Genomic DNA, 70,284 nt, shown 5'->3' with positions numbered 1-70,284 from the left:
ATCCATCCATGCTGTTGCATGTGGCTTGCCCTTTGCCTTTGCCTCCTATTCCATGGAATGAATATACCACAACTTCTATATGACCATTCTATTGCTGATGGCCCATTTGATTCTTCAAGTTTTTGTTTTGTTTTTTGTTGTTGTTGTTTGTTTGTTTTTTGAGAGACAGGGTCTTGCTCTGTGGCCAAGACTGGAGTGCAGTGGTGTGATCATATCTCACTGCAGCCTCAACCTTCCAGCCTCAAATGATCCTCCCACCTCAGCCTCCTGAGTAGAAGAGACCACAGGTGCATACCACCACACCTGGCTAATTTTTTTTTTTTTTTTGGTAGAAACAGGAGTCTCACTGTGTTACCCAGGCTGGTCTCAAACTCCTGGCTCAAGTGACCCTCCCACCTTAGCCTCTCAAAGTGTTGGGATTACAGGCATAAGCCACCGTGCCTGGCCCTCTTCAAGTTTTTCTTTTTTTTTTTTTTTTTTTTTTTTTTTTACCGTTAGAAGTAACATGGTTACAAACAAACTTGCACATGCCCCTTTAATGCATATGTAGATGCACTTCTATTTGGCATATACCTGAAAGTGAAATTGCTGGATTGTAGAGAATGCATATGTTCAGCTTTAGTAGTTTTTGCCAGAGTTTTTTCTAAAGTGGTTGCGAAATTTACACTCCTCCCATCCGTATGAGAGTCCCAGTGGCCACATCCTTATTAATAGCATTGTCTGTCGTTTAATTTGTAGCCATTCTATAGAATATGTGGTAGTATCTCATTGTGGTATTAATTTGCATTTTCTGATAAATATGTTGAATACCTTTCCATATGTTTATTAGCCAATTAGATATTTTATGAAAAGCATATTGAGTCATTTGCCCATTTTCTTAAAAAAATTGGATTGTCAAACTTTTTTTATTTTATAAGACATTTTAAATATGTTCTGGACACAAGTCCTTTGCTAAATACATATGTTGAAAATATCTGCAGGGCGTAGTGGCTCATGCCTGTAATCCCAGTGCTTTGGGAGGCCGAGGTGGACAAATTACTTAAGTGCAGGAGTTCAAGACCAGCCTGGGCAACATGACAAAACCCTGTCTCTACTAAAAACAAAAAAAAAATTTCTGGGTGTGGTGGTGCGTGCCTGTGGTTCCAGCTACTCAGGAGGAGGCTGAGGTGGGAGGATCACCTGAGCCCAGAAAGTTGAGGCTGCAGTGAGCCGTATACTCCAGCCTGGGCAACAGAGTGAGACCTTGTCTCAAAAAGAAGGAAGGGAGGAAGAAAAGAAGGAAGGAAGGAAGGAAAGAAGGAAGGAAGGAAGGAAGGAAGGAAGGAAGGAAGGAAGGAAGGAAGGAAGGAAGGAAGGAAAGGAAAGGAAATATCTTGGGCTTGCCTTTTCACTCAGTGATGTCTTTTGATAAATAGACATCCTTAATTTTACGGAAATCCAACTTATTAATGTTTTCCTTGTGGTTAGTTGTGTGTGTATGTGGGTCTTTTTTAAGAATTATGTGTCTAATACCAAGGTCATGAACATATTCTCCTTTGTTAGTCTCTGTATTCTAAGATGTTCCTTTTTCTTTTGCAATTCACAATTACTTTTTAAAAATGTACTTCTAATTTTTACCAAAGGTATATGTGTGCATAATTTAATAGATGCCAGGAATCTATGGGGCACGTTAAAAAAGGGCAGTAGTCACGTCCTCCTTCATACTATCTCCTTCTCCCCAGTGCCAGTGATGTTCAATGCGATCAGCTATTTTTTATATAGATATTCTCTATATCTCTAAATAACTTGCTTTCATTATGACTTCTTGATATTTCAGTTTGGGAAATCATCTTTTGACTTCCCAGTGTGGAAGATGAGGATTTAGTTCTCTCTCAATCTCTCTCTCTCTCTCTCTCTCTCTTCTTTTTAAGACAGAGTCTTGTTCTGTCGCCCAGGCTGGAGTTCAGTGGCACAATCAAGACTCACTGCAACCTCTGCCTCCTGAGTTCAAGTGATTCTCATGGCTCAGCCTCCCAGGTAGCTGGGATTACAGGCAAATGCCACCATGCCCAGCTAATTTTTGTATTTTTAGTAGAGAGAGGGTTTTGCCATGTTGGCCAGGCTGGGCTCGAACTCCCGGCCTCAAGTGATCTGCCTGCCTCAGCCTCCCAAAGTGCTGGGATTACAGGTGTGAGCCACTGTGCCTGGCTGATTTAGTTCTCTTTGACTCCTCACCTTTACCACATTCAGTCACACTTCCAGTCGCACCAGCCTCCCAATGTGGTTGCATGATAATTTTGGTTAGCCAATATTCAGTGTGTACCTTACTGTAACTACATAATCATCATTCTTATTCGAGCTGTGTCGTATGCTATGATCACTTCTGCTCTGTTCTCCTGGAGTTCATACTTATCTTGTGTTGTCGCTGATGTTCATTTAGTTTTCCATGTAATTACCACCATTTCAATCCCAGTGGTCCAAATCCCCCGTTAGGATGTTCAGACACATCAAGAATTCTGTTTGCTTCCTTTTCTTGAAGCAATCTCTTCTGAAGGCTTTCTATCCATCCTAATCCAACTGGTTGCTCTCCAGCCCAGGCGAACAGCCCTCAAGGTGTAATCTCCTGAACCATCCTTCCAAGATTGGATTCCCCCATTTCATAAAGCCCATGTCTTCCTCTTTCGTGTTTTATTCTCTTGTTTTTTAAGGAGCTGATCCTCCAATAGATTTGTGAGAAGGTGTACATCTGAAAATGTCTTTAATCTACCCTTACATTTGAATGATAATTTTACTGGGTATAAAATTTTAGGTGACAAATACTTTTTTTTTTTTTCAGAATTTGGAAAGTCTGTTTCCATTGTTCTTCACATTTTGATTAATGATCTACCTAGAACTAACTTTTCTATGTGGTCTAAGGTAGTAGTCAAAGTGCATTTTTTCCCACATGAATATTAAATGTATGCAGTATCATTTGTTGAAAAGGTCATTCTTTCTTTATGTCATTTCACTGGACCATATAGTTGTGGGTCTGTTTCTGAACTGTTTGTTGTGTCCCATTGGTCTATTTGTTCGTAAGTTTTGCCAATACCAACTGTTTTCACTACTAGAGTTTTGTAATAAGTCACTAACAGGTAGTTTAAGTCCTTCATTTTTGTACTTATTTATGATGATTAGTTTTGGCCTTTTGCATTTCCCTATACATTTTAGAATCAGCTTGTCGATTTCCACCAAAATGTAATCCCAGCACTTTGGGAGGCTGAGGCAGGTGGATCACTTGAGGTCAGGAGTTGGATACCAGCCTGGCCAACATGATGAAACTCCATCTCTACTAAAAATACAATAACTAGCTGGGCGTAGTGGTGGGTGCCTGTAATCCCAGCTACATGGAAGCCTGAGGTGGGAGAATCGCTTGAACCTGGCAGGCGGAGGTTGCAGTGAGCCGAGATTGTGCCATTGCACTCCAGCCTGGGTGACAGAGGGAGACTCCATCTCAAAAAATATAATAAATAAAAATAAAAATAAAAAAGAAAAGAAAAGAAAAGAAAAAGAAAATAATCTTCAAGGATTAAAAATGTTTGCATAAAATAGATCTATTGAGATGTAATTCACATACCATACAATTCACCCATTTAAATAAGTGTATAATTCAATAGATTTTTAATATATTTACAGAGTTGTACAGCTGTCACCACAATCAATTTTACAATATTTTCATCACCCTCTAAGAAAACCTCCATGCCCATCAACAGTCACTCCCTTTTCTCTCCCACTCTACTCCCAACCATAGACAATCACTAATTCTATTTTTCTGTCTTTATAGATAAGCCTGTTCTGGATATTTCATATAAATGGAATCATAAACATGTGGTCTTTTGTGAGTAGCTTCTTTCATGTGGCATAATGTTTGCAAAGTTGATCTATGTTGTAGCCCCTGTCAGTACTTCAATCTTGTTAATGGTTGAGTAATATTTCATTCCACGGATATACCACATTTCTTTATCTATTCATCTGTTTTTTCCACATTTGGGCTATTATGCATAATGCCACTTTGAACATTCATGCACAAATTTTTGTATGGACATATGTTTTCACTGAATATATACCTAGGATTAGAATTGTTGGGCCACAGGTAACCTTATGTTTATCCTTTGGAGAAAATATAAAACTCTTTTCTGAAGAAGTTATACCATTTTACATTCCTACCAGCAGTAAATGAGGTTATATTAGGTTGTATTGAATCTGTAGGTCAATTGAGGTGAGAATTGACCATGTTATAACATGACACTAGCAATCTATGAACACGGTGTATCTCTATGTATTTTTAAAAAGGTCTTTGTCCCCTTTCATTAATATTCTATAGTTTTCCGTATCAAATCATGAGCATAGGCCAGATGTGGTGGGTCATGCTTGTAATCCCAGCACTTTGGAAGGCCAAGGCTGGGAGGATTGCTTGAGCTCAGGAATCTGAGATCAGCTTGGGCAACATGGTGAGATCTTGTCTCTAGTAAAAACAAACAAACAAACAAAAATTTATGAGAATATTTTGTCAGATTTATTCCTAGGTGTTTGGGATTTGATTTTTTTCATTGACTTTTTTTTCATTCTCTAATTGCTATTGCCCACTTATGGAAAGTTTTCAATGTCAACTTTGTTTCCAGGAACCTTGCTAAATTTATTAACTTACAGCATATCTGTAGTTTCAGGGTTTTGTTTGTTTGTTTGTTTTTTGAGACAAAGTCTTGCTTTGTTGTCCAGGCTGGAGCGCAGTGGTGCAATCATGGCTCACTGCAGCCTCAACCTCCTGGGTCCAAGTGATCCTCCCATCTTAGCCTCCCAAGTAGCTAGGATCACAGGCATGCACCACCACACTTGGCTAATTTTTTAATTTTTTGTAGTCTTGCTATATTGCTCAGGCTGGTCGAAAATTCCTGGCTACAAGTGATTCTCCTGCCTTGGCCTCTCAAAGCACTGAGATTTCAGGCATGAGTCACTGGGCCCGGCACGTATCTGTAGTTTTTAAAAATGTTCTACCTACATAATCATGTCATCAATGAAGAGCCACAGTTTTATTTTTTTCTTTTCAAATCTTACACTTTTTATTTCTTTTTCTTGCCTTATTGCACTGGCTAGAACTCCGATACAATATTGAACAGAAATGGTGGTGGTGGACATCCTCAATTTGTTCCCCTCTCAAAGGGATCATTTTCAATACTTTATACCATAAAATGTAAAGTTTGCTGTGTTTTTAAAATTCACTATCAGATTAAGAAAATTTCCTTTTATGCTTACCTTGCTAAGAATTCTTATCATGAATAAATGTTGAATTGTTATCAATTGCTTTTTAAACATCTACTGAAATATGATTTTGTTCCTTTATACTTTTAATGCTGTGATTTATGTAACTGGTTTTCAAATGTGAAGCCAACCTTACATTTCTGGAATGAATTAAAATTTGTCATGATGCATTATCATTTTTTATTTAGTACTGAATTTGATTTGCTATTATTTTTGTTTAGGATTTTATGTCTGTGTTTTGACAGAAATTGTTCTGTAATTATCATTTGGTGTAATGTCCTAGTTCGGTTTTAATATCAAGGTTATGCTGCCCTCATCCAAAAAGTTAGGAAGTGTTCTTTCTATTCTCTGAAGGAGTTTGTGTTAAACTGGTGTTATTTGTTTATTTAATGTTCTGAAGAATTAAGCAGCTAAACCATCTGGAAGTGTTTTTTGTAGGAAAATGTTTAATTGCTGATACAATTTTTCTAATAGATATAGGACTATACTGGTGTTCCACAGGATTGTGTTTTTCAAAAATTTTGACCATTTTATCCAAAATTTCTAATTTATTAGCACAGAGTCATTATGGTATCATAATATCTCAATTGCCTGTAGGATGTGCAGTGGATGGATTCACAGCAAAACTGAGCAGAAGGGTTATTCTGCCCCTCCTGGTGCTGCTTTTGTGCTCGTTCAGTGAGGACCTGGTACCTCGTTTGTGGAGCAGCAGCTGAGGACACTCTGGCGCTCGCCATGGCCCATGAAAAGCCCGAGGAAGGAGTAAAGACTGAGAGCAATGATTATATTGATTTGAAGGTGGTGGGGCAGGATGGTTCTGTGGTGCAGTTTAAGATTAAGAGGCATACACCACTCAGTAAACTAATAAAAGCCTATTGTGAACGACACGGATTGTCAATGAGGCAAATCAGATTCCAATTTGATGGGCAACCACTCAATGAAACAGACACAGCTGCACAGTTGGAAATGGAGGCTGAAGATACAGTTGATGTGTTCCAACAGCAGGTGGGAGGTGTCTACTGAGAAGGGAAACTGCTTTTTTTTTTTTTTCCCTGAGACGGAGTTTTGCTCTTATTGCCCAGGCTAGAGTGCAGTGGCACAATCTTGGCTCGCTGCAACCTCTACCTTCTGGTTTCAAGCAATTCTCCTGCCTCAGCCTCCCAAGTCACTGGGATTATAGGCGCTCGCCACCACGCCCAGCTAATTCTTTTGTATTTTTAGTAGAGATGGGGTTTCACCATGTTGGTCAGGCTGGTCTCGATCTGCTGACCTCGTGATCTACCGGCCTCGGCCTCCCAAAGTGCTGGAATTACAGGCGTGAGCCACCGCGCCCGGCCAGAACCTGCTTCTTTACTCCCGAACTCAGTTCTTTAAAGACCAAGATTACAAGATTACATTCTCAATTAGAAAACTGCAATTTGGTTCCACCCCATCCTGACTATTACAATATAGTTTTCTCTATTCTTTGATTTCCCCCTTCCCCATTTCTTTATTGTACATAAAGTAACTGATATATGTGCACAAGCATACTGCATTTTTTTAAACTAAACAGCCAGTGGTATGTTTTGATTGACATCAAGTGGAGATGGGATGGGGAAAAATACTGATTCAGTGAAAATACCCCCTTTCGGAGCGCCTCTGCCCGGCCGCCCCGTCTGGGAGGTCTACCACGGAGGCCAGAAGCAATGTGGGGGCTGGACGTGGTGGCTCACGCCTGTAGTCCCGGCGCTCTGGGAGGCCGAGGCGGGTTGATCACTTCAGGCTAGGAGTTCGAGACCAGCCTGGCCAACATGGCGAAACATATGAAAAATACAACAGACAAACCAACCAACCAACCCAGCGACAACAAAACAGGTCTACCCTGGAGTCATACTCTAATTTTTTCTATTTTCCTCCCTTTTTTATCCTTTATCCCACTTTCTTTTTCTTCCTCTCCCTTCTCCTTCTTCTTTGTCAAATAGAGGATTGAGTTATTATCATTGATCCATACAAAGTCCCTCTCTCATTCATTTTCTTTAATTCCCACTCCCCATTTCTATTCCCCGTCTTCCCATGTGCAACCTTCCTAATATGTTTGATACGCATCTTTTTGTTTGTATGTATTTTTAGAAAATGTTTATTGTTTTGTGTGCAAAAAAAATTAATAAAAAAAAAAAGAAAATACCCCCTTTCTCCATTAGCGGCACGTTCATTCAGCTCCTATCTTTACATTCCAGTAAGTTATTTTGCTCTCACTGTTTTAACAACAACAACAACAAAAAACATAAAAATCCTTGCATACCTTGTTCAGTTGGAGAATTTTAATGCTTTTCATTTGTCATTATAAAACCAAGGACAATTTTATAACTTTTTTGTACATAGCTGTTACATGTAGGACAATCTGTCTTTAAGTAGGGAGAAATTACTCTAAAAAAAAAAAGAATCCTAGATAGTTTTCCCTTCAAGTCAAGCATCTTGTTGTTTAAATAAACTTCTTGTTTTTTAAAAAATAACTGAGCAGAAAGCACACATTTTCCATAAACCCCTTGTCCCGATATAGTCTCTGCTACTATCAAAATAGTACATTTGGGTGGGGAGCAGTGGCTCACACTTGTAATCCCAGAACTTTGGGAGGCCGAGGTGCGTGGATGACCTGAGGTCAGGAGTTCAAGACCAGCCTGGCCAACGTGGTGAAACCCCGTCTCTAATAATAATACAAAAATTAGCTGGGCGTGGTGGTGTGTGCCTATAATCCCAGCTACTTGGGAGGCTGAGGCAGGAGAATCACTTGAACCCAGGAGACGGAGGTTGCAGTGAGCTGAGATCAAGCCATTGCACTCCAGCCTGGACAACAAGAGCAAAACTGTCTTAAAAAAAAAAAAAAGTACATTTGTTGCAATAGATGAACTCATATTGATACACTATTATCACCCAGAGACCATAGTTTACATTAGGGTTCACTCTTGGTGTTAAGTATTCTGAGTTTGGACAAATGTATATGATATATATCCACCACTGTAGCATCATACAGAATAGTGTCACTGCCCTAAAAATCCTCTGTGCTCTGCCTGTTCATCCTTCTCTCTCCCCATCCCTGGCAACCACTGATCTTTTACTATCCTCAAAGTTTTGCCTTTTCCAGAATGCCATATAGTTGGAATCACACAGTAGGTAGCTTTTCCAGACTGGCTTCTTTCACATAGTAATATGCATTTAAGTTTCCTTCATGTCTTTTCACCGCCTGATAGCTCATCTCTCTTTAGCACTGAATAACATTCCATTGTATGAATGCACTGCAGCTTATTTATCCATTCACCTACAGAAAAACATCTTGATTGCTTCCACGTTTTGGCAATCACAAATAAAGCTGCTATAAACATTCATCTGCAGGTTTTTTTTGTGTAGCATAAGTGTTCAACTCATTTGGATGAATATCAAGGGACAAAATTGCTAGATCGCATGATAAGAATGTGTTTAGTTTTGTAAGAAACTGCCAAACTGTCTTTCAAAGTAGCTGTACCATTTTGCGTTCCCATCAGCAACAAATGAAAGTTCCTGTTCCATGTCCTTGCCAACATTTGGTGTTGTGAGTGTTTTGGATTTTGGCCATCCTAATATGTATGTAGTGGTATCTCATTGTTGTTTTAATTTGTAATTCCCTAATGACATATGATGTTAAGCATCTTTTCTTATATATGATTGCCATCTGTATGTCTTCTTCGGTGAAGTGTCTGTTTAGATCTTTTGCCCATTTTTTAATTGGATTGTTTGTTTTCTTATGGTTGTGTTTTAAGAGTTCTTTGTACATTTTGGAAGAGTTGTTTATCAAATATGTCTTTTGCAAAAAAAGACAATCCCCGTCTGCAGATTGTCTTCTCATTCTCTTAACAGTGTCTTTTGCAGAGCAGAAGTTTTTCATTTTAATTAGGTCCAGCTTATCAATGTTTTCTTCCATGAATCAAGCCTTTGGTGTTTTATCTAAAAAGTAATCCCAAGGTCATCTAGGCTTTCTCCTGTGTTATCTTCTGTAAATTGAAGATATATAGTTTTGCATTTTATTTTTTCTTCACTTTTGAAGGATAATTTCACAGGTCCCAGAATTCTAGGTAGATGGTTTTCCCTTACAACACTTTTTAAATACAGTCATGCATCACTTAGCAACAGGGATACATGTGAAGAAATGCATCATCGGGTGATTTCATCGTTGTGCAAACATCATCGAGAGAACATACACAGAGCTAGATAACAGAGCCTACTATACACCTAGGCTGTGTGAGATAGCCTGTTGCTCCTAGGCTATGAACCCGTACAGCACATTACTGTACTGTAAGCTGTAAGTGACTGTAACACAATGGCAAGTGTTTGTGTATCTAAACATATCTCAATGTAGAATAGCTGCAGTGAAGGTATGGTGTAATAATCTTATGGGACCACCATACACGATTGTATGTGGTCCATCCTTGACCGATATGTCTTTATGCGGTGCATGATTCTATTTTACTCCACTCTGTTCTTGCTTACGTGGTTTTTGAGGAGATGCCAGATGTAATTGTTATTGTTGCTCCTCTGTGAGGAAGTTGGTTTTTTCCTCTGATTTCTTTCAAGATATTGTATTTACCTTTGATTTTCTGCACCTTGCATAGGATATGCCTAGATTTTTTTTTTTTTTTTTTTTTTTTTTTGCTTTTATCCTGCCTCCTGTTCTCAAATTCTTCCTGGATCTGTAGATTGGTGTCTGACTTTAATTTGGGAAATTCTCAGTCATTATGGCTTCAAATATTTCTTCTGTTCCTTTATTGCTTCTCCTTTTGGTATTCCCATTATTTGTATGTTACACCCTTTGTAATTGTCCCACAGTTCTTGGATAGTCTATTCTGGGCTTTGTGTGTGCGTGTGTGGTGTGTGTGTGTGTGTGTGTGCGCGTGCATGTATGTGTGTGTTTTCAGTCTTCAGAAAGAAGACTGTTTTCTCTTCTGTTTTGGGGGGTTTCTATTGACATATTCTCAAGCTCAGAGATTCTCTCCTCAGCTATGTTCAGCCTACTGATGAGCCCATCAAAGGCATTCGCTGTTTCTGTTATGATGTTTTTGATCTCTAACATTTCCTTCTGGTTCTTTCTTAGAATTCCCATCTCTCTGTCTACATTGTCCATCTGGCCTTGCATGCTGTATGATTTATCCATTAGCACCCTTAGCATATATATATATTTGAGACCAGAGTCTAGCTCTGTCACCCAGGCTGGAGTGCAGTGGCACAATCTCGGCTCATTGCAACCTCCACCTCCCAGGTTCAAGCGATTCTTCTGGCTCAGCCTCCCAAGTAGCTGGGATTACAGGCACCCGCCACCACGCCCCGCTAATTTTTGTATTTTTAGTAGAGACGGGTTTCACCGTGTTGGGCAGGCTGGTCTCAAACTCCTGACCTCAGGTGATCCGCCTGCATCTGCCTCCCAAAGTGCTGGGATTACAAGAATGAGCTACTGTGCCCGCCTCCCCTTAGCATATTAATCATAGTTATTTTTAAATTCCTGGCCTGATGATTCTAACATCCCTGCCATATTTGAGTCTGGCTCTCATGCTTGCTCTGTCCCTTCAAACTATGTTCTGTTATCCTTCAGTATGTATGTCTCGTAATTTTTTTTTTTTTTTTTTTTTTGGATAGCAAGACATGATTGATGTGCTGAGCAAAATAAACTGCAGTTTCTTTCGTAATGTAGTGGTAAAGTGTGGGAGAGGGGAAATGCTCTCTAACCTATGATTGTCTCAATCTTTTAAAGAGCCTGTGAAATTGTAGGCTCTGAAAAAATAAAAAACCCAATAGTTTAGGCTCTGGTAAAATAGTTCCTCTTAAGGGCCGGCCTTGTGAAGCTGAACAGAATGCTCTGGCATATTTCATATGAGAACCTGGTTAACCTCCTGGAGGTAAGTAAAACTCACAAGTATGTGTGTGTTGGGGGGTCCCTCCTGTAACTAGGTTCCCCCTGGAATTTTTTTTTCCTTTGAGATGGAGTCTCGCTCTGTCGCCCAGGCTGGAGTGCAGTGGTGAAATCTTGGTTCACTGCAACCTCTGCCTCCTGGGTTCAAGTGATTCTCCTGCCTCAGCCTCCTGAGTAGCTAGGATTACAGACATGTCCCACTATGCCCAGCTAATTTTTGTATTTTTTTAGTAGAAATGGGGTTTCACCATGTTGGCTAGGCTGGTCTCAAACGCCTGGCCTCAGGTGATCTGCCCAGCTCAGCCTCCCAATCTGCTGGGATTACAGGCATGAGCCACTGCACCTGGCCTCCCCCTGGAATTTTTAACTCTCAGACTTGTTCACATTGAGCCTCCAACAATTCATCAATTACAGTTCAGGTCTGGTTCCCAGGGGGATTTTTGCTAATGTGTTTCTTCTGCTCTGGTAAGTTGTGATTCTCCATTTCCTCCTGTCTAGTTCTCCAATTCTGAGTACAGCAGCTTTCCCTGTGATGAATCCAAGAGGAAGCTGTTGAATTTTTGGTTGGTTCAGCTTTTTACTAGTTGGCAGAATGACAACTTACTTCCAAGCTTCTTACATGTCAGAATGGAATCTTCTTCTCTGCCTTCTCCTTCTTGGCAGAGTCTCACTATGTTGTCCAAGCTGGCCTCAAACTCCTGGGCTCAAGCAGTCCTCCTGCCTCAGCCTCCTAAGTAGCTAGAACTACAGGTGCATGGCACCTTGCCCAGCCTCTTCATCTTTTAGAGAATATTTTCACTTGTCTAATTTGTCAGTTATTTTACAGCATTTCAAATATATAATTTTTTTTTGATGCTGAATCTCACTCTATCACCCAGGCTGGAGTGCAGTGGTGTGATCTTGGCTCACTGCAACCTCCACCTCCTGGGTTCAAACAATTCTTGTGCCTCAGCCTCCTAAGTAGCTGGGATTACAGGCACCTGCTGCTATGCCTGGCTAATTTTTGTATTTTTAGCAGAGATGAAATTTCACCATGTTGGCCAGGCTGGTCTCAAACTCCTGGCCTTATGTGATCCTCCCACCTTGGCCTCCCAAAGTCTGGGATTACAGGCATAAGCCACCGTGCCTGGCCTTCAAATACATCATATAATTGTCTCCTAGTTTCCATCATTTCTCTGAAATTATTAGGTGCCAATCTTACGTATTAAAGATAGCATAAAGTTGAGTCTTGTTCTTTGTTTTATTTTATCCAGTTTGATAATTCGGTCTTAGAATATTTAGATAATTTACTTTTGATGTAATTGTCAACATCATTGGGCTTAAATCTAACATCTTGCTATTTGTTTTCTATTAGCCCCATATATACTTTATTTCTTTTTCCTATTTTTCTTCCTTCTTTCGAATTAATTGAATATTTTAAAATATTTATTTTATCTCTACTAATGTCTAATTACCTATACTGCTTTAAAATTTGTTAGTACTTGTTCTAAGGCAATGGTAAATATACGCCCCATGGCCTGTTTTTTATGGCCCATGAGCTATGAATGTTGGGTTTTTTTTAGTTATAAACTTTATTTTTAGAACAGTTTTAGATATACAGAAAATCATGAACATAGTACAGCATTTTTATACATCTTGTATCCAGTTTTCCTTATTATTAGCATAGTATATTAGTTACTAAAGTTCATACTCTATTCAAATTTTCTTAGTATTTTGTTTGTTTGTTTTTTGAGATGGGATCTCACTCTGTCACCCAGGCTGAAGTGCAGTGGCATGATCTCAGCTTATTTGCAACCTCTGCCTCCCGGGTTCAAACGATTCTCCTGCCTCAGTCTCCCAAGTAGCTGAGATTACAGGTGCCTGCCACAGTGCCTGGCTAATTTTTATATTTTTAGTAGACATGGTGTTTCACCATGTTGGCCAGGCTGGTCTCAAACTCCTGACCTCAAGTGATCTACCCACCTCGGCCTCCCAAAGTGCTGGGATTACAGGATTGAGCCACAGCACCTGGCCTGATTTCCTTAGCATTTTTTAAACTGTGGTATAATACATTTAACATAAAATTTACCATCTTCACTATTTTTAAGTATAGAGCTCAATAGTGTTAAGCGTATTCACACCATTGTGCAACGAATCTCAACTTTTTCCTCTTAAAAAATTAAAACTCTATACTATGAAACAATTTTCCATTTCCTCCTGCCTTCAGCCCCTGGCAGCAATCATTCTACTTTCTGTTTCTCTAGATATCCTAGGTGTCTCATATAAGTGGAATCATAACAGACTCTGTCTTTTTGTAACTGGCTTATTATTTCACTTTGCATAATGTGTATGTTGTAGCATGTGTCAGAATTTCTTTCCTTTTAATTTTTATTATTTATCTTTTATTTATTCATTGTTTGAGACAGAGTCTCACTCTGTCCCCCAGGCTGGAGTGCAGTGGCGCGATCTCGACTCACTGCAACCTCCGTCTCCTGGGTTCAAGTGATTCTCCTGCCTCAGCCTCCCGAGTAGCTGGGATTACAGGCATGCACCACTATGCCCAGCTAACTTTTTCTATTTTTAGTAGAGACAGGGTTTCAGTGTGTTGGCCAGGATAGTCTCAAGCTCCTGGCCTCAAGTGATCGTCCCGCCTCAGCCTCCCAAAGTGCTGAGATTACAGGCCTGAACCCCCATGCCCAGCTGCCTTTTTAACACTGAATAATGTTCCATTGTATGGATATCGCACATTTTGTTTGCCCCTTCATCTGCCAATGAATGGACACTTGGGAGATTGCCTTAGTTTTAACCTAATGCCTATTTTCTGACCCAGGATCCCATCCAAGATATCACATTTATTTAGTCATCATATCTCCTCAGGCTCCTCAAGTCTGTGACAGTTTCTCAGACTATCCTTTTTTTAATGATCTTGATGGTTTTGAGGAGTATTGGTCAGGCATTTTATAGAACGTCCCTGCATTGGGATTTACCTAATGTTTTTCTCATGGTTGAACTAGGGTTATCGGTTTTACAAAGGAAGACTACAAAGGTAAAAGTGCCATTTTCATCACATCAGGTCAAGAATACATACCAGCAGGCCGGGAGCAGTGGCTCACACCTGTACTCCCAGCACTTTGGGAGGCCAAGGCGCATAGATCACTTGAGGTCAGGAGTTCAGGACCAGCCTGGCCAACATGATGAAACTCTCTGTCTTTACTAAAAATACAAAAATTAGCTGGGCATGGTGGAGTAGGACTGTAGTCCCAGCTACTCGGGAGGCTGAGGCAGAAGAATCGTTTGAACCTGGGAGGCGGAGGTTACAGTGAGCCGAGATTGCACCACTGCACTTCAGCCTACATAACGGAGGGACACCCTGTCTCAAAAAAAAAAAAACAACAAACAAACATACTGACAACCCGACATTATTATTATCATTATTATTATTATTATTATTATTATTGAGACAGAGTCTCTCTCTGCGGCCAGGCTGGAGTGCAGTGGTGCGATCTCGGCTCACTGCAACTTCCACGCCCTGCCTGACTTCTCATTATTGATATTGACTTTGATCACCCAGCTGAGGTTAGCATTTGCCAGGTTTCTCTAAATTTACTCATTTTTCTCCCTTTCCACACTGTAATCTTTGGAAGGAAGTCTTTATGCCAGCTCACATTTAAGGAGTGGGGAGTAATGCTCCACTGGTTGAGGGCAGACTATCTATGTAAATTATTTGAAATTCTTCTGGCTGAGAGCTTTGCTAAGAACAGGTTTTATGGCCGGGCGAGGTGGCTCACGCCTGTAATCCCAGCACTTTGGGAGGCCAAGGCAGGTGGATCACGAGGTCAAAAGATCGAGACCAGCCTGGCCAACATGGTGAAACCCTGTCTCTACTAAAAATACAAAAATTAGCCAGGCATGGTGGCTCGTGCCTGTAGTCCCAGCTACTCGGGAGGCTGAGGCAGGAGAATTGGTTGAACCCAGGAGGCGGAGGTTGCAGTAAGCCAAGATCGCGCCACTGCACTCCAGCCTGGAGACAGAGCAGGACTCCGTCTCAAAAAAAAAAAAAGAATAATTTTTACTTTTTTTTTTTTTTTTGAGACGGAGTTTCGCCTTGTTGCCCAGGCTGGAGTGAAGTGGCACGATCTTGGCTCACTGCAACCTCCACCCCCCAGGGTTTAAGCAATTCTCCTGCCTCAGCCTCCCGAGTAGCTAGGATGACAGGCACCCGCCACCATGCCTGGCTAATTTTTTTGTACTTTTAGTAGAGAGGGGGTTTCTCCATGTTGGCCAGGCTGGTCTTGAACTCTTGACCTCAGGTGATCCACCCGCCTCAGCCTCCCAAAGGTCTGGGATTACAGGCTTGAGCCACCGCTCCCAGCCTACTTTTTACTTTTTTTCCCCTCACGTCAGATCATCAAATGGGCATGTGCTGACGTCCACATCGTAACAAGGTTGGAGGGAGGCACGTCTTACACGTGACCATGAATACCTGATCATTATGCTTACGAACAGCAAAAGAATCTCTCTCTGTTTTTGAGAGAAAGTCTTAACTCTCTCACCCTGAGTGAGGTGCTGTAGAGCCATCATAACTCACCGCAGCCTCAAACTCCTGTCCTCAAGCAATCCTTTCACCTTGGCTTCCCAAAATGCTTTACATTTTTTAAAAGTTGAAATGGGCCGGGGCACAGTGGCTCATGCCTGTAATCCTAGCACTCTGGGAGGCCAAAGGCAGGTGGATCCCTTGAGGCCAGGAGTTTGAGACCATCCTGGACAACATAGTGAAACCCTGTCTCTACTAAAAATACAAAAATTAGCCAAGTGTGGGGGTGCACACCTTTGTCCCAGGTACTTGGGAGGCTAAAGCATGAGAATCACTTGAACCTGGGAGGCGGAGGTTGCAGTGAGCTGAGATTGTGGCACTGCACTCCAGCCTGGGCAACAGAGCAAGGCTCTGTCTCAAAAAAATTTTTTTAAGTTGAAATTATTCAAAAGAATAATATTTTGGGGATATATGAAAATGGCATAAAATTCAAATTTCAGAGTCCACAAATAAAGTTTTATTGGGACACAGCCATGCTCACTCATTTAAATATTGTCTACAGCTACTTTCTTGATAAAACAGCAGAGTTAATTAGTTGCAAAAGAGATTGTATGGTCTTCAACACCTGAAATATTTACTATCTGGCCCTTTGCAGGAAAAGTTTGCCAACCAGTGCTCTAAGGTTTACAATATGCATCTTTAGTTTATTAGTTTTCCTCCAAATAACATTATATCACATCACGTAGAAGTTAGAAATGTAAACTAGCATATTTTCTTCTTCTTTTTTTTTTTTTTTTGAGACGGAGTCTTGCTCTGCCGTCCAGGCTGGAGTGCAGTGGCATGATCTCGGCTCACTGCAAGCTCCGCCTCCCGAGTTTACGCCATTCTCCTGCCTCAGCCTCCCGAGTAGCTGGGGCTACTGGCGCCCGCCACCACGCCCGGCTAACTTTTTATATTTTTAGTAGAGATGGGGTTACACCGTGTCAGCCAGGATGGTCTCGATCTCCTGACCTTGTGATCCGTCCGCCTCGGCCTCCCGAAGTGCTGGGATTACAGGCGTGAGCCACCGCGCCCAGCTAAACTGGCATGTTTTCTTTTCGCCCCTTTATGCTTCGTGGTATTGTTATCATACATTTTATTTCTACATATGTTACAAACCCCATAATACATTGTTATTCTTTTTTCTTTAGGTAGTTGATGATCTTTTAAACTAAATTTTAAATGAGAAAAATATATTTTACATTTACTCACATATTTTCCATTTCTTGTTTTATTTATTCCTTTGTGTAGCTCCAAGTTTCCATCTGGTATCATGTTCCTTCTGCCTGAAAAACTTTCTTTAACATTTCTTTCTTTTTTTTTTTTTTTTTTTTTTTTGAGACAGAGTCTCACTCTGTCCCCCAGGATGGAATGCAGTGACATGATCTTGGCTCACTGCAACCTCTGCCTCCCAGGTTCAAGCAATTCTCCCACCTCAGCCTCCCTAGTAGTTGAGATTACAGGCGCCTGCCACCACGCTCAGCTAATTTTTGTATTTTAGTAGAGACAGAGTTTCACCATGTTGGGCAGGCTGGTCTTGAACTCCTTACCTCAAGCGATCCACCCGCCTTGGCCTCCCAAAGTGCTGGGATTACAGGAGTGAGCCACTATGCCTAGTCTCTTTAACATTCTTATAGTGTAGGTCGACTGATGGCGAAGTCTCTTACTCTTTGTGTGTGTGAAAAAGTCTTTATTTCACCATAATTTTTAAGATATTTTCACTTGGTTTAGAGATCTACGTTGAGAATACTTTTTTTTTCTCCACAACTTAAAAAATTGTGTTCTATTATCTTCTGGCTTATGTTGTCTCTGACAATAAGTCCATGATAATTGTTATCTTTGTCCATCTATATGCAATGTCTCTTTTTCCCTCTGGCTTCTTTTAAGATTTTCTCATCATCTCAGATTTTCAGCAATTTGATTATAATGAATCTTGCTGTCATTTACTATCTTTATAGTTGGTATTGAGATTCTTGGATCTTTGAGTTTCTAGTTTTCATCAAAGCTGGAAAACTTTTGGTCATTATTTCTTCAAATATTTTTCTGTTTTCCTGTTTCTCTTCTCTTTCTGGACTTCAACTACAAGTATGTCAGAGTACTTGATATTGTCCTAGGAATGACCATGGCTCTGTTATGTTTTTGGTTATTTCTTTCCACGTTCTTCCTCTCAGAAACTTTCTGCTGATAATGTCTTCATATATCTTCACATTTACTGACCTTTTCTTCTGTGATATTTCATCTGCTGTTAATCCCATCCATTCAAATTATATTTAGGGCTGGGCACAGTGGCTCATGCATGTAATCCCAGCGTTTTGGGAGGCCGAGGCAGGTACATCACCTGAGGTCAGGAGTTTGAGACCAGCTGGGCCAACATGGTGAAACCCTGTCTCTACTAAAAATACAAAAATTACAAATACAAAAATTAGCCAGGTTTGATGGCGGCACCTGGATAGTTTCACCAGATAATTGGAATTAATAAAAAATGAAGAATCAAGTGGAGTCCTAGAGTGGAGAAAAAAATATAATAACTGAAATTGAGAATTTATTTCACAAGACTAAAGGCAGATTAGATAGAGCAGAAGAGAGAATTAGTGAATTGGAAGCAGATCAGTAGAAAATACTTTGATTGTAGCATAGAGAGAAAAAGGAAAATTGGTGAAATAGGAATCCATTCCCTCTTCTGCTCTATCTAATCTGCCTTTAGTCCTGTTAAATAAATTCTTAATTTCAGTTACTATATTTTTTTCCATGCTAGGTCTCCACATGATTCTTCATTTTTTATTAATTCCAATTATCTGGTGAAACTATCCAGCTGCCCGCCACCAAGCCTGGCTAATTTTTGTATTTGTGATTTTTGTATTTTTAATAGAGGCAGGGTTTCACCATGTTGGCTGGTCTCAAACTCCTGACCTCAAGAATTTCACCAGCTACTCAGGAGGCTGAGGCACGAGAATCGCTTGAACCCAGGAGGTGGAGGTTGCAGTGAGCCAAGATCACACTACTGCACTTCAACCTGGGCTATGTTTCAAAAAAAAAATCTATATTTAGATTTTGTGATTTTCATCTCAAATATAATTTCAATTCGTCAGTCTATGGTTGTTTCTTTGGAGGCATGTGCTTTCGTTTTCTTGGTGCTTCTCAGATTTTTCCCTTTGAATTTAATATTTTGCAGTTTAAGTACAACATGCCTAAGTATGATTTCTTTGTATTAAACCTGTTTAGCTTGATGTCTTGTGTTAGTTATAGAAAAATTTTGGCCAGTAATATTGCCTCTACCCCATTCTCTCTCTCTTCTCCTTTTTGGACTCCAGAAACACATATAACAGAACTTCTTGTTGTGCTGCATATAATATTAATGGCATTTTTGTGTTCTCTATCCTTTTTCTGTCTATGCTACAATCAAAAGTATTTTCTACTGACCTGTCTTCCAATTCACTAATTCCTCTTCTGCCTTTAGTCCTGTGAAATGAATTCTCAATTTCAGTTATTATGTTTTTTTTCCACTCTAGGACTCCACTTGATTCTTCATTTTCTATTAATTCCAATGATCTGGTGAAACTATCCAGCTTTTCATCTATTTTCTTATACAAAGTAATAATAATTAGTTCAAAACTCCAACTGATAACTCCAGTATCTGGATCTCCTGTGAGTCTGTATTTTCTGTGGTTTGCTTTTCTCTTGGTTTTCAGGTATTAGTCCAGTTTCTTCTTCGCATGCATGGATGTTTTTTCAATCCCTTCTAAGCCATAGTAGAATTTTTTTTAACTCTGAAGCAGTCTCAAATGTATAGAAAGATCACAACTATAGTACAAAGATCATGTTTCCTGAAATCATTTGAGATTAAGTTGCCATCACCACTCAAACACTTCAATGTGTAATTCCTATGAACAAGGACATCCTCCTAGATAACCATAAAACTACCATCAAAATCAGGAAATTAACACTGGTAGATTACTGCCAGCTAATCCACAGCACAGACTCTATTCAAATTTCACCAGTGTGCCCAATAATGTTTTTATGGCAAAAGGATCCATTACAATATCACATATTACATGTAGTTCTGAGTTATCTCTGGTCTTTTTAAATCTGGAACAGTTCTTTAATTTGTTCTTAACTTCAATGACACTTTTATAGATTATGAGCCAGTTATTTTCTAGAATGCTCCTTAATTTGGGCTCATTCAGTGTTTCTTCATGATTAGATTCAGTTTATGCATTGTGTGCAGGAATATCACAGAAGTGATGCTGTCTTTCTCACTGCATCCTATAGATGGTACATGATTCTAATTTATCCCATTGCTGTTGATGTCCACTTTGGTCATTTGATTAAGGTGGTATCTGATAGGTTTCTCCCCTGCAAAGTTACTGATTTTCTCTTTGTAATTAATAAGTATTTTGTGGAAAGTGCTTTGAGAATATGTAAATAGCCCATTCCTCAACAAACATCCCACGTATTCATGTATTTACAACAGTATAGAGTCATGGATTCCTATTTTATCTTGTAAGTTATAATCCATTGATATTACTATTTATTTTGATGTTCAAACTTTCCTGCTCCAGCCAGTGGAAGCCCCTTCTAGCTAGCTTCCATATTGTTTTGACATGTCTCCACTGCTCATTCTTTGAGCACTTCTCTTTTCTTTTTTTTTTTTTGAACAGCTTTATCGAGGTATAATTCACATATGTTACAATTCACCCATTTAAAGTGTATAATTCAACGGTTTTAAGCATATTCACAGATATGTGCCAGCGTCACAATTTTAGAACACTTTCATTACCTCTAAAACAAGTCTTGTAACATTTAGCTGTCATCCCCCTATCCTCCCACCCACTCCAGCCCCTGGCAGCTACTAATCTACTTTCTGTCTCTGTAGATTTTCTTATTCTACATAGTTAATATAAATGGAATCATACAATATGTAGTCTTTGGTAACTGGCTTCTTTCACTTACCATAATGTTTTTGAGGTTTATCCAGGTTGTAGCATGTACAATTACTTCATTCTTTTTTATGGCTGAATAATATTCCATTGTAAGACTGTACTATATTTTGTTTATCCATCCATTGCTGGGCATTTGAGTTGTTTCTAACTTGTGGCTATTATGAATAATGTTATAAAAATTCACATACAGGCACACCTCAGAGATATTGCCAGTTCAGTTCCAGACTGCCACAATAAAGCGAACATTGCAATAATGTGAGTCACGCGAAAACTTTGGTTTCCCAGTGCATATAAAAATTATGTTTGGCCAGGCACAGTGGCTCACTCCTATAACCCCAGCACTTTGGGAAGCCAAGGCTGGCAGATCACTTGAGGCCAGGAGTTTGAGACTAGCCTGGCCAACATGGTGAAACCCCGTCTCTGCTAAAAATAGAAAAATTAGCCAGGTGTGGTGATGTGCACCTATAATCCCAGCTATCCAGGAGGCTGAGGCAGGAGAATCTCTTCAAGTCAGAAGGCGAACATTGCAATGAGCCAAGATCGAGCCACTGCACTCCAGCCTGGGTGACAGAGTGAGACTCTGTCTCAAAAAAAAAAAAGTAATGTGGCAGGATCACTTGAACTCAGGAAATCAAGACCATCCTGGGCAACATAGTGAGAACTCATCTCTATTTAAAAGGAAGGAAGGAAGGAGAAAGAAGAAGAAAGAAAGAAAAGAAAGAAAGAAAGAAAAGAAAGAAAGAAGAGAAAGAAAGAAAGAAAATACATTATTGCTAAAAAAAAAAAAAAGTTAACAATGTTAACAATCATCTGAGCCTTCAGCAAGTCATAATCTTTTTGCTGATGAATGGTCTTATCTCCATGGTGATAGCTGCTGACTGGTCAGGGTGGTGGCTGCTGAAGTTTGGGGTGGCTGTGGCAATTGGCAATTTCTTAAAATAAAACAACAGTGAAGTTTGCTAAATCGATTGACTCTTTCGAGAAAGATTTTTCTGTAACATGTGATACTATTTGAAAGCATTTTACACCAGTAGAACTTTCAAAATTGTAGTCAATTCTCTCAAACCCTGCTGCTGCTTTATCAGCTAAGTTTATGAAATATTCTAAATCCTTTGTTGTTGTTTCCACAATGTTCACAGCATCTTCACCAGGAATAGATTCCATCTCAAAAACCCACTTTCTTGACTCATCCATAAGAAGCATTTCCTCATCTGTTCAAGTTTTACCATGAGATTGCAGCAATTCAGTCACATCATCAGGCTCCACTACCAATTCTAGTTCCTTGCTATTTCTACCACATCTGCAGTTACTTCCTCCACTGAAGTGTTGAATCCCTCAAAGTCATTCATTAGGATTGGAATCAACTTCTTCCAAACTCCTATTAATGTTAGTGTTTTGACCTCGTCCCATGAATCATAAATGTTCTCAATGGTATCTACAATGGTGAATCCTTTCCAGAAGCTTTTCTATTTACCTTGCCCAGATCCAGCAGAGGAATCACTATCTCTGGCATTTCCTATAGCTTTAGGAAATAAATTCCTTCAATGATAAGACTTAAAAGTCAAAATTACTCCTTGTTTTGTGGGCTGCAAGATGGATGCTGTGTTCGCAGGCGGGAAAACAGCATTAATCTCCATGTACATCTCCATCGGAGCTCTTGGGTGATCAGGTACATTGTCAATGAGCAGTAATATCTTGAAAGAAATCTTATTCTAAACAGTAGGCCTCAACAATTGGGCTTAAAATATTCAGTAAACCTTTCTGTAAACAGATGTGCTGTCATCCAGGCTTTGTTGTTCAATTCCTAGACCACAGGCAGAGTAGATACAGCATCATTCTTAACAAGCCTAGGGCTTGGGTTTTTTTGTTTTTTGTTTCAGGACAGGGTCTTACTCTATTGCCCAGGCTGGTGTACAATGGTGTGATGTCGGCTCACTGCAACTTCTGCCTCCCAGGTTCAAGAGATCCTACCACCTCAACCTCCCCAGTAGCTGGGACTACAGGTGCAGGCCACCATACCCAGCTAATTTTTGTATTTTTTGGTAGAGATGGGGTTTCACCATGTTGGCCAGGCTGGTCTCGAACTCCTGACCTCAGGCAATCCACTTGCCTTGGCCTTTCAAAGTGCTGGGTTTACAGGCATGAGCCACTGCGCCCAGCCAACAGCCCTAGGGTTTTTGCGATGGTAAGTGAGCATTGGCTTCAACTTAAAGTCATCAGCTGCATTAGTCCCTAACAAGAGAGTCAGCCTGTCTTTCGAAGCTTTGAAACGAAGCATTGCCTTCTCCTCTCTAGCTATGAAAGTCCTAGGTGGCATCTTCTTCCAATAGAAGGCTGTTTTATCTACATTGAAAGTCTGGGGACCAGGCGCGGTGGCTCACGCCTGTAATCCCGGCACTTGGGAGGCGAGGTGGGCGGATAACGACATCAAAAGATCGAGACCATCCTGGCCAACATGGTGAAACCCCACCTCTACTAAAAATACAAAAATTAGCTGGGTGTAATGGTGTACACCTGTAGTCCCAGCTACTCGGGAGGCTGAGGCAGGAGAATCGCTTGCACCCAGGAGGCGGAGGTTGCAGTGAGCCGAGATCATGCCACTACACCACTGCACTCCAGCCTGGTGACAGAGCGAGACTTCGTCTCAAAAAAAAAAAAAAAAAGAAAAAGAAAGTCTGTTGTTTAGTGTAGCCACCTTCATCAATGATCTTAGCTAGATCTGAATAACTTGCTACAGCTTCTCCATTAGCAGTTGCTGCTTCACCTTGTACCTTTATGTTTTGGAGACAGCTTATTTCCTTAAACCTCATGAACCAACCTCTGGTAACTTCTAACTTTTCTTCTGCAGCTTCCTCACTTCTCTCAGCCATCACAGAATTGAAGAGGCCTTGCCCTGGATTAGGCTTTGGCTTAAGGGAATGTTGTGACTGTTTGATCTTCTATCACTAAACCTTTCTCTATATCAGCAGCATAAGGCTATTTCAGTTTCTTATCATTCGTGTGTTCACTGGAGTAGTACTTTGAATTGTCTTCAAGAACTCTGATTTGTATTCACAACTTAGCTAACCATTTGGCACAAGAGGCCTAGCTTTTGGCCTATCTCAGCTTTCAACACACCTTTCTTAATGAGTTTAATAATTTTTAGCTTTGACTTAAAGTGAGAGATGTGTGATTCTTCCTTTCAATTGAACATTTAGAGGTTATTGTAAGGTTATTCACTGGCCTGACTTCAATAGTATTGTGTCTCAGGGAATAGGGAGGCCAAAGAGAGGGAGAGAGATGGAGAAATGGCTGGTTGATGGAGCAATCAGAACACACACAACATTGATTGATTAAGCTGGTCATCTTCTATGGGCATGGTTCATGGAATTCCAAAACAATTGGAATGGTAACATCAAAGACCACTGATCACAGATCATCATAACAGATAGATACAGTGCTAATGAAAAAGTTCGAAATATTCTGAGAATTACCAGAAGTGACAGAGACACAAAGTGAGCACATGCTGTTGGAAAAATGAAGCCAATAGGCTTGCTCAGTGCAGTGTTGGCACTAACCTTCGATTTGTGAAAACTGCATTATCTGTGAAGCACACTAAAATGAAGTGCAATAAAACAAGGTAAGCCTGCACAAGTTTTGTACAAACAAATGTTTTCATTTCTCTTGGGTATCCTTAGGAATGGAATTGCTGGTTCCTATGATAACTCTGTTTAATCATTTCTGAGCACTTTATTTTCTGACACAAGAGGATTCAGGCTTATCTTGTACTTTCCCTGCCTTATCCCTGTAATTAGCCATTTCGCCAAGGAGCCCTGGTTTCTTCCAGTGGACAATGGCATTTAGACATTAAGACTTGGGTGCTATCAGCGGGTGCGGTGGCTCACACCTATAATCCCAGCACTTTGGGAGGCTGAGGCAGGCAGATCACCTGAGGTTGGGAGTTCGAGACCAGCCCGACCAACATGCTGAAACCCCGTCTCTACTAAACATACAAAATTAGCCGGGCGTGGTGGCGCATGCCTGTAATCCCAGCTACTCAGGATGCTGAGGCAGGAGAATCGCTTGAACCGGGGAGGCGGAGGTTGAAGTGAGCCAAGGTCATGCCATTGTACTCCAACCTGGGCAGCAAGAGTGAAACTCCTTCTCAAAAAAAAAAAAAAAAAAAAGACTTGGATGCTATCAAAGAATGATGTAGGCTGATTTAAAAAAAAAAAAAAAAAGGCGCGGGCATGGTGGCTCATGCCTGTAATCCCAGCACTTTGGGAGGCTGAGGTGGGTGGATCACGGGTGGATCAAGAGATAGAGACCATCCTGGCCAACATGGTGAAACCCCGTATCTACTAAAAATACAAAAATTAGCTGGGCGTGGTGGCAGGTTCCTGTAATCCCAGCTACTCGGGAGGCTGAGGCAGGAGAATTGCTTGAACCAGGGAGGTGGAGGTTGCAGTGAGCCGAGATTGTGCCACCACACTCCAGCCTGGCGACAAAGTGAGACTCCATCTCAAACAACAAAACAAAACAAAACAAAACAAAACAAAAAGGCTTGGGTGCTAGCTACACTCATTATTATTAATATGTCATGACTCCCAGGCCCTCTCAATGGATAAAGCCGGAAAATATCTGTACGTATACACATAAGTATACATACATTGACGCATGCACACACAACATAAACACATACATACATGCATTTGCATCAATATTTATTTCTACACCTGGCTATTTTGTTTATTCTTGTTTTGTAGAGATGGGATCTCACTATGTTACCCAAGATGGTCTCAAATGCCTGGCCTCAAGTGATCCTCCCACCTCGGCCTCCCAAAGTGTTGGGATTATAGGCATGAGCCACTGCACCCAGCCTCTACATCTCTCCATGTGTTTTGGAAATAATGAGTTCTTCCCATTACCTCCAATTCCAATCCAGGTGTATAGGATTACAAGTGAGAACATCAGAGAGTTCATTCTTGTTTCCCCCTTCTCTTCTCTCCTCTTCTTTCTCTTCTCTTCTCCTTTCTTTTCTTTCGAGATAGGGTCTCACTCTGTCACCCAGGCTGGAATGCAGTGGCCTGATCATGCCTCACCTCAGCTTTGACCTCTTGGGCTCAAGCAATCCTCCCACCTCAGCCTTCTGAGTAGCTGAGACTACAGGAACGTACCCCTGTGTCCAGCAAATTGTTTGTATTGTTTGTAGAGACAAGGTCTCACCACATTGCCCAGGCTGGTCTTGAACTCTTAGGCTCAAATGATCTGCCCATCCTGGCCTCCCAGAGTGTTGGGATTACAGGCACAAGCCCTTGCACCCAGGCTTCTTTTCCATATTATAATCCTCTTTGCCCACAGTGAGAAACCTAGCTCACTTTTTCTCACTGGGTCAGTTCCACTGAATATAACTGTTTTGCAGTGGGCAGGTCCAGGCAAACCTATCCCCAAAGGTAAGGAAGCTATCCCCAAAGGTGAGGAAGCTGAGAGGCTAAAGAAAGAGGCTGACAAACCCAGTTTCTCAGAAAGAAACATTTAACAAGGAATTAAAAAGAGAAGTCACATCTGACATCAGCGAGCAAAATGGTGGATCCCCACACTGTTGCCCCCAATCCCAGGGCTTGTATACCACAGGGCGGCAATGTTAGGACAGTTGAAATTGGCCCCTTGGGGAAAGGCAAGAATGCTATGTGAATATGCCTAAGGGCAAGATTTAGCTAACAGTAGTTAAAGTAGATCTCTTAGAGGCATCCCTGGAACTGGGGCTACTCAGAAGTCAACATGGCAGATTAGTATCCAAGATGGATTTGCTTTAGCCTCCACGGCAACCCATATCCCATGCCCTCCACCCCACCCAGACCCTCCTCAGTTCTCTTGGGCTCTGACACCCTGCCCTGGGCCAGCCCACCACATGGATGCCTCTTTGTCCCTCAGACTCCAGCATGCCACATCTTTACCCACACGGAAGCAACCCTCAGACTTCGTGGGCTCTGACACTCTGCCTGGAACCACCCTACCCCCACCTCCCCACATGGACGTGCTTCTCCACTCAGGCTCTGAGGTCCCACATCGAGCTCCCCCTGGATGCCCTGCCCACTCCTGCAGGAATGTCCTTCTCATCCCCGTTGAACTCCCCTTCTTGGGGCTTGGCCACTACCCTGGCCAGATGCCCTCTCCACCTTTCTCATGACTCACTCTCCCTTGCTGAGCTGGGACCCAAGTGGACATCCTCCTTACCTTGCTTGGGTTTTGACATCCCACACTGGGCTGCCCTCCCACTTGGATGTTCTCCTTTGCCCCTCTTTCTCCTGCTCTGGCCACAACTCAACATTGGAAATACCCTCCTCACTTAACTTGAGCTCCAGAACCATTTGCTGAGCCACAGCATCTCCCGTCCACCCTACCCCTGGGGACCCCTGCTTGCTCCACCCTCCCCAGTGTCTTCTGGACTGAATTGTTTTTGTTTTGTTGTGTTTAAAGTCAACCAGAAGACTGAATTGTTTTTGAAGGGAAGGAAAGGAAAAGAAACGGAAGAAGAAAAAGGAGGAGGAGGCGGGGAAGAAGAGGAGGAGAAAGAAGAAGGAAAAGGAAGAAGAAATAGAGAAGCAAGCAAAGGAGGAGAGGAGGAAGAAGGTGGGGAAGAAAGAGGAGGAGGAAGAGGAAGAGATCTGCCTGGCCAAATTTTGTGGAATGGTGGATGTTGCGGGTGACAGATTGTAGAGGCTGTGGCTGATGTCATCTTCTTTCAGGGAGAATTTGATTGCCTTCTGGTAGCCAGACAGCATACAGGGAAGTCATCTTGATGCAGTGAAGCTGGTCTAGGTGTGGTGTGGCTCTTTCCAGGGTCTCACCTGTAAGCCACATTGATGGAAGTAGAGACCGTGCTCGTAAAAAAAAATTGAGGCTGGGGTGGGGAGGAGAGAGCCCAGAGGTGATTTGGGGGCTCAAGAGTGCAGGATGGTGGGGGACACTAGTGTGTATTTGTGGGTGGATGGGAAGGAAGTTCATCAAATGGGAGGTGGGGACAGCCCAGGGAGAACAGGGGACTGTGGGTGGCAGAGCAGGAGGGTAGGGCCCTCTGAGCCTGCGGGAAAGCAGGGGTTGCGGGTGGGGGTGGGGGGAAGCCAGCAAGCTTGCTTGTTGGGGGTATAGGATTGTGGTAGGTTCCTGCCTGCCTCCCTGTGGAGAAGCTGGAGAGGGGCAAGGCAGCCCTGGTGGTGTGGGCAGATGGAGAAGGGATGGGATGCAGTGAGGGACTGGGGCTCAGGTGGAGGAGGGGGCCAAATGTGGGGAAGAGCGAAGGGAGGGACCCTCCGTGGGGAAAGAGTTCCGTGAGAAGAGCGGGAGGTGTCATGGAGGCCCCATCTCTTTATCTAGCTGGGGCCATCTGAGAGCAGTGACTGCACCCCCATCCAACTCTGTCCCTCCCCGGCAACATGGAGGCCCCAGCCTAGGACTTGCAGTGGGGAGTCGGGGGGCAGCCTCCAGTGTTTGTTCTTGTCCAAGGCTGGGGTGGGGAGCAATAAGCTCAGGCCCCAGACTTTCCGCCTCATGGTGGGTGTGGGCCAGGGAGGTCCTGCACCCACTGCCCGCCCTCTAACCAGGGGGTTGAGACTTTCGCCCCTGGGTGCTGGTGCCTAGGAATGGAGGCAGGGAAGGGGCTGGGGGCTCACTCTCCCCTCCCTTCATGCACTGCAGGGGCAGGCAGTCGGGCTGGATTTGTTTCTCATTTGCTCTTGGCTCCTCTGGTGGAAAAATCGAAGCGCTCCCCCTGGTACTGCTGAGGCGGAGAGGGTGAGCGTGGCTGGGAGGCCGTCCTGGCAGGGAAGTCCAGGGGCAGGCGGGGCCTGGCTGGGGAGAGGCTGCCCCCTGCTCACAACGCCCTTCCCAGCCCTCTTGCTTCGACGTGGCTCTCTAGGCCCAGTGGGAAGTCCTGCCTCAGCTGAAGTGGAGGGGCCAGGACAGGGAGGAGGTCGGACTGGGCTTGGGTTCAGCCTCAGGCTCGTAGCACCTTCATTCCCCGGGCCTGTCTCTAGAGCAGTCTCCCAAGGGTGATTTAAAATCCCCCGAGGGTCCTCCAAGGAAGTGCTGTCAAGCTGCAGCAGGAGGAGGCCAAGTCGGACCTGGGACAGGCTTTCTCAGCATTCAGACTTTGCCTAAGTGGGAGGTGAGCTGCGTACTAGGAGGGGAGGGTTCCACAGGCAACTGCTGGATATTTCCTGAACATCCAGGGACATGAGAAGCCTTTTCTGTACATCATCCCATGTGGCCCTCACAGACACCCCAAGGTCAGTATTAGCCATCCCACTTACAAAAATGTTTTTAATACACAGGGTTTTGCTCTGTTGCCCAGGTTCCAGTGCAGCGGCGCAGTCATAACTGAAGGCATCCTCTAACTCCTAGGCTCAAGCAATCCTGCTGCCTCAGCCTCCCAAGTACCTAAGACTACAGGCACAAGCCACCACACCTAACTCATTTATTTTTTTTGAGGAAGGGCCTCATTATGTTGTCCAGGCTAGTTTCAAATTCCTGGCCTCAAGTGATCCACCCACCTCGGCCTCCCAAAGTGCTGGGATTATAGAGGTGAGCCACCATGCCTGGCCCCATCCCATTTTACAGGTGAGGGACTTGAGGCTCCACGAAGTCAGGTGCCCCACTCAAGAGGCTACACAGCCTCTATGTGGCAGGGCTGGGATTTGAACCCAGTTGTGTCTGACTCTTTCCCGAACACTGGAAAAGGCAGGCCTTTTCCCCCTCCACCCCAGGGCCCGGGAGCCCCTGAGCAGCTCCCGGGTGGGGCTGCCCCACAGGGAGACAGCCTTGGGGGAACCCAGGAGGTCTTTGGGCTGTGGCCTGTCTCTGTGGCACAGTGGGGTGCCTCGGGAGATCTCCCCTCCACCTACCCTCCTCTTGTGGAGTTGGACCCACCCCCACCCCATTTTTTCAGAGGGCCCTCATCCCAGCCCTCTCCATCCCGGTGGAAAGAGGAGCCCAACCTCTTTCCCTCTGGAATCCGCTGCCTCGGCTCTCCGATGGAGAGACCATCTGGAGTGCATTATGGGCAGAGGAGAAAGCCGAGAGCAGGAAAATGTGAGTTGGCCCCAGCAGCTCCCGTCTGCAGGGGGGCAGCGGGGGCTCAGGGGATGGGCCAACCACTGCCTCCACCTCCCCAGTCCCTAGAAGTGGCAGATAAGAGATGTGCTCAGGAAAGGGTGGCCAGGAAAGGGCAGGGCCCAGGCCTCCAACACCCCTTTACAGCCCAGTTTGAACCTGCTAATCTTGCCAACCTGCCCATTTCACAGAGCGAAGACTGAGGTCCAGAGAGGGGTACTAAATTCCCCAGGGCCACACAGCAAACCCTTTCACAAATATGCACATGCCAGTGGGCACTGAAAGTCTCCAGTGTTGGGGGCAGGCAGAGTTAGCGCTGGGAGTGGGAAAGAGGCCGGGGTCAGCCTCCAGAGTAAAGTGAAGGCGCAAAGTCTGATGCAAACATCGAGGAATGCCTTCATTGTTTTGAGGTCTCTCTTCCTGGTGTCCCAAGCCCACTCCCTGCCCCAAGTGCCACCCTTCCTTGGCACCTGATCCCTGAGGACGTTGGGTCCTGGGGTGGGGGCCTCTGGGCTCTTCCTCTGGGTCCCAGGAGCCTCCTCCCCACTCCGTGGCCCCAGCTCCAGACGTGGCAAGGCAAGCCGGAGTGAGGTTTCTCCACTCTCTCCCAAGTGCTGTGCTGGCGGCTCCCGAAATAAAAATCAAATGTGGGCTTGGCAAAGGCAGCGGGATGGGAGAAGCAGCGGCAGCAGGGCTGGGGCTTCATTCTTTCCATTGTAACTTCACCTCCTAACCTCTGGCATTTTAATTATGTCTCCTACCCCCCTCACTCTGCCTGGGCCAGGGGGTGAGCTCACCCTTTCCTCTAGCCTGGGAGGGGGCAGCTGCTGCCTGGACCCCCAGTCCCCGGCCTGCTCGGGGGAATCTGGGTGGGGGCCATGCTGGGGGTGTCGGCCTCAGGCTCCCTCCAGCTTCTCCAGTCTCAGAGGGGCCTGGAGAGGTGCCCAGCCCCCAGGCAGCCAGCTGACACCTCAAGTTCCATGTGTGAATCATTAGTCTTCACACCCACTGCTCCATTTAGTGGTGGCTACCATCCTAAGGCGAGGCATGGCGGGCCCACCAGCCCATTCTATGGATGACTTAGCCACTGTCGTCTGCAGGGCCAAGCCTGGGCCCAGGCCTATCGCTCCTGGTTCTGCACTCTTTCCAAACCCAGGAAGAGGGGCAAGAACAGCTCAGGCCTGATAATTTGCCTTATCTCTTCAAGTGTCCATTTTTTTCCAATGGTAACTGATGGAAAGCATTATTTTGATACTAAAACATACAAGGACATAGCATGGGGTAGGAAGTAAAATGCCTGTGAATGTTCAAGGTAGAAAACAAATCCTCAAGGAAGATCTCGTGGGGCTCTCTGCAGGCAGGCCCCAGGGAGTAGCATCCTTCTCCTTGGCATGGCTGTGGACTGGAGTGAGATGCAGTCATATGTGTTTGTAGCCAGTTTGTGCAGACCCAAAGCTGCTGCGGAAGATGCCAGTGGGTGCTGGGTGCTGGGTGCTGGCAGGCAGCCTTGGCCCACCCCAGGACGCAGAGGCCTTCTTCCCTCTAAGGCCTACAGTGGGAGTCCTGCCTACTCTCTCCGTCTCCTGGGGAGAGAAACCTCCACAGGACAAGCAGCCTGTGTGGAGGTGGGGGCTGCCTCCACGGACAGTGCAGGCGCAGGGCAATCTTGACTGTGAGCCCAGGGCCAGCACCCCAACCACCCCAACTGAGGCTTCCTCTCCATCTTCTGGGAGCTCCCCCACCACACTGCCTTAGAGGCCCAGCCCCTCGAGGAAGCCCTCAGTTTTCTTCTCTCTTGCCCTCCCAGTCTCCCCGAATGCGTGTTCCATCAGCAAACTCTGCCCCAGGCCTTGCTATGGCCTCTGCTCTGGTGGAACTTCTGGATGAAGAGGGTAAGGCGCTATTTACCATACTGGGTGCTGTGGTGGAGGAGATTAAGGTGACAGCAGCTTCTGGAAGGGGACTCCTGACCCAACGTCGAGTGTGAAGAGCATAGAGAAGGCTTTCCAGAGTGAGGAGTGACCAGGAGGAGCCCGGGAGGAAGAGCATGGAGGGCAGACGGAGCAGCATCTGCAAGGCCCAGAGGTAAGAGAGTGCCTAGGGCAGGGCCCATGGGAGCATCCGGCCTGGAGGGAGCGGCCAGGGTCCTGGGAGCTGCGCGAGCTGTTAGGGTGCATCTTAGGAAGATTTCTGGGCAGGCTGTGGAGGATGGGTTGGAAGGTGCTCAGAACGGAGGTGGAGTGACCTCTTAGAAGGCTGCCACAGAGGCCCAGGTGAGAAGTGATGGTGGCCAGGCCCAGGCCAGTGGCAGCCAGGTGGAAACAGGTGGCCAGACTGATAAGAGATTTAAAAGGCAGAAGCCAGAGGACTTGGTGACTGATGAGCACAAGGATGGGGGCCAGTGATGTGCTCAGGCTGGCTCCTGGGCTTCTGAAGAATGAATGAATGAATGAACAAATGAACTGGGAAACAGCACCAGATCTGAAAGCCCCAGGTTTCAGCTTGATCGTCGGGCTGGGGAGTTTGCTGCTGCACTTGCATTTGGTACACCTGCAGGGCATCCAAGTGGAGGTGCCCATGAGATGGCTGGACACATGGAGGTGCCCTGGAGAAGGTGGAGAGAGAGAAAGCCGGCACAGCCTTCAAAGAGGCCAGAGAATGAGTGGCCAGAGCCCCTGAAGCCTCACAGGAGGAGGTCTCAGACAAGGCACAGCCAACAATGCCAATGGCAAGAGATGAAGCAGGTGAGGCCCAAGAAGGGACATGTGTTCTAGGGACCCAGAGGCTTCTCCCTGTCCCCCAGCCTTTCCTTCTGTCTGTCTCCCAGCCCTTGCCCACCCCTCTACGTCCCCTCCCCTGGTCTTTCTCCTATAGTACTCTTCCTCTAGATCTCCTCCTCATCTCTCAGACCAGAAGGCTCGACATCTTTCTAATGGAAACTTCGTGCTACCCCCACCCCACTGGGGTCTGGTTGCCCTCCCTGGCTTCTGAAATCACCCCCCATAACCCCAACAACCACCACATACACCTTTCACCAGAGACTCACCCAGCGCTTCCAGAAGCTGGGGCAAAGAGGAGCACAAACGACCACCTGTCTACCGAGCAGCTCACACTTCCTCCAATGGAGCCCCCACAAGGTACCAGCCTCCAGGGCAACTGCAAGCAATCCTGGCCCCCAGGGCCTTATGGCCTAAAAGGGAGAGAAGCCATGACCCCAGCAGGCCTATGCAGACAGAGTGAGAGAAGAGGCCCAGAGAAAAAGCTATGGACGTTTAGATCCAGTGGAGGGATCTGAGTGGGCTTCCTGGAGGTGACTCTGCGTAGGGCCTTGAAGGACTGGCAGGATTTAGTCATGTGGCAATGGAAGCAAAGGCAGTTGCAGGAGGAGGGGGTGTGGTGAGGAAAGGGGTGGAGGTGGGAACTGGGGCTGACACCAGGGCAGCCAGTGCTCACAGTGGCTGGTGGCTAAAGAGTGTGGCCAGAGGGGTGGGAGGCGGCAAGGTGGAGGGCCACATCACACAGGCTGGAATGCGGAAGGACTTTAGAGTTTATCCACTGCTGCCTCTAGACGTGGGGCTTTCAGATCTGGTGCTGTTTCCCAGTTCATTCTTCATTCATCCATTCATTCATTCATTCATTCATTCAGGAAATATTGCTTGCTTGGTGCCGAAGATGCTGTGAGAGGCAGAAGTCCCTGCTGTCACGGATCTTAAGTTCCAGGAAGAGACACATAGAGTCGTGAACAAGTAAAGACTAAAAATTAAAATCACAATGGGAGCTGCCATTATGACTGGCCACTCTGAAGGCCGGGCTTGTGTCCTGTCTCCCTTCAGACTGAGGGCTCCCTGAAGGCAGAGCCTGTGCCTCCTCTATCAGACAAAGGTAGAACCAGCTTCTGCATCAGGCTGGAAGCACCCTGAGACTCAGGGAGAGGCATGGAGCATCTGGGAACAACAGCTGAGGTGTCCTAGAAACCTCCTGGGAACGGACCCAGGGATAGAAATTGGCAGGCAACCGGGGAAGGACCCCCTTCCCAGCCAGGCCAAATGTGGGAGGGCTTCCCTCTCCTCCTCCCCATCCAGCCTCCGACCCCATTAAACCTTTAAATTAACTTCAGCTCCACCCCAAGCTAGCGAGAGTGCCCCAAAATAAATCCTAAATTACATGCTGATTGGGGGCAACCACAATTCTCCTTCCTCCCTCTCCAACAAGCAGACTCGCCTGACATCATGCAGGGGGGGCTCCCCCAAAATGGGCCATTTATACAGCTACTGCTCCCCTGTTCACTTTCTGGCCCTGTTGTCCTGGAGTGAGGCCCAAGCAGGCTATACAGCTTTCCTGGGAGGGTAAAGGGAGTGGGAAAGGCTGTGAGCTTTGCCAGGGTCTTACTGGCCATGGGGGATATAATTTTTAGTCCAAACTAGGATACTTTGGGGTGCTCGTAGCAGTTACACCCAGGCAATGACATAGATCTGAACTGTCCTGGGCACGCGGGGTATCTGGTCACCCAGCGATGGGGCTCAGACTCCAGCCTCTCAGCCACCCAGAGCATTGCCTTCTTGGGGATGAGAGAGATAGACAAAGAGAGAGAGAGAAGAGAGAGAGATCTGCCTTCATCCCTGTTGCTGAGACAAGCAGTTCTGAATATGGGGTCACTGGGGCTCCCATACCACCTGGCAAGGCAGAATGGCCTCTGGCTTCGAGGACTCCCAGACACAGAGAGGTCCTGCAGGAGGGTCTGGGCAAATAAGTGGGGAGCCGGATGTGGCTGTTTTGAGACCATGGGCTTGGGTCAGGGGCCTCCCTCTCCCTGGACAAAACCACCTTCCATTCTGGGAAGCTGGCCCCAGATACTGGAGCTGCTCCCCTCAGGGAAAAGAGAGAGGGGGAGGGAAACAGCAGGAGAGGAGAAAAGGGAGAAGAGAGTGGGAGATAGAGAAAGACAGGCACACACAAAGAAGCGGCAGAGTGAAGGACAGAGACAGAAACAGAGGTGGGCAATGACAGAGGGAGGGAGAGTGGGGAGGGGGTGCTTCCAGAGCCCCAGGATGGCAGCACCCCCTTCCTACCCACAGGTCCCGCTGTGGTAGCCCTGTGGGCTCCGCACTGCTTTCTCTGCTCTCTGCCCCACCACAGTGAAGTGGGGGCAGGGCCTTTGCTGGCCGCCCAGGAGGACACCCTCCGCTCCTCCACTGCCTCCCTCCTCAAGACTAGCAGTGGGTGACTGGGCCCAGATGTCTGCTCCCCGGCTGCTGGTGGGCCCAGGTGTCTGCAGAGCGTCCTCCTGCTCCCTGCCATCCCTTGCGCGCCCGTCTATTTCAGGCAGCCTGGCCCCGGCTCAGTGCCCTCCCTGGAAGCCTGCTCCTCCGCCAGCAGACCTGGCTCCCCCAGGTGCAGCCTCTATCTGCCCGCTCCTCCCGTCCCCTTGAGGGGGCTTTGCTTCAGGGGGATGGAGCTAGGGCTCCTCCTCCCTGTGAGGTTGCCCTGGGGGTAGGAGCCTGGAGGGAGTCAGAGGCAGGGCTGAGGAACTCTGAGTCAGCCACAGGGAGGGGAGGGCGGAGGGGGCGGCAAGGAGGTGGACCGAGAAAGAGCCGGCCACAGAAATGTCCAGGGAATGGGGCAGGGCTGGGTGGCAGCATTGCAGTGACTGGAGGGCCAGGTACACATCCAAGCGCACACCGTCGTGCGGTGATTTAGAGATGGGGCCCAACCTCTGTGGGCTTCAGCCTGGGATTGTGAACAGAGGGGACGCACAGCACAAGACCAGCTGACCAGATCCCAGCCACCGCTTGTTTGCACTCACAAGTAAATTGATGCCGCCGACAACCTGGAGCGGAGGGCTGGTGGTGTGTGTGAGTGTGTGTGTGTGTGTGTGTGTGTGTGTGTGTTGGGAAAACAACAGAGGATTCAACCAGTGTCACCCAAGAGGGGCAAGGACCCCACAGCACTGAGAAAGGGTCACAAAAGCCTTCCCCACCTTACAGGAGGCAACATGCTGTCTTCCCAATCCAACTTGATTATCTCTCTGCTCAGCAGCCCCCATGATCCCCACCTCCCAAGAAAACACTGTTTATGGGGCCTGGGGCATCAGGCCTGTCATTTAGCTGGAGGAGGCAACCCAAACCACAACTGGGAGCTGAGCCCTGTGTGGAGAAGCAATGCCCAGCCTGAGGCAGGCACCAGCCCAGACACTTAGTGCCCTGTTTACCCTGGCAAGGGTGGCTGGCACAGGTGGGCCTCTCCAGGGAGCAGCTGGTGGCCCTGCCAGCAGACCCCCCTGCAGGCCAGAGAGGAGGCCAGGAGAGCAGCTCTCCAGGATGGGGAGGGAGGCACCTTGCCCGCTGCACACCCTGCACTGCAGTTTGCAGGGTGCTAGCCTCTGAAGCTCAGGGGTCTCCCAGCTGCCCTGCAAAGGAGACCATATGGCTCAGGGCCCAGCAGGAGAAACCACAGCTCCAGGATGCTGGACACTGGTCCCCAAGGCCCCCCAGGGGAGGCTAAAGGAAGCTCCAGGTCTTTGGGGTCCTAGTCTGATAGGCCCAGATGCCACTCAACTCCTCAGGTTTGTGGGACCCACCTTCTGCATCCAAAGGCACATGTAACTTGGCACAAACATCACCCTTTCCCCATCCCAGCCGATCACTACACAGTCGCTGTACCCAACAGTCCTTCTCTATCACACAGATGATATAGAATATGCTCCTGCACCCTGCCACACCCAACATACACATCATCCAGCACCCAGCTCACAAACACAGCATACACACACCAGACACACAATGCTCACCCAACACAGCTCCTTCTCCACCCGTATAACCTCCACTCCAGCAGTGAGGTCACATTTGCTTGCACACGCGCACGCACGCACACATACACACGCACACACACAGTCCTCTGAACCAATACACTCTCCTCCCAGTGCCACACTTGAAAGTGGGCCCACGTAGGGGCCACCATTTTAGTCCCGGGCTTCTCCCTACCCCTCCCACTCTCCGTCCTCCCTGCCACTCTCGGTCCTCCTCCCACCTCCTCTGCCCGCCTTCCACTTTCTCCCTTTCTCTCTCTCCTAGCTGAGCCCCGGCCCTGAGGTCTCTTTCCCAGCACACATGGCGGGACACTTGAGGGCCACACATACGGGTCGCTCCCAGCAGGTATTAAGCCTGCCTCTGGGGTTTTGAGGGGCTGCAGGTTCCGGAGGACAGGAGGCAGCAGCTGGCAGCTGCTCAGGGCCTCACATTCCCCTGCTCGCCATCCCCCCATGCACCGCCCACCCCTTCTCATTCCGGCCTGAGTCATCCCCACATCTGGAACCTCTGCACATCTGGAAGAGCTGAAGCCTGTGCAAGCAGCTCCACGTAGACATCCCCTCCCCCCTGCTCCATCTCATCCCCATCCCTGCTAGCAGTTGGGGTCCAGCATGCCCCACCTGGAGCAGGACCTCAGTCACCTAGCAGCAGGCACTGCCGGGCCAGCCTTGGGGACCAGGACTGCCCACAGGCCTCTCCCCGGTAGCAAGAACAGTGGCATCTTGGTGCCCACCGCAGTAAGCAGGCAGGGCAGTGCTAGCCTTGGAGGAGGCCAGGCCCAAGGCTGGGGGAGGCAGGAGAGCCAGGCAGGGAGGAGGCAGTGGTTTGGCCCAGCAGGCAGAGGGAGTTTACCCTGGCACCGGGCCCTGAAGCCAAACATCCTCCACGAACCTTGCAGACACATCAAAGCCCGCAGGGAAGGGGCCCTTCCGTAGAGGAAACCTACAGTCCTGGAGGCCTGACAACCTGACTCCGGGCACAGGACCACCCTGTCCCACTCGGCAACCCAGGCTCAGGTTGGGCACAGCTGCCTGGAGGCGACAGGCAGAAAAGGACATTTCTACCCAGGGGCCCTGCCCCCTCACCCCACTCGTTCAGTGCTGCCACAGAGTGGGGTTTTGTCCCCATGAAGGGGCAGAGTTGGCACCAGATTTAGCTTTAGCCCCTAGTACAGGGGTCCTTCCCAAACTGCCCCCCTCCCACCCTCCAGGCAGGGACGGCTGATGGGGAGGGGCTCACTTTGTCTGTGTGCCAGCCTTTCAGCCCTAGCCTGGAAGAGAAGTCGTGCTCAGTTGTGGGGGGAATCCAGCTTCCTCCCCCAGGCTCTGATGTCCTGCAGAAGACCCGTCCACATGGACAAGAAGGAAATGGAGAGGGCAGGGGGGTTAGGTGTTGGGAGAAAAACCAAGCTTCAAAAAGTAGAAGCTGAAGTGGAATCAGAAGGCGAGAACTGGGCTGCAAGCCACAGGGCCTCTCTCTGGGGGGACAGTTGGGGTGGGAGGAGGAAGAGGGGTTGTGAGGCGCTAACAAGGGAGAGAGGAGGTGCTAACAGGGCCACTGGGGTGAGGGGATCCTGAAGCCAGCCCCCTAAAGGCTGGCCCGCAGATAAGGAAGCCAGGCACTGGCGGTGGGGTAACGGGTGTGAGTGGGAGCTGCCAATCAACACAGGAGGCTGGGATGCTCTGCATACCCACATGTGCACATAATGTACATACATGTACACATGCAGCTCCCACATGACCAAAGCCAGGTCTGTCCTCAGCTGGGAGCCAGATGATGTGGCTGCTTAGAGGAGCTATGATTTGAGGAAGAATGTGATCTCTGCCAGCCTGAATCCCTCACCCACTGCTCACACTCATTCTCTGCCTTTACAGCTTCAGGCTGGGCCTGCGCCCCACTCTAGTCTCAGCCCCAGACCATGGAAGGGCTCCCCTTCCCATGGTTGTCCTGAATCCGTGGCTCCTTTGGATCTGAAAAGTTCTTCTAGGTCTAACTACAGCCCCAGTAACATTTGGGTCAGAAACAAAGGAACCCACAAACAGGGTGCAGTAGAACCCTCTTTTCAGGAGCCAACAAGAACAGAGCTAGAAAGTGAGGATCCCAAATTCCTTTCTTCCCTCTGGCTACAGGATCCGGTCTCAGAGAGTAGACTGAAGGAGGGGGCCCCAGAGAAAGGAGGCCAGGCATGGGGGCTCTCAAGACCCTCACGCTAGTCTTAGCTCAGTCTTTCCTGCCCAAGCCTTCATGGCTCTGCTCCATCTGCCACCCCAGAAGCCAAAGCTCCTCAGCTCAACCTTCCCCTGACCCTCCCCACCCGACACCCATCCAGGCTCTTTGAGGTGTTTTCCTTTCCACCCTGGCCTGTGCCCCAGAAACCTACACTTTGGAAGGATAATGGCTCCCAAATGGCGTTTTTGTCTCTGCTAAGCCTCCAGGAAAGTGAGCATCAGTGAGTCCCTCCAACCTGCTCATTGGGATAATAAGCGCCCTGCACTGTTAATTCTCAGGTGGTTTGCCCTCTCTCCACCCTCCGGGCCCACAGCTTCATGGCTCAAACTTGCAGCTGACTCCAGAAGTGATCTCCCCCACCCCCATGCCTATCACCCCAAGAATGAGAAAGGGGCTGGTGGGCTTCAATTTCCAAAAAAATGTTGGAAAGGGGCCTGAGGTCCCCATCCCATGGCCAAGAAGTCCTATCCTTGGACTCTGCCTCCTCCAGGAAGGCAGACGGTAAGCCAAGCATTCCTTGCTACACCCCCTTAGGAGTCGCTCAATCCCTAGGGAGCCATCTTCCTCACTTGCTGAGGGGGGAGTCACAAATTTGAGCACACCCTTTGGAGGGGGTGCAGGAAGCAGAAGAGGTGGATTCCCCAAACCACACAGCCAGTGTGGTGGGGAGCCCAGTCAGTCTGGACTCCTCCCACCCCAACCATGAGTCCTTCACCAAGGACTTTGGAAATGAATTCCCTACCCCCTTAGATAAATCTGGCCCCTGACCCAGGAAGGCCCCTAACCAGCTTGGATTCAATGACAACAGAGCCAGTGTTTACTTGGAACAAAGCACCAGGGGGAAATGCATGCTGAATCAGAGCTGGCCAGCCCCCGCAGCCGGGTGGGAGCATTAGGACATGTCCACACGCCTTCAAGGGAAAACGGCCAAGGGCTGTCAGAGAGGCCCAGAGAAGAGGCCTGGGTGAGGGCGAGCAGGGAGCAGACAATCACTTGTTGAAGGAAGATCCAAGTCCAGGTAGGCTTTCTGGAGGAGGTGGCATTTGGGCTGAGCTTTAAAGGATGGGGAAGAATGTGTTCGGTTTCTGGGAGGGATTTGGGGAAGAAACTAGGTGGAAAAAACTGCCTGGACAGAGGCAAGGAGAGAAGCAGAAAGAGTAAGAGGAGGGGCTGGAGAACGTGGTGGGGGGTGGGGGTCAGGTGGGGACTGGTTATGGGAGACTCTGAAGGTCTCTCTGAGATGGGACTTTACTCAGGTGGCAGTAGGGAGCCTCCGAAGATTAGGGAGCAAGAGAGCGACATGCCCCAATGTGGCCTGTCCCTCCTTGGCAATGAGGAGACCAAGCTAGAGGCCTTGTTGAATATGGCTATGAGAGTCCTGACGAACCAGGCTGCACGGGGGGGGGCTGATGGCAGTGGGGATAAAGGGAGAGGACACCTGTGACAGGCACAGCCTCCAGTTTCCATGTGCTCTCAGCCATGTGGAGAGGCGGGCCTCCTCTGTGAAGTAGACCCAGGCAGTGCTCAGTGGGCCATGCGGGAGTAGAAAGGGGGAACAAACTGGGAGTGGAGGGAATCGCATCTCCTGTCCCAGACCACGTTCAGGAGTGGTCAGCACCTGGGCATCATCTGGGATCTGTCACCAGCCCCACCTTCCCAGGCCTCACTGGCCCTTAAGTGGGGCCCAGTGGAGAGCAGAGGGGTTTAGTGAGCAAGGCGTCCTGGGGAAACTGGGGTTGGATGCTGCAGCCCATCCAGGGAGGTGAGAGCAGCGAGACCCTGCACTCCTTGGCACCCCACTCTGCCTCCATGTGAAATGCGGAGAAGGAATTATGGGCCCCTTGTCTCTGCCAGGAATGACAGCTAGCATTTATTTGCCATTACTGTATGCCAGACTCTGAGCGGCCTGTTTCATCCTCATCATGGCCTATATGATGAGGGAGGTACTGTTATCCAACTCCTCCCTCTCCTCCCTGTTGAGAGAGGCCCAGAGAATTTCCATTTCTCGTCTAAGGTCACACAGCACAACATATTCGGTGGCACACTGACTAACACGACACAATACTGCCCCTACAGGCAGAGCCGGGCTAGAGCAGAGCATTCCGCTGGCTTTGAAAAGAAATCCCAGCCCGGCGCTATCAGCCATTACAGATATTAGTGTCCACCAAAGTATGGGGGTGGGGGGGACTGCCAAGTAAAACAGAATTCAGCCTGGCTCTTCCCCTTCACCCAGGCCTGGCCCCCTGGGCTGGGCTGAGCCAGGCTAGGCGAGGCCACCCACCCTGAGTGATCCTCCATCCGGAGCAGTGGAGCAGGGCTCCCCGGGCCCGAGGTGAGTGCCACCTGTGCTGGGTGTGGCGTCTCAAGCGCTGCATGGTTCTGATCCTGACTCAGCCCCTCATGTCCTGTGCGACCTGGCCTTCCCGCCCTCCGGGCCCCGGCTGCCTCCTCTGAGAAGGGTGTAAGTGGGCCGGCTGGCCTCGGAGGCCCCTCCTTCCAGCTGGGCCCCGGCAAGATGCACAATCAGCTCATTCTTTAGTGAATGCACTGGGGGGCCCAGCGAGCGTTTATGAAGACATTTCGAAGTGGCTGCTCTTGGGAAACCCCAGATGGAATTTGGCATTGAATCCAGGGGGCCGCTGACTGCATGAGGCCTCTGGGTTTCTGTGCTGGTGTATGCCTGAGCACCTGCACACGCTGCCCTCCTAGTGCCAGGTGACGCGCCGAACAGAAGATGCTGGCCTTGTCCAGGAACCTCCTTCCTCTAGAACAGCCGCTCTCTGCTCAGTCTGGGAGGGGGTCCATGGTGCTCCTGCCCCCTTGTGACCTCACCCACCAAAAATCCTAGGGCCCTGGGGTCATGATGAATGCTAACAGGCCCTGGTGTTCTTGGCCTGGCCTGGGACCACCCACTTCTAGGCTCCTCGTCTTGTCCCCATCTGCAGGAAGGAACATAGGGCAGTTTGGTGTCATGGAAGGAACTGGGGGCCCAGCCGAGGGGCTCAAGAGCCCTTCAGACTCTGCCTGGTGAGTCAAGTGCTAGAGACCTCACTTCCTCACTTCTTCATTGGAAGACGTGGAGTGGGGGTGGAGTTTGTTCCTAGGACATTGTAGGGATGTGGATAGCATTGCCAGATTTTGTTTTGTTTTGTTTTTCTTTTTAGAGCGAGGGTGGTGCTCTGTCACCCAGGCTGGAGTGTAGTGGTGTGATCTCAGCTCACTGCAGCCTTGAACTCCTAGGCTCAAGTGATCCTCCCACCTCAACCTCCAGAGTAACTGGGACTACAGGTACATGCCACCACACTGGCTTAATTGCTTTTCTTTTCTTTGTTTGCAGAGACAAGGTCTTGCTATGTTGCCCAGGCTGGTCTCAAACTCCTGGGCTCAAGTGATCTTCCTACCTCGGCCTCTCCAAGTGCTGGGGTTATAGGCGTGAGCCACTGTGCCTAGCCTGGTTGCCAGTTTTAACAAAGAAAAATACAGAACATCCCATTAAATGTGAATTTCAGATAGAAAAGCAAATTTTAGCATAAGTATGTCTCAAATACTGCATGGGCCCAGGTGTGGTGGCTCACCCCTGTAATCCCAACACTTCGGGAGGCCGAGGTGGGCATATCACTTGAGGCCAGGAGTTGGAGACCAGCCTGGCCAACAAGGTAAAACCCTATCTCTACTAAAAATACAAAAAATTAGCTGGACATAGTGGCACATGCCTGTAATCCCAGCTACTTGGAAGGCTGAAGCATGAGAATTGCTTGAATCTGGCAGGTGGAGGTTGCAGTGAGCTCACACCACTCCATTCCAGTCTTAGTTCTCAAAAAAAAAAAAAAATATATATATATATATATATATTGCATGGGACATAATTATACTAAAATGAAATTATTCATTGTTTATCTGAAATTTGGATTTACCTAGGCCTCCTGTCTTTTGTCCGGCAACCCTAGATCTGGGTCAGGTTGATGCCACAGACCCAGAAAGCAACTATGCCAGCCTCCTCCCCCTCCTCCTGCCCCTCTTCAGGGCACTGGTGCCCGCCTAGTTCCCTCACCCCCACTCCTGCTGACCCCCCACATCTGTCCCTTGAGTTCCCAAATGCCCTTCTCAGCACCCTCATTTCACCCCCCAGGGTATCTTCCTCCTGTAAGCTCAACCATTTTCCCATTTTCCTCTCCCCTAAGGGCCACACCTCTGTAGGGCTCCCAGGCTGGGCAGGATAGCAGGGAGTGTGGGGTAGAGACCCCAGGCCTTGCTGGTCCAGTGGGGCCTGGGTGGGGACAAGAAGAACCCTGGAAGCCCAAGTTGGCAACGACTCAAGAGGTGGAGGCCCCAGCACTCTCAGGACTAGGTTCCCCTGCCAAGGTCCACCTGCAGGAGAGGAGGGGAGAGGGCGGCCCCTTCCCTTCTCCAAGCTCACAGTCACTTCAAATACAGAGGGGCCAGATCCCAGTACCCATCGGATCAGGAAACTGGAAGATTATCTTCTTAAGGGCCAAAAAGGGCTAGGAGGTAATGGGAAATAGAGACAGGGAAAGGGAGAGAGAGAGCAGGGAGACAGCATAAGAAACAGACCGAGACTGGGGGTGCAGGACCAAACCAGGGACAAGGAGAAGGGGCCAGAGAAACCGAGAAAAACAGACGCCTCCGCCGAGGCAGACAGAGGTGAACAGAGAGAGGAGAAACAGACGGGAGAACAGAGGGAAAGGCTGGGAACTCGAGAGAAACTGGGTGCAGACAGATGGGAAGAAACCGAAACAGAAAAACAGAGGCTGGGAGAAACGTGGAGAGACACAGAGGGGTTAAACATAAGACAGAGAACATGACTGGGAGAGATGAGGGAGAAGGGTGAGAGGCAGAGAACAAGGAAAGAGAAGAAACGTCCCCGACGTCGGGGATGTTTTTCAGGGGTCAGGACAGATTGGCGACACAGCAGGAGGCGCCCAAGGACATGACGTTGAGCCTCTCAGGGTCCCCCTTCGCCGGGCCAGGGAGCAGCGCCCCACTCTCCATCGCCCCCTCGCCCTCTCCCGCGGTTCTGGCTGCGCTGCTCCTGCCTCGCCCTCGCCCAGCGCCCCCAGCCCACCAGCCCCGGCCGCGCCCCTCCCGGCTCCCGGGGGCACCCGCGCTGGGCGACGCTGCCACCTGCCGGCCGCTCCCGGGAGCTCCGCGCTTGGAGTGCTGGAGGCGGCGGCTGCAGGGGGCTCGGAATCAGGCCCCGCCGCACTGGGGCGGCCTCCGCGGAGTCTTTCCAGGAATCTGGATGGGCCCGCTCGCCCGCGCCCCGGCGGGCCTGGCAGAGGACCAGCCCCAGCTGCGGACCCCGGGGCAGTCTAAACCCTGAGGCCTTGATTTCCCGTTTTGTCAATGGGAGAAAATGCACCAACACCTCCCGTAGGATTTCAAGAGGGGAGGGGACACGAAGGTACCCACGTTGTGCTCCTGATTTCAAGAGGGGAGGGGACACGAAGGTACCCACGTTGTGCTCCTGGTCTTGCTTCCTCGACCTGGAAATCTCAGATCACTCTGAAATCAGCCAGGCTGCCCCGTCGCTCCCTTTTTGGCCAAAACACAATGGGGAGATATCCCCCAACCATAACCCCTCAAACATAACCCCTCAAAATGTACCCTAGAACCTTCGCCTTCCCCTCCCTCAACCTCTGCCCTCATTTGACTTCTCACCAGACCCAGAGGTCCAGATAAGAAGGGGCTTCCACGTCCCCCTCCCACTCTCGCCGGTCCCGGCACCCCTCCCTGGAGTCTGGGGCACTTAGGAGTGCAGGAGTTGGGGGTTAGGAAGGCCCAGCTCAGCGGTGTGGAGTTGATCCCACCTCTTTTTAAATTTAGGTTATTTATTTATTTATTTAGAGACGGAGTCTCACTCCGTCGCCCAGGCTGGAGTGCACTGGCGTGATCCCGGCTCACTGCAACCTCTGCTTCCCGGGTTCAAGCGATTCTCCTGCCTCAGGCTCCTGAATAGCTGAGATTACAGGCACCCGCCACCACGCCCGGCTAAATTTTGTATTTCTAGTGGAGACGGGGGGGGGTCTCACCATGTAGGCCAAGCTGGTCTCGAACTCCTGACCTGAAGTGATCCTCCCAAAGTGCTGTATTACAGGCGTGAGCCACCGCGCCTGGGACCGCTTTTTAAAAAATCTGTTAATCTCTTCTACCTCCCGAATCCCAAAACCCAACCGATACCTCTGCGCCTCCCTTCCTCCCTTCCTCCTCCCAGCCCCTGCCTGCCCGGAGTCCGCCTCTCCCGGTGCAGCTCCGCCCCCATCCTGAGGCGGGGCCCCATATGTGGAGAGAAGTGGGAGAGGTCGCAGCCCCGCCTTCTCTACACAGGAAAGCTCAGTGGCCCCCAAGCCAGGATGTCCCAAGCTTGGGTCCCCGGCCTCGTGCCCACCTTGCTGTTCAGCCTGCTGGCTGGCCCCCAAAAGGTGAGACTGGGAGGTAAGGTTGTTGAACTTTTGGGCCCTACCCTTGTAGGTCAGGAGCCTGCTTCTGGAGCCTGGTCGCCACCTTCCTTAATCAGGATTTCCTCCTGACCACACACAATTAGCTACTTCCTTTCTCTCTTTGCTGTGGAGGTGGAGGTGGGGGCAGCGGAGGAGGCTCTGGGAGAGCCTAGGTTCTCCCACTTCTGAGGGGGATCCTGTGGTGGGAAGTGGCCACCACCCACCACCTTATCTGACACCTAGCACGTCTCTGTGAATAGGGACTTTGGACCCTGTATTAGCCTCAGCTTATCCTTCCAGCTCCTTCCCGCCTGAGGTCTGGACACCTGGGCCAGCACGTAGTCCCAGCTCTGTTCCTTCAGTGCTGGGGGACCCTGGGATGTCCCCCACCCTCTTTGGGACTGTGTCTCTGCTTGTTCCCTAGGGGAGAGAAGGCTCTTTTGTCCCCTTCTAGAGGTAAGTAATCCCAGCCTGTGGTGGGATTTGACCTGGCTGCCTGACCAAGGCTGGGGTGACCTCTGAAATCTGTGATTTTGAGAGGGAGGTGTAGGGTTTGAGTGTTCCCTCGGCCCTTCTGTTCCTCCCAAGTAAACTCTACAGGTGATGGGGGAAGGCTATCCGGTCCTGGGATGCGTGTTTATCCTGGGAACAGAGACGGGTCTAGAACATGCATTTGTGACTTCTTTCCATTTAAGAACCAGAGGGAAGTCAGGGTCTTCCATAATCAGGATTTCAGAACAGGGCACCTTCACACATCTGGGCTGAGCTTTCAGAGTGGCTCTGCCAAAACCCTTCCGTGGACCCGGGTTCGTGAGCAAGGTGTTCCTTCTAAATCACTGGGCGGTCAGTTTGTGTCAATGCTGGGCTGGGCATCCTCTGGTTTACTCCTCCCACCAACCCCAGGGGTGAGGTGCTGTTAATGCCTTCAATTCTGGAGTTAAGTAAGCTGAGATTTACTTACTCCCAGCCCAAGACCACCCTGACGCTCCATAAAACAGCCTCTGAACCACCCCAGACAAGACTATCCCCTGGTTAAAATGTGGGGAGACAATCTGGGAGAAGAGCTCCTCCCCCTCCCAAACCGGAACTTGAGACTAATTTACTAAACCTGTTAATTATCCATTACTTATTAGTTGGGGTCCAGGAAAATGACAAGGGCCAGTGTGGGGTCTGAGGGGGAAGGGGTGCTGCTGAGTGCCTGGATGGACCCCTCGATCTGTCTCCAAGTTCTCTCTCTGTATATATATATATTTTTAATTTAAATAATAGAGGCCAGGTGCAGTGGCTCATGCCTGTAATCCCAGCACTTTGAGAGGCCGAGGCAGGCAGATCATGAGGTCAGGAGTTTGAGACCAGCCTGACCAACAACCCCATCTCTACTAATAATACAAAAATTAGCCAGGCGTGGTGGCACGTGCCTGTAATCCCAGCTACTTGGGAGGCTGAGGAAGGAGTATCACTTGAACCTGGGAGGCGGAGGTTGCAGTGAGCTGAGATTGCACTACTGCACTCCAGCCTGGGCAACAGAGCGAGACTCCATCTCCAAAAAAAAAAGAAAAAAGAATAGTGACAGGGTCTCACTATGTTGGCCAGGTTGGTCTTAAACTCCTGGCCTCAAGCAATCCACCCACCTCAGCCTCCCAAAGTACTTAGGATTACAGGGATGAGGCACCGCACCCAGCCTGTCTCCAATTCTATATTCATTCCTGTGTGCTGTGTGATTTGGATTCACAGACTCACCCTTTCTGGGCCAACCTGCAGGGGTTCCTTCCTGTTCCTGTCCGCACAAGGGGACAAAGCCTGTGAGATGGTACTCAGCCTGGGACTGAGCATGGAAAAGGGGAATTACCCCAACTCTTATTGGCTATCACTGGTATTCTTATCTTTAGTGTTGTGATTTGTGATTGAAATATTTCGTAAAGGTATAAAGATAAAGATAATGGTGGTTTTGCCAGAGCTGGCTTCCTATTTTTTAGCCTTGGTTGTTTGACCCAGGAGGCTAGGGTGGGGTGACAGATGCCCTTCCCCACCACCCATTTCCTGTGTTCTGGCACCTACACCTCTCCCCCACAGTCTGGGAGCAGCCAGGATGAAATGAAACCAGGTAATTGATGAATGCACGTTCATTCATTCTGCAAATATTTTGACTATTGGGTTTTCAACAATGATGCAGCAAAAATCCCTGCCCTCACGGAGTTTGCCTTTTACACAACTGAAGGGAAATTAACAAGATAAAGTAAATATATAGTATGTTAGATGTTGATAAGAGATGTGGAGAAAAGTTAAGGACACTAAGGGGAAAGGGTGGTTGTAATTTTGAATAAGGTAACCAGAGAGGGAGGGGCTGGAGCCAGCCTTAGAGGAGTGTTCCGAGACAGTGCGGCCTTGACACACAATTGTTATCAATGGAGTGAAATTCCGTAAGATGCCCTGGGTGCCCTGCAGACCTAGTATAGAAGACGGGGAAGCTGATTTGGGAGGCGGGGTCCTAGCAGCTTTGCAGAGCGTGGAATCCCTAGGCAGGGATCTGAAGGATGAATGGAGGCTCGGACAGGTGTAAAACAGCCAGGTATGTTCAGGGACCTCCCTGCGGTGTGTGTGTGAGAGGAAGAGAAAGAACTAGGGGAAGCGAAAGCAGAGGGAGTGCAGCTGCTCACTGGGGGAGTCTCTACCCCAGGGAGCCACCGAAGGGGGCTTCCAGCAAGATTCTTTAGTGATGAGATTTGCATTATAGGAAGAGTCCTCCTGCCCACAGTGTCTGCAGTGACTGAAGGTGGGATAAGGAAAGCCGCTAGTGCCCTGAGCCATGGGTGTCACGGCGGAAGGCAGGTTGGAAGGGTGGTCAGAAGGGATGAGCTTACAAACCTGGGGGTGATGGAATGTGCTGAGAGAGGAAGGGGAGCTGGGGCCAGCCAGGGGTCAGCTGGGCTCCAAGCACTGACCTGGGAACATGGTGGAGTGGGATGGGGAGTGGCTTGCAGGAAGAGGCTGAGTCTACTGGGGACCTGCTGCCTGTGAGGTACCTGGGCAGCATCTGAGTGGAGACCCCACCCCCACTATCCCCAGTTTATGACCCCGACCTCTCTTTTCTTCCACAGGTTGCAGCCAAATGTGGTCTCATCTTGTAAGTCTGGAGGCCATAACTTCCAATCTGGGGAGGGGGGAGGAGCAACCTAAATCATGCCCTGCATGCCTTGGGGGGTGTGGGGGCCAGAAACTCCATCCGTCCTTAGTCCCAATCCAGCCAGAAACTGTCCCCCCACTTTCCCAGCCAAAGAGGGAGACCCCACCCTCTCCCTCCACCAACAAACTTGGGGACTTCCACACTTGCGGGCAGGTCTGCAGCTGGATCCCGGTCCTTCTTATTGCAGTGCCAGGCCATCTCCCCTCTGAGGGTCCCCTGGGTCAGAGGCAGGGGATTTCAGAGAAATCCCAGAAGCCTGAGCACAAGGTGGAGCTTGGGTAAGGGTAACTGGGCAGAAAAGCGTTTCCATTAGGTCCGCCCTGGGTGTTCTGAAAGCACCTGTTCTCTGACCCCACATACTCCATGGGCGCCAGCGAGGACTGGCTCTTCCTGGACATGCCATGTGGCCTCTTTCCCCGCACCTCCTTAGAGTTGGATGAGGAGTGTCACGGCCGCTGCAATGCCCCATCTCCACATCTGCCTGCTGAGGTCAACAGGATACTTCTTCTACCCGTGTTACAGATGAGGGGCGTGGGGCCCAACAGGGAGCCATACTGGGCGCAAGTGCACACGCCCTTCCCCAGAGTCCTCCTACTAAGCTCAGAACGGGGGCCGTACCCCCCACCCCACTAAGGGGTGGCTTGTGCCATGAGCATCTTGGGTGTATTTTGGGGAGGCTGGGATCCTTCTGCCTCTCCATTCTGGTGCCAACTTCTCCTTGCCCTTTTCTGTGACCTCTGACCAGCGCCTGCCCCAAAGGATTCAAATGCTGTGGTGACAGCTGCTGCCAGGAGAACGAGCTCTTCCCTGGCCCCGTGAGGTGAGCCCAGGGCCAGCTCCTTTGGGCACAGTCCTTGGAGGGGCCTGGTCCTGTGTGGACAAGGCCAGGCACCTGCCGAGGGGGCAGTGTGGGCGGCGGGAGCGGGAAGGTGTGGGGAGTCCCCAGGGTGGCCTGGGGACTCAGGATGCTCTTGGTGATCCCCACCCCAGGATCTTCGTCATCATCTTCCTGGTCATCCTGTCCCTCTTTTGCATCTGTGGCCTGGCTAAGTGCTTCTGTCGCAACTGCAGAGAGCCGGAGCCAGACACCCCAATGGATTGCCGGGGGCCCCTGGAACTGCCCTCCATCATCCCCCCAGAGAGGGTCAGAGTATCCCCCTCTGTGCCCCCACCCCCCTACAGTGAGGTGGGTGTCTCATCCCCATCCCTACCTTACCTCTGGCCGGCTGTGCAGCAGGGACAGTGGAGGGCCCTTCGATCCTGGAGGGCACTCTGCACCCAGCATTGAGTCACCCCCTCCCTGGTAACCATACCTCAGCTGGCATGGGGGAGTGGTGGCCAGGGCCAGGGCCCAGAAGACGGAATTCCCTCTTTTCCCTGCAGGTGATTCTGAAGCCCAGCCTGGGCCCAACTCCCACAGAGCCACCCCCTCCCTACAGCTTCAGGCCTGAAGAATATACCAGGGATCAGAGGGGCATTGACAACCCGGCCTTCTGAGTCACCTCCTGCCTGGAATCTTGCCATCACCAACCTCCACCCCAGTGCCTCCTGGATCAAGCTAGAGACTGCTGGCACCCCAGGAATGTCCCTGCCCATCCTGCCATGTCTCTGTTCATTCTTGGATTTAACTTATTACTTTTTCTGCCTCTGTTTCCACCCCAGCTGCCTCTCTTGTCCTGAGGGTTAGGCTGGAGTGACAGTATCTGCCCACCCCCCAACCCAAGAAAGAGGCTGCCGGAAAGAAAATGCCGACCATTGGAAGTGCCCAACAGTAGAATGGGCTACTGTGAGGAGTAGTAAAAGCCCCATTTCTGGAGGTATGCAAATCTTGACTGGACAGCCAGCTCTGAGATTTTATCAGAGCACTTCTGTACCTGTGGGACATTGGACTGGATGAGCCCTGAGCCAGCTTCCACTCCTACCTGAATAGAGAACTCACTGTACCCACCCGCAACACATGATAAACACATGTCCTCACTGAATGTTACTGATTGCGGCTGAGGGCCTGCCTCTGGCTGTGTGGGGAGGGGGTGGAGAGGTGAGCCCAGGCACTGCTGGGGGGTGTGGTGATGGAGTCGCTGCGCCCCAATCCCACCACTGATGAGCCATCTGGGAGGTCTGGGAGGACAGTCCATCCATGGGCCGCCCTTGGGGAGAGGCTTATTCTAGATGCATTGGCTGTCTGTTTTTTGATATCTCTGTGTGCCAAAGAGCCTGGAAATGGGGTGCACATGTCCCTTGTGTGGGTTTCCCAATCCCTTCCGCCCACGGCTTTCCTGGGACACATGGAGCCCAGCTCTCTGGCTGTCTTACCGTGAGTTGGTGAGAAGTTGCCCCAGGAAGCAGCCCTGGGACAGCCCATTCTGCTGTTGATAGCAGGAAACCACCTGCTGGGAGATGATGGGGGTGGGGAAAAGCCCAGGAGAGCAGTGGGTGGGGCTGGGCATCTGTGGAGTGGGGCTTTAGGAGACCTTGAACGGCCCCACCCTGGAATCTCCTACAGGAAGGGGAGGAGGTGGCAGGTTCCACCCTTCTCTACCAGCCCCGCTCGCTCGTGGGAGTTAACTCCCTAGGGGAAAAGAGTCTTCACTGGGGTTCGACCCATGGGGGCCTGGCATACTCATGCAGAATGGGGCAGGACAGTGCCAGTGCCTAGGGACTCAGACAGGGCTGGGTGCCTCCACCCTGATTTTTGCCTTTGCACTGCGCCCCCACAGCCCACTCAATGCCAGCCTCCTTCTCCAGGCAGAGGACCCCGTGTCAATGCTGGCCAAAGCTCCCAGGAGGATTGGAGGTAGAACTGACCCTGGTGTGCCAACAGGGGTGCCTCCTTTAGTGCTGTCCCAATAATGCCCATCTGGGGGCATCAGGACGCAGGCAGGTGGCAGAGCTGGGGACAGCTTGATGGCACAGGCAGCCCCAAAGATGCCAGGAACAGGGACTGTCCAGGTGTGGGTTCCCAGTGGAGATAGGGCCCTGGAAGGAGTGCAGCAGTTACTGACGAGATAGTGCCAAGGTTGGCCGTAGGAGAATGAGCCCAAGCGTAAGTGGAAGTTTCCTTTTACTTTCGGGGATTGGTCAGGGGTGGCAGAAAACATGTGGGTTCTTTGTGTAGATGTGGCTAGTTCCAATTAGAGAAGTCCTGGAGCTGATGTTGCCCTCACCGTGATAGCAGAAAGATGTTGAGAAATGGGCTTGGGAGACCTGGAGGAGAAGTTACCCTCAGCCTGGACGTTGCCTTCCTTTCATCACAGGGCCTTTAACTCCTAGGGAGTAGCAGAGTGGCCCAAGGGAAAGTGGCCATCCTAGTGTTGCTGTGACCTGGTGACAGAAATGGAAACCTCTGTGGCTTTTCTGGTCATCCTTGGTGGGAGTGGAAATGGTGTCACCTTTCTAGAGGGCCATCTGGCACCATGTAATCATGCCACAGATCTTTACAAAGCTCCTGCTATGTAGGAAACACTATGCCTGGCACTGGGTATCCATTAAAATGTAAAATGCACGTGACCTGGCCATTCCACTTCTAGAAATGAGCCTTCAGAAGCGCTCATACAAAAGAGCTCAATAAGTACCATGCACTAACTCATTGTGCCACCAGAACTCCCTATGCAGCCTTTTAAAAGAATAAATAGGATCTGTAGCACCAACCCTGCAAAGGGTCCATCACTTATTGTTACAGAGAAAAGGCAAGTTGCGGAACTGCCTATGATCTCAGTTTGTAAGGATATAAGCCACACATATTTTATTTTATGTATGTATATTTTTTCTTTGCAAATATGTAGATAAGATCTAGAAGGATATAAACCAATCACTCACCACACTTCCAATAGTTGTTGGCCCCAGGAGTGGGATGTAGGTAGCGAATTGCAAGCGGGTCTCCTTCCTCTGTATGCTTTGGCACTGCGTGTTTTTTACAATCAGCAGCATTGCTTTTGTAAATTTAAAGAGATTTGTTTACTGGAAACTGTAGGCAGCTTTAGAAGTTTATGAAGATTCGCCTTGTGAACTTTGATCAACGGCAACTGATAAATTATCAGCCCTGGTATGTGGAAGAGAATACAAGGACTTTAGACTGCGGTACCCACCTGACATGGATGTGACCCGGGGGATAGACACATGATGGGAAAGCCCGGGCGCCTGCCAGACATACACGAAGCCCACATCTCAGACCTATGCAGGACTTAGGAGGTGTATAATGAATGAGAGAAACAGTGAGCTGGTTGGTTGGGTGAATGAGCAGTTTCACGGTGATGGAGAATTTCATCCCTTGTGGCTGGTTTAGTTGCTCAAACCCAGTGAGTGAATAATGAAAGATGGAATGAATGAATGAAGATTAAATGAGTGCACGAATGAATGAATGAATGAATGAGGAGATCTGCCACCAGATATCTGTAAAGAAACACAGTCTAGTTAACATCAAGGAGATGTTCCTCGTGGCTGTGCACTTGAATTTCTATCTGCAGGGACTCCCCAGAGGACTGGGAAATGCAGGAAAGGCTGTAGGGTGGGGGCATGTTGAAGCGGGAGGGCCTTAAGGCACTTGTGCCAGGGATGCAGGAGGGGAAGAGAAAGGGGCTGCTGCTGAGGGAAGTGAGGAGAGGGATAAACACCAGCAGGAATCTTACCTCACCCTCCAGCTGAGATGCAGAACTCCAGCTTCTGACATTTCGCCTTCTGCATCCAACATCTCCAGGCTTTGGTGTGCCCGTCTGTACAGTGAAGAGGTGGCCCCTTTTTGGCTCTGGTAGGATGTAGCTCTGAATCCAAAGTTGGGAAGGGGCCTGGCACAGTGGCTCATGCCTGTAATCCCAGCACTTTAGGAGGCTGAGGCGGGTAGATCACTTGAGGTCAGGAATTCGAGACCAGCCTGGCCAACATGGTGAAACCCGGTCTACTAAAAACACAAAAATTAGCTGGGCGTGGTGGTGGGCACCTGTAATCCCAGCTACTTGGGAGGGTAAGGCACGAGAATCACTTGAACCTGGGTAGCGGAGGTCGCAGTGACCTGAGATCATGCCACTGTACTCCAGCCTGGGCGACAGAGCGAGACTCCGTCTCAAAAACAAACAAAAAACAAAGTTGGGAAGGGCCAAGTGAGAATATTCAGAGATGCTCCTTAACACCAACAGGCTTCCCTCCACTCTACCTTGGCCACACTCTCAAGTGGACATACCTTATCTTGTCAGCCCTGATCACCTCAAGCCTCCCACTCTGAACATCACCTCCTGTACCGCCAGCTCAGGTAGGTCCTGTGTCGCCACCACACCATGCCAGCAATTCTCTGAGCCCACCCAGCCCTCTGAGCCAGCGGTCTTTGCCTGTTGGCAGCGCCATCACCATGTCCTTAAACCATCCTTACAGTCACTACCCTGCATCCTTTACTCCTTTTCCCCATTCACTGTGCTCACCCGGAGAAACTCCAGTTGGATCCAACTATGGCTCAAGAACCAGCACCCCTGTGTGACCAGACTCATTTCCAAATCAAAACCACACGTCTCGCGCGGGCCCTTGGTTCCTCCAACATGCTTTCACAGCTTCACTTCCTCGCTCTTGAAATGACTCATTTCAAATCTCCGACACCCCCAGCCTCAATTTCAGCTGGCAATGCCACCACACACTTCAGAGAAAGAATGGATGCGCCCACACCAGCACACCTCGCTTCCGTGCCCCACACCTGCCACCCAGTATCCACGTGTGCCCCCTGCCCCCGCCAGAGCACAGTGGAAGCCGCGTCGCACTCCTCCAGCCTGCACTGGGCCCCAGCCCTCCTGCTTCTTAGGGTCTGGCCCCTCAGTTGTCTCTGCAGAGCCTTTCTCCCCTTCCCTGGATCATTATCATCCGCTTATAACGTGCCCTGCCCTCCATCCTTTAGAAACTCTCCCTGGAGGCCCCCAGCCCCTCTGGCATCTGCTGTTCCACCTCCCCCCTCCCCACTTTCATTCTGTGCTTCTCCAAGCAGCCGTTTGTCCCCACCGTTACAGGAGATGACTCTCGTCCAGATCATCCGTGACCTACATGTCACCAAGGCCAAAGGTCCCTTCCCCTGCCTATCTCTCAGTGGCATTTGACAGGCTTGGCCGTGGCCTCCTTACCTGTTTTTCCCGATGTCTCCGACTCCACCTTCCCCTGGTTTCCCTGCTCCACACTGCCTTCTCCTCAGGAGCCTTCACTTCCCCCTCCTCCGCCCTCTCTCAGTGATGGCTGCCCCGGAGGTCTGTCTTGGGGTCTCCGGTCTTCATCTTTGTTCATTCCCGTAGTGGCTCTCATCCTGATCTGCGGCTTCACAGACCATCTCCTGTCTGATGAATCTCAAGACTTAATCTCCCGCCGAGACTTCTTCCTGGGACTCAGACTCACATATTTAACTACCTCACGCCTCCTCTTGGATGCCTAATGAGCATCTCCCAGCCAAAAGCAGGCTCGAATTTCCCTCCACCACCCCCTCAAATCCAGTCCTTCCCAAGATCTCCTATCATAAATAGATGGCGCTCCCCATTCGCCCAGCTGTGTAGGCTAAAACACTAAGAAGTTATTGTGATTTCTCTTTCCCTCACCCCATCATCCTGACAGTGCTGCCTCCAAAATAGACCTAGGCCCACTTATACCATTTCACGGTTACAGCCCTCGACCAAGCCACCTTCATCCCTAGCCCAGCCTATCCTAATGACCTACCTGATTTCTGCCTCCAGGCTTGTCTCCATCTCACCCCCTGCAGTTTATCCCACACACTGCACTTAGGGAGATCTTTCTAAAGCACAAACGAGACTTGTTATTCCCGTGCTTAAAATCCTCCACTGAGGCGGAGGTTGCAGTGAGCTGAGATCGTGCCACTGCATTCCAGCCTGGGTGACAGAGCGAGACTCCGTCTTAAAAAAAAAAAAAAAAAAATCCTCCAATGGGCTGGGCGCCGTGGCTCACTCCTGTAATACCAGCACTTAGGGAGGCCAAGGTGGGAGGGAGCATCGCTTGAGCCCAGGAGTTCGAGATCAGCCTGGGCAACATAGAGAGACCCCCGTCTCTACAAAAAATACAAAAAGTATGTTTGTATTTTTTGGCTTCACTCATGGTGGTGCAAGTCTGTGGTCCCAGCTAACCAATGGCAGGGCGGGGTAGGGGGGAGGTGGGGCAGGGGGAGACTGAGGTGGGAGGATTGCTTAAGAGATCAAGAGGTTGAAGCTGCAGTGGGCTGTGATCGCACCACTGCCCTCCAGCCTGGGTGACAGAGCGAGACCCTATTCAAAAATAATAATAATAAAAAAAAGTTGCCCATTGCACTTGGAATAAACTTCAAACCCCTGATCGTAGCTGGCAGGACTTAGGCGGTGTGGCCCCTCCCTTGCCCTCAAGCGTCTTCTCCTACTTCTCCTCCCTTCTCACTGCATGGTAGCCACATTGCCTTCTCTCTGGGACTTGACTATCCCAAATCTTGGCCTGGCCCAGGGCCTTCGAGGGCTTTTCTGCTTGGAACTTCCCTCCCTTCCAACTCCCTCCTCCCAGTCTTCACAGGGCTGCTGTATTTTCACCATTCAGGTTCCCAGAGGGGCCAGCATGTGCAAAGGCCTGAGGAGGGAAGGAGCTTGGGGGCTGGAGAAACTTAAACGAGACCCTTCCTTCCTTCAAAACCCGCTAAGATTCTGCAGGGTTCAGTGGCATGTACCTGTAGTCCCAGCTGCTCCGCAGGCTGAAGCGGGAGGATCAAGTGAGCCCAGGAGTTCAAGGTTGCAGTACACCATGACTGCACTTGTGAACAGCCACTGCTGTTTTAAAAAAATAAAAACCCCTTGTCGGGGCGCGGTGGCTCAGGCCTGTAATCCCAGCACTTTGGGAGGTCTAGGCGGGAGGGTAGCTTGAGCCCAGAAGTTCGAGACTAGCCTGGGCAACAAAGTGAAACCCCATCTCTACTAAAAATAAAATACCCCAAGAGTCTGAAAAGAGGGTTATGTGTTTCCTCAGGCTGCTGTAACAAAGAACCACAGAGTGGGTGGCTCAAAAGAACAGAAATTTATTATCTCTCAGTTCTGGAGGGCAGAAGTCTGAAATCCAAGCATGGCTAGGGTTGCCCTTGCCTATCTTCTGGCCGCTGCTGGCAACCCTGGATGGCCCTTGGCTTATGGCTGCCCTCCAGATTCTGCCTCTACAGCACAGAGCATTCCCTCCCTCCCTCCCTCCCTCCCTCCCTTCCTTCCTTCCTTCCTTCCTTCCTTCCTTCCTTCCTTCATTCTTTCCCCTCCCTTCCCTTTCTTCCTCTCTCCCTCTCTCTCTTTTCTTTTCTTTTTTCTTTCTCTCTTTCTTTTTCTCTTTCTTTCTTTTTCTTTCCTTCCTTCCTTCTTTCTTTTTTCAGAGACAGGGTCTCGCTTTTGTCACCCAGGCTGGAGTGCAGTGGGGTGATTATAGCTCACTGCAGCCTGGAACTCCTGGGCTTGAGCAATCCTCCTGCCTCAGCCTCCCAAAGCGCTGGGATTACAGGTGCAAGCCATCATGCCCAGCCTATAATTTTCTTCTGTGTCTATGTGTATCCCCCTTTTCCATCTCTGATAAGGACACTCTTCATTGGATTTAGACTTCACCCTAATCTAGAATGATCTCATCTCAAGATCCTTATCTTAATTACACCTGAAAAGGCCCTTATTTCAAATAAGGTCACACGCTTAGGTTTTGGCTGAAGAAACATAATTTAACCCACGAGAGAGGATATATTTCTAGGCTTTTAATCTGGGTGGGATCGCTGAGGCAGGAGGACCTCAGAGATCACCTGAAAAAGCAGATCTCTAAGCATATTCCCTGAAAAACTAGTTCTAAGTGATTTTTTTTTTCTAGAGGATTTTTTTAAGGGTGGGGGGAGTATTCTGTGTTCAGATAAATTTGGAAAATGCTGCATATACCTCCCACACTAGAAGATTCACAGTTCACATTAGTGTATTAAAGGGCTGAGAATTCACGGTAAAGAAGCATTATGTATTTATGTAAAGCATCATTTCCCTAGTTTACTTCACCATAAAACCCCATTTTCTTTCTCATAATCTCTGTAGCATTTTCAGATCACATCAGCCTGTGGAAATTCAAGAGGAATGTTGATGTGACCCGACCTTGTCTGTCTTTAGCTGAGAAAATCAACATCCAGAAAAGGACAAGTGACTTATCCAAGGTCACACTGCTGAGAGGGTCGGAAGTTGATTTAAAACTCAGCCTCCTCAAAATGATAGCAATGGAGACACATTAGTTGTTGATGGGGAGAGAGTGGGTGTGGCTACACAGAGGTCTCACCAGAGAGATCTGTTTAGTGAGGGAGCAGTTCTGCATTTTACTTGAAGTGGTAGTAGTTACACAAATTTGCATGTGATAAAACAACACAGAACTAGGCACACACATTATACCCATGTCAGTTTCCTGGCTTTGATATTTTACATAAGATGTAACCCTTGGAGGGCCTGGCATGGTGGCTTACCCCTGTAATCCCAGCATTTTGGGAGGCTGAGGTGGGCAGATCACCTGAGGTCAGGAGTTTGAGACCAGCCTGGCCAACATAGTGAGATCCTGTCTTTACTAAAAAGACAAAAATAACCAGGAGTGGTGGCGCGCCCAGTGCCAGCTACTCCAGAGGGTGAAGCAAGAGAATTGCTGAAACCCAGGAGGCGGAGTTTGCAGTGAGCTGAGATCACACCACTGCATTCTAGCCTCGGGGACAGGAACAAAACTCTGTCTCAAAAAAAAAAGAAAAAGAGACAAAACTCCGTCTCAAAAAAAAAATAAAGGAGGTGTAACCCTGTAACCCTTGGAGGTCAGGTGCCTCATGCCTGTAATCCCAGTGCTTTGGGAGGCTGAAGCAGGAGGGTTGCTTGAGCCCAGGAGTTCAAGACCAGTCTGCGCAATATAGTGAAACCTCATCTCTATAAAAAATTAGCTAGGCATGGTGGCACGTACCTGTAGTCCCAGCTCAGGGGCTGGGACTATGGGACTACCTGGGAGGGTGAGGTGGGAGGATCGCTGAAGCTCAGGAGTTCGAGGTTGCAGTGAACTATGATCATGCCACTGCACAGCAGCCTGGGCAACAGAGCAAGGACCTGTTTGGAAAAAAAAAAAAAATTGAGAGAAATTTGGCAAAGAAAATTGGGACCTCTTTGTACTATCTTTGCAACTTCCTGTGAATCTATAATGATTTCAAAACAAAAAGTATGAAAAACTGGTTTCCTGCCTCCGGGTTCCAGAGCTTTTAACACTGTCAAAGGTCATTAGATCAAATTTAGGTTTATGCTCTGCTATTCATATGCTTCTAGTACCCAATAAAAAGCACAGTTTATGGGCTGGGTGCAGTGGCTCACGCCTGTAATCCCAGCACTTTGGGAGGTTGAGGCAGGCAGATTACCTGAGGCCAGGATTTTGAGACCAGCCTGGCCAACATGGTGAAACCCTATCTGTACTAAAAATACAAAAATTAGCTAGGCATAGTGGCACACACCTGTAGTCCCAGCTACTTGGGAAGCTGAGGCAAGAGGATCACTTGAGCCTGGGAGGTCAAGACTGCAGTGAGGTGTGATCACTTTGGAGGCTCAGGAAGACAATTTTGTGTTTTGACACAGCAATAGCAGAACTTTCATCAACAATTAGATTTAGAACAGGTTATGCTGCACACATTTTTGCCACATGCCCAGCCATCTGGCTTCTCTTGGAATTGTCTCCACCTGCCCCCACCCCCACCTTCATTCACATAATGACTGTGGAACTGGGGGCAGCCATTTCCATTTCATACAATGTGATTCTGCTTCTCTGGCTACGGTTGACTGGTTCAGGGGTGGGCACTGATCCAATCTGGGGCAATCAGAGCCCTTCCCTGAGAATTTTTCTATTTGGAGCTCAGGGAATCTGTCCAATCCTAGATTGCTCAGGTAGTAAAAGTGTGAGATGGAGATGGGGCCACTGGTGGCCATGTTAGCCCCTTATGTGAAAAAACCTGGTTGAGTGAGAAGGAATGAAGCCAACATTCAAAGGAAAGTAAAGACAGGAGACAGAGAGAAAGTCCTGTTAACCTTGCGATGCCTGTTTCTGTTTCTGAAATCCAGCTGCCAGTATGGCCTGGCTACTCCTCCCTTCCTTGGCAACCAAAAAGCTAACACATCTCTCATTTGGGCTGCAGGGTGTTGTTTTGTTTTGTTTTGTCTTAGTTTTCATTGTTTCAGACAGGGTCCTTCTCTGTCACCTAGGCTGGAGTGCAGTGGTGTGAACACAGCTCACTGCAGCATCGACCTCCCAGGCTCAAGTGAACCTCCTGCCTCAGCCTCCCTAGTAGCTGGGATGACAGACACATGCCACCAAGCCTGGCTAATTTTTAAAATTTTTTGTAGAGATGAGGTCTCACTATGTTGCTGACTGGCCTAGAACTCCTGGGCTCAAGCAATTCTCCTTCCTCACCCTCCAAAGTGCTGGGATTACAGGTGTGGGTCACAGCACCCAGCGACATCTCTTATTTTGCTCAAGGTAGTTTGAGTTGGTTTATCATCACTTGCAATCCAAAGAGCCTAAAGTAGCCTATAGACCAACTCCCTCACTTTATAGATGAAGAAATGGATTCCGAGAAAGTCCATGACATCCCTAAGGTTGAGGTCAGTGAGTAGCTAGGCTAGAATTAAATCGCAAACATCCTGATGGGAACACTCATTTGTTTTTGCACAGCCGCTCCTCCTGCCATGCCATGTGACATTTCCAAAGCCTGACAACATTTCCAAAGTCTTCAGTTGGAGGGAAATGCACCTGAACGTCCTCTTATCCACAAAACAAAGGGGAAGGGATAAAAATAGAAGACCCCTGAAATATAACTGGAGATCTGGGACCTGGGGGATTGGTGCAGGAAGCTGAGAATGGAGAGAACAAAGTCACATTTGTTAAAGGTAAAAACTGAAAGGACCCTACACTCTATTTGTGCTGAGCTCTCACACAAGGAAGACAGGATCAAAGGAAGTCTTCATCTCTTTGCAAAACTCTCATGCAGGATTCAGATTAAACTGAGCCAAAAAATATCCTCCTAACCGAGGCTAAAAAGAGATCAGAGACCTACTCCAGTGTTGGCTGCCTGTGAATCCCCAAAACTCCCAGCCTTCCGAGGTCACCCTTACCTTTAATATAAAGTTGGGTGGCTCAAGGGAGGATCCAGATGCTTTTCCTGCATGGTTGCACAGCTCCTTGCCAATCCCCTTGGCTCCTACAGCTGACATTCTCTTCCCATCCTCTCCCCCCAGCCTAGACACAGCATTCTTCCTGTTCCGCCCACCCCCGACAAGCACTGCTAATCAAGCTGCTGTGTGGATCTGACTTTTCCTGCAGTTTCAGGGTAACAGAGAGGGGCGTGATGGGCCCTGGCAGGTTTTCAGGAGTTTTGGTTCCTCCTGGGCCACGTAATATATGAGGCTAACAGAGTGAGCCTGAATCAGACTGGTCCCTGCTAAACAGATGACTCAACATCCTGGAAATGTGTAGCAAGATGGTGTCTGGAGCCACCCAAGAACTTGTCCCCAGAACCACAGTGTTTGTTAGTTCCCAGTGGCTTGCTACAGGCAGGTTTTACAACCCCATGAGGCACTTATGCTGGGGTTTCAGGAAGAAGTGGGTGAGGGGCAAGTGGCTTGGTGAGCCTCGCTTTGAGCTACCTAAGACTTGCCAGAGCTTCATCCAGGACAGGCAGAAGCTTTTGGCCCCCACACCTTGGGGGGCCCAGAGAGCCACAATCACTGACATCATCCAGCCCATTGGCTTCTAGTGTCCCCTGAACCTCCACGGCCAAATGGTATTTCATTAGGGGTCCTGGGGCAGAGGGCAGCTTCTAGGCAGCTTCAAACCCCATTCTCTGCAGACCCTGCCGAGAAGGTAACATCTCAAAACACATACGTGTTGTGTGCTGCTTATCCCTGACCCTGCTCGGGTATCCTCACCTGATGCTTCCCTGGCCCTGCCTGTGGCTAGGGTTCCCTTCCTCTCCTTATGTCCCCAAAACAACGCCAAACAGCCTGCAGCCCACTCTGAAGAGCAGTTTAATGCTTTTTATCTAAGACTTTCCATTTTTAGGAGGTCTGGCCTTCTATGAACAAACACGTTTATCAAGGTGCTTTTTCTAACCCAAAGAGTAATTAGCTCTCTAAAAGCAATTCTGTTTGATTCTGGACCAACAAATGCAATTCACAAACCCTAGCAAAAGTTATTAAATAGTGAGAAATATTCCCCCATCTCCAAAACATGAACCTGATTCATACATATAATTACTGTAGTTCTCATATCCTAGAAAATCCAGGATGTACTGTTGCCAAATCTATTTTCCTTATATGTACCACTCACATTGAAATGGATCCCTTCCTTGACTTTTTTACCTGGAAAGCATCAGAGTTCTTCAGAGTAGCTTCTCAGAGTCTCAGTTACAGGACAAGCCCTGGGGAGTCTTTAAAATCCTAGGAATAAGCCATGAGAACTAGAGGGGTTTAATTTCACAAATTTTTTTTTTTTTTTTTGGCAGGGTCATGCTTTGTCGCTCAGGCTGGAGTGCAGTGGTGCAATCACCGCTTACTGCAGCCTTGACCTCCTGGGCTCAAGAAATCCTCCTGCCTCAGCCTCCCAATTAGCTAGAACTACAGGCACACGCCACCATTCCTGGCTAGTTTTCTGTTTGTTTGGTTTTGGTTTTCGTTTTTTGTAGAGACAGTGTCTTGCTCTGTTGCCTAGTGTGGTCCTGAACTCCTGGGCTCCAGTGATCCTTCCGCCTCAGCCTCCCAAAGTGCTGGAATTACAGGCATGAGCCACTGCACCCAGGTAATTGTAAGAATTCCTAGCAGCCACTCTGACAATTAGCTGCTCCAAACAGCTTCCTCAGAGACAGCCTGAGCCAATGCCTCCTCCCAGGAGGTTGAACTCTCTAGACACAAACCCAGTGACCCACCACCATTCCTTTACACAGTGTCCCTCCTTTTTAGCTCCCATTTGGTTCCTGTTCCACCAGGCCCTCTATAAAGGATGCACAGGGCTCGTGGAGGACTCCAGCTCAACTTCCCTGGGAGCTTTACTAAGATTTCAACATTTTATGCCTTTGGCCAGGAGCGGTTGTTCACACCTGTAATCTCAGCACTTTGGGAGGCTGAGGTGGGACGATCACTTGGGCCCATGAGTTCGAGGCTAGCCTGGGCAACATGGTGAAATCCTGTCTCTACCAAAAATTAAAAAAAAAAAAAAAGGATTAGACAAGTGTGGTGGTGCACACCTGTAGTCCCAGCTACTAGGGAGGCTGAGGCGGGAGGATCGCTTGAACCTGGGAGGTGGAGGTTGCAGTGAGCTGAGATTGCGGCAGTGCACTCCAGCCTGAGGGACAGAACAAGACCCTGTCTCAAAACAAACAAAAACACATTTACGCCTTTGATGAAAAAGAGTCTTAAAGCTTAATTGCTGGGCTGGGCATGGTGGTTCACATCTGTAATCCCAACACTTTGGAAGGCTGAGGCGAGAGAATCACTTGAGGCCAGGGGTTTGAGACCAGCCTGGGGAACACAGCAAGACCCTCTACTCCTAGCTATTTGGGAGACTGAGTCAGGAGGAGCGTTTGAGCGTTCCACTGCATTCCAGCCTGGGTGAGAGAAGGAGACCTCATCTCTTGAGAAAAAAAACAAAAAAAGCTGAATTCCTGTAGCCAGCACACACTATTTTCATAACCCTGCCTGCAGTTCTAGAGTGTGGCTTAAGGGCACAGTCTAAATGTGAGGTCCATGGGCCCCAATAGCTTCTGGATAGAATTCAGGGAGCTATGAACTGAAATGGAAAAAACATTACATCTTGATTTTCACAAACCTCTAACTGAAATTTATTATTTCCTTCAGTATGAGGGTAAGCAACAAGCCACAGCAATGTTAGCAGTGACTGTGGATTTATCACATAGAAACCACAGCTACTTTAAACAATTGTTTATATTATTATTTATTAGAGATGAGGTTTTGCTCTGTCACTCAGGCTGGAGTATGGCGGTGTGATCATAGCTCACTGCCGCCTCAAACTCCTGGGCTCAAGTGATCCTCCCACTTCAGCCTCTTGAGTAGCTGGGATTATAGGTGCAAATCACTACACCCAGCAAAACCACAGATTTTTTTTTGTCACCTTATAGTTGTTGGAAGTATCTTAAAATATTACTCACACTCCAGACTCGGCTGGGTGCGGTGGCTCACACCTGTAATCCCAGCACTTTGGGAGGCCAAGGTGGGCAGATCGGTTGAGGTCAGGAGTTAGAGACCAGCCTGGCCAACATGACGAAACCCAGTCTCTACTAAAAATACAAAAATTAGCTCGGTGTGGTGGCGGGCACCTGTAACCCCAGCTACTCTGGAGGCTGAGGCATGAGAATCGCTCGAACCCGGGAGGTGGAGTTTGCAGTGAGCCAAGATTGTGCCACTGCACTCCAGCCTGGGAATAGAGCAAGACTCTGTCTCCAAAATAAATAAATAAAAATGTGTTTAGGCATTATTCTGAGAATGGGTCCATAGGTTTCACCAGCTTGCCAAAGGAGTCCAGGGCAAAATAAGTAAATAAAAATTTAAATAATTAAGTATTCTTGTAATCTGGGGAGAGGCTCCAGGCATAAGAATATTATGAGGAGAAAATCCACTGGTTTTTGTTTTTTTTTTTTTTCAAGAAAAGCAAGGCTGAAGGAGTAAAAAAGAACATGCAATTACGTGCTGCCTACAAGAGACTCGCTCCACCTTTAAAGAGACACATAGACTGAAAGTTAAGGGATAGAAAAGATATTCCATGCAAATAGAAGCCAAAAGGGGTCAGGAATAGCTAGACTTAGATGAAATCTATTTTAAGTCAAAAATGGTAAAAAGTGACAAGAAGATCATTATGTAATTATAAAAGAGTCAATTCATCAAGAGGCTGTAACAATTGTAAATTATATGCACCCAACATCACATCACCTAGATATATAAAGCAAATATTAATAGATCTTAAGGGAGGGATAGACTTATACAATAATAGCAAAGGACTTTAACACCTCACTTTCAGCAACAGACAGATGGTCCAGGCAGACAATCAATAAGGAAATATTAGACTGAAACTACACTTTAGACCAAACAGACCTAACAGACAAATACAGAACATTCCATCCGACAGCAGCAGAATGCACATTCTTCTCAAGAGCACATAGAACATTCTCCAGGATAGATTACACGTTAGGCACATGACGCGTCTTATCAAATTTAAGATTAATATCATATCAAGTATCTTCTCAACCACAATGGTATGAAGCTAGAAATCAACAACGAGAGAAATTTCAGGAAATTCACAAACATACGGAAATTATACAACTGGATCCTGAACCACCAGTGGGTTAAAGAAGAAATGTAAAAATATCTTGAGACAAATGAAATGGACCCACAAGATACTAAAACGGGATGCGGCAAAAGCAGTTCAGAGAGAGAAGTTTATAGCTATAAATGCCTGTATCACAAAAGAAGAAGGATCTCAAACCTCGTAATATCATGCTTCAAGAAACTAGAAAACTAGAAAATGAAAAACAGGTCAGGCACAGTGGCTCGTGCCTGCAATCATGCCACTACACTCCAGCCCGGGTGACAGAGCACAAGACTCCCTCTCAGAAAAAAGAAAAGAAAAAAAGAGAAACAAATGGAAGCAGAAGTAAGTAAATAATAAAGATCAGAGCAGAAATAAAGACCAGAAAAGATCAAGGAAACTGAGTTGGTCTTGTTTTCTGTGACAGAGTCGCAAAAAAAAAAGAGTGCAGTGGTACAATTTCGGCTCACTGCAACCTCCGCCTTCTGGGTTCAAGGGATTCTCCTGCCTCAGCCTCCCAAGTAGCTGGGATTACAGGCACCTGCCACTATGTCCAGCTAATTTTTGTATTTTTAGTAGAGACAAGGTGTCGCCATGTTGGCCAGGCTGGTCTCAAACTCCTGACCTCAAGTGATCTGCCCACCTTGGCCTCTCAAAGTGCTGAGATTACAGGCATGAACCACTGGGCCTGGCCAAGTTGCGTGTTTGAAACAGTAAACAAAATGGACACATTCTAAGCTAGACTAACCAAGGAAAGCAAAAGTGATTTGTCTGGGAGAGGCATTGGTTTGTGGGACCAGACCTCTGCATTGTGATGCAGAGGGCCCTGAAAGTCTACGCATTCGTAAGGAGTTGTGACGAGCCTGTCTTTCCATGTGCCTGCCACCTGTCCTGCCTGGGTCCATCATGTGTCTGTCAGTGGACTCACCTTGTGCCTTCACATTCCCCGTGGCATGTCTGGGACATCCTGTCAATTAGCCTGTGTGTGTCTACATGTGCCATTACATGTTCCCCTCAAAGCTCTGCCGTGTTTCTGTCCAGTGCCTACCACATGTCCCCCACATGTCAGCTGTATGTTCGCATATGAATTCCATGTGTATTTTATTTATCCATGGGGTAATATTGCTGTCATAGGTCCTGCATGTTTTTGACATGTAACCGTCAAGTTAACTCATGTATCCATTCATTCATTCATTTATTATTGAGTTCCTAGTATGTGGCACTGTTTTAGGCTCTGTGGATACAACAGTGAATAAAACAGACAAAAATACTGTCTCCACAGAGCCTGCATTCAAGACAATAAATGTAGTAACAATAACAATATAGTAGAGGCCAGTAATCCCACACTTTGGGAGGCTGAGGTAGGCAGATTGCTTGAGTTCAGGAGTTTGAGGCCAGCCTGGGCAACGTGGCAAAACCCTGTCTCTACCAAAAATACAAAAAAGTAACCGGGCGTGATGGTGTGCGTCTGTGGTCCCAGCTACTTGGGAGGCTGAGGTGGGACGATCACTTGAACCTGGGAGGTGGAGGTTGCAGTGAGCCGAGATCGTGCCACTGCATTCCAGCCTGGACAACAGAGTGAGACTTCTGTCTCAAAACAAAACGAAACAATATAGTAAACACAGAAATAAATCAACAAGCATAATAAACAAATTATATAGTATGTCAGAAGGTGGTGAGTGCCATGGAAAAAAATGGGGGAAAAACAAGGGAGGTCAGAGGTGTGGGAAATATATTACAGTGCCCTTGTGAAAATTTAAAAGAAACAAAAAGAGCAGCAGGCAGAGTGGATACAGTTGTAAACAGGAGGTCAGGATAATCCCCTTGAAAAGTTGTCTGAGAGTAGACTTGAAGGCAGTAGATGAAGTGAGCCTTGAAGATATGGAGGAAACGCATCTAGGCAGAGCAACAGCAGGTATGGAAGCCAGAGGCAGCAGCTTGTCTGGTATGTTGGAAGAATGTGGAAGCCAGTGTGTCTGGAGTGGAGTAAATTGTAAGAAGTCAAACAGGGCCTGGTGCGGTGGCTCACACCTGTAATCCCAGCACTTTGGGAGGCTGAGGTGAGTGGATTGCTTGAGCCCAGGAGTTCAAGACCAGCTTGGGCAACATAGTGAAACGTCAACTCTACAAAAAATAGAAAAATTAGCCGGTATGGTGGCGTGCACCTGTAGTCCCAGCTACTCAAGAGGCTGAGGTGGGAGGATTGCTTGAACCTAGAAGGCAGAGGTTGCAGTGAGCCAAGATCACACACCACTGCACTCCAGCCTGGGCAACAGAGTGAAACCCTGTCCAAAAACAAGTGAATTAAAGAAGACAAACAGGACTTGAGTCAGTTTATCTTGGCCTCAATGAATTTCAAATTTCCAGTTTTCCTCCACCTTTAATACAGTTTAGCATAAACCCATCTGTGGACAACTGTCCTGGAAACTATTGACCACTATGGTCTCAGGCCATTTTCAACTACTCTGAATTTAATCTCAAGAAAAACAAAAACAAACCCATCTCAATGTAAATAGGAGTAGGGCAGCTGGGTCAGAAAATGAAAATTTTCTCCCAGGGGAGGGAGAAGCATAGGGGAAAGAATTCAGGCTTAGAGTCCCAGCTCTGCCACTCAACAAGCTGAGTGACAGTGGTCACTGTGCCAGCCTCACTGAATCTGTTCCCATGTATGGAAAATGAGGTGAGACCCCCCACAGGGATGTGAGCATAGAATGCAAAATTAACATTCAGCCCCCAGCCCAAGTCTGACTCTCAGGCCAGCTCAGTCCACAGCCACTGCCTCCCTTCTTGGGCCTGAATGCCCAGTGTACTTCTCCTTTGACCTTCATTGTCTTGAGACTATACATTTAGCACCTGAGGGTCAGCTCAGGTGGCAGGTAAAATCTTTGCATAGTTTCTGATGTAACTTTTCTTTTTTTTTTTTTTTTTTGAGACAGAGTCTCGCTATGTCACCAGGCTGGAGTGCAGTGGCACGATCTCAGCTCACTACAACCTCCACCTCCTGGGTTCAAGTGATTCTACTGCCTCAGCCTCCCGAGTAGCCGGGACTACAGGCGCGTGCCACCAAGCCCAGCTAATTTTTGTATTTTTAGTAGAGACAGGGTTTCACCATGTTGGCCAGGGTGGTCTTGATCTCTTGACCTCATGATCCACCCGCCTCAGCCTCCCAAAGTGTTGAGATTACAGGAGTGAGCCACCGTGCCTGGCCTCTGATGTATTTTTTATCCTGAATTCTCCCATATAGCGTAGGGCTTCAATTCTTGGGGAGAAAAAAGCTGGAGTTGAAATCCTAAAGAAATAAGAATGTGAATCTGAATTGGTATGGTTCATCTTGTAACTGATTAAATGGACGCTGGAAACGTTTACAAGTGCCTACCTGTCACTCGAAGTCGGTAGGTGGCCGCCCTCTGGGACTCCTTGTCTTCTGCTGCCATCGCCTGGAGGCAAGAGAGACTGCAGGGACACAGAGGGATAGAGGCCCACAAAGGTGGGAGCAGCAGGGGCTCAGCCCCCTGGGGCAACTAAGGCCACCCTGGGGAGGCCAGTGGCTCACCTCTCATGAAAAGGCAGGTGAAGTGACTTGAAAGGCTGGTTGCCTGGCTGAACATGGTGGATCACGCCTGTAATCCCAGCACTTTGGGGGACTGAGGTGGGAGGATCGCTTGAGCCCAGTAGTTGACCAGCCTGGGCAACAAAGCAAGCCCACCATCTCTACTAAAAATTAGCCAGGCATAGTGGTGTGTGCCTTTGATCCTAGCTATGTGAAAGGCTGAAGCAGGAGGATCGCCTGTGTCCAGGAGGTTGAGGTTGCAGAGCTGTGTTTGAGCCACTGCATTCTAGCCTGGGTGACATTGACATCGAGACCCTGTCTCAAAAAAAAAAAAAAAAAAAGAGAAGAAAAGCTGGTTTCCTGGCACATTAGTGGCCAAGAAGGCTCAATGACAAAGCGGGGAGTTTTAACGACTATAGCTCTAGTCTCACATTCTCCTACAAAAGAGGAAACTAAGAGCCCTGCACTGCGGTGCAGTGTTTTTCCCAAGGCAGAGCTACACTGCTTCCCAAGGCAGGATGTGGCTTAGGGACAAAGTCGCATTCGAAGGCAGGCCCCAAGGCCTGATTCGAGGGTTGCTTTACAGAGCCACTCAAAGTGTTGTCCTTGGACCAGCAGCCTCAGGTCAGCTGGGAGCTCGTTAGAAATACAGGATTGCAGACCCCACTGGCAACCTATGGACCCAGACTCCGCACTTTACCAGATCCCCCAGGAAATCCGGACGCCAGTCAGAGCCAGTGCGAGGGACTGGTTTAGAACACACTGCCTCTCAATGTTTTTAGGAGGGCACATGAGGATAGTTTTATTTTCCCAAGTGGAAATCACAGTATTGTTTATTCCTTTTTTTTTTTTTTTTTTTTTGAGATGGAGCTCTGTTGCCCAGGCTGGAGTGCAGTGGTGTAATCTCTGCTTATTGCAACCTCCACCTCCCAGGTTCAAGGGATTATCTTGCCTCAGCCTCCCAAGTAGCTGGGAATACAGGCACCCACCACCACACCTGGCTAATTTTTTTTTTTTTTTTTAAGTAGCGACGAGGTTTCACCATGTTGGCCAGGCTGGTGTCGAACTCCTGGCCTCAGGTGATCTGCCCACCTCAGCCTCCCAAAGTGCTGGGATTACAGGCATGAGCCACTGCCCCCGGCCAGCATTGTTTATTTTTGGTTATAATAGTTCTACATGCTCACTATAAAAAAATTCAGACAATATAGGATAATTTAAAGAAGAAAGCAATAAATATTGTGTTGTGTAAATAGCCTTCTGGACATTTTCTATACACACACACTTTATTTATTTATTTATTTTTAGAGTCTCGCTCTGTTGCCCAGGCTGGAATGCAGTGGCGTGATCTCAGCTCACTGCAACTTCTGCTTCCTGAGTTCAAGCAAATCTCCTGCCTCACCCTTCCAAGTAGCTGGGATTACAGGCGTGCACCACCACACCCGCCTAATTTTTGTATTTTTAGTAGAGACGGGGTTTCTCCATGTTGGCCAGGCTGGTCTTGAACTCCTGACTTCAGATGATCTGCCCACCTTGGCCTCCCAAAGTACTAGGATTATAAGCGTGAGCCACCGTGCCTGGCCCACAACATTTTTACAAAAATCAGATTATGTGTGTATCCTCCATATTGTCTTGTCGCCTTTTCTTTCTTTTCTTTTTTTTTTTTTTTTTTTTTCCGAGACAGGATCTTGCTTGTTGCCCAGGCTGGAGTGCAGTGGCATGATGACAGCTCACTGCAGATTCAACCTCCTGGGCTCAAGCAATCCTCCTATCTCAGGGTCCCAAGTAGCAGGGACTACCGGGCGGTGTGTGTGTATACATATATACAATGTGTATACATGTGTGTACATATATACAATATGTATACATGTGTGTACATATATACAATATGTATACATGTGTGTACATATATACATTGTATATATATGTATATATTTTTTATTTTGTGGAGATCAGGGTCTCACTATGTTGCCTAGGTTAGT

General features: G+C 48.2%; 2 protein-coding genes, 2 long non-coding RNA genes and 1 other non-coding gene across 7 annotated transcripts; 2 read left to right on the top strand and 3 right to left on the bottom strand.

Moving 5' to 3' along the window:
- Positions 1-6,009: 6,009 nt before the first annotated feature.
- Positions 6,010-6,297, top strand: LOC129469852 (small ubiquitin-related modifier 2-like). Its single transcript, XM_055257008.1, has one exon. The coding sequence runs from the start codon at positions 6,010-6,012 to the stop codon at positions 6,295-6,297; it is 288 nt and encodes a 95-aa protein (XP_055112983.1).
- Positions 6,298-15,573: 9,276 nt separating this feature from the next.
- On the bottom strand, positions 15,574-15,682 carry LOC129470876 (small nucleolar RNA U13). The gene has a single exon (XR_008653395.1). It is a non-coding gene; the product is annotated as a small nucleolar RNA U13 (small nucleolar RNA).
- Positions 15,683-45,093: 29,411 nt separating this feature from the next.
- Positions 45,094-50,679, top strand: TMEM92 (transmembrane protein 92). Its single transcript, XM_055255825.2, has 5 exons — positions 45,094-45,245; positions 48,362-48,387; positions 49,193-49,267; positions 49,438-49,633; positions 49,831-50,679. Exons 1-5 carry the CDS (start codon positions 45,177-45,179, stop codon positions 49,942-49,944), a joined length of 480 nt encoding a protein of 159 aa, XP_055111800.1. The 5' UTR covers positions 45,094-45,176; the 3' UTR covers positions 49,945-50,679.
- A 470-nt stretch (positions 50,680-51,149) lies between these two features.
- LOC129469353 (uncharacterized) lies at positions 51,150-54,070 on the bottom strand. Of its 3 annotated transcripts, none has more exons than XR_008653011.2 (3): positions 53,073-54,070; positions 52,264-52,486; positions 51,150-51,768 (listed from the first exon to the last, which is right to left on the bottom strand). It is a non-coding gene; the product is annotated as an uncharacterized lncRNA (long non-coding RNA). The 3 variants fall into 3 exon arrangements; XR_008653012.2 differs by having other exon boundaries at positions 52,264-53,341; positions 53,856-54,070; XR_010117947.1 differs by having other exon boundaries at positions 52,264-53,338; positions 53,856-54,070.
- A 2,638-nt stretch (positions 54,071-56,708) lies between these two features.
- On the bottom strand, positions 56,709-60,842 carry LOC134735162 (uncharacterized). Its single transcript, XR_010117948.1, has 2 exons — positions 60,555-60,842; positions 56,709-58,508 (listed from the first exon to the last, which is right to left on the bottom strand). It is a non-coding gene; the product is annotated as an uncharacterized lncRNA (long non-coding RNA).
- Between the last annotated feature and the right edge of the window lie 9,442 nt (positions 60,843-70,284).

The sequence above is a fragment of the Symphalangus syndactylus genome, chromosome 20 (genome assembly GCF_028878055.3).
Source record: "Symphalangus syndactylus isolate Jambi chromosome 20, NHGRI_mSymSyn1-v2.1_pri, whole genome shotgun sequence".
Taxonomy (NCBI): domain Eukaryota; kingdom Metazoa; phylum Chordata; class Mammalia; order Primates; family Hylobatidae; genus Symphalangus; species Symphalangus syndactylus.
The sequence above is the reverse complement of the archived record's forward strand: the minus strand, read 5'-3'. Positions and strand labels throughout refer to the sequence as shown.

Excerpts from the sequence above, each read along its gene's own strand:
- LOC129469852 (XM_055257008.1), top strand. The coding sequence starts at position 6,010 with ATGGCCCATGAAAAGCCCGAGGAAGGAGTAAAGACTGAGAGCAATGAT.
- TMEM92 (XM_055255825.2), top strand. The coding sequence starts at position 45,177 with ATGTCCCAAGCTTGGGTCCCCGGCCTCGTGCCCACCTTGCTGTTCAGC. Across the intron at positions 45,246-48,361 it reads TGCTGGCTGGCCCCCAAAAG|GTTGCAGCCAAATGTGGTCT; the intron begins GTGAGACTGGGA and ends TTTCTTCCACAG. Across the intron at positions 49,634-49,830 it reads CCCCACCCCCCTACAGTGAG|GTGATTCTGAAGCCCAGCCT; the intron begins GTGGGTGTCTCA and ends TTTTCCCTGCAG.